Source organism: Platichthys flesus, chromosome 20 (assembly GCF_949316205.1).
Source record: "Platichthys flesus chromosome 20, fPlaFle2.1, whole genome shotgun sequence".
NCBI classification, from domain to species: domain Eukaryota; kingdom Metazoa; phylum Chordata; class Actinopteri; order Pleuronectiformes; family Pleuronectidae; genus Platichthys; species Platichthys flesus.
This window is the reverse complement of record NC_084964.1, coordinates 7,674,495-7,735,442: the sequence shown is the minus strand read 5'-3', so window position 1 is coordinate 7,735,442 and position 60,948 is coordinate 7,674,495. Positions and strand designations below refer to the sequence as shown.

The 60,948-nt window shown below is 42.6% G+C and overlaps 3 protein-coding genes across 4 annotated transcripts; all 3 read right to left on the bottom strand.

Moving 5' to 3' along the window:
• Positions 1-752: 752 nt before the first annotated feature.
• On the bottom strand, positions 753-29,402 carry si:dkey-191m6.4 (rho GTPase-activating protein 22). 2 transcript variants are annotated; one of them, XM_062378877.1, is made up of 10 exons: positions 29,369-29,402; positions 22,278-22,477; positions 19,298-19,385; positions 9,802-9,930; positions 5,821-6,028; positions 5,597-5,729; positions 3,389-3,462; positions 3,192-3,313; positions 2,036-3,059; positions 753-1,772 (listed from the first exon to the last, which is right to left on the bottom strand). In XM_062378877.1, the coding sequence occupies exons 1-10, from the start codon at positions 29,400-29,402 to the stop codon at positions 1,550-1,552; spliced, it is 2,235 nt and encodes a 744-aa protein (XP_062234861.1). In that variant the 3' UTR covers positions 753-1,549. The 2 variants fall into 2 exon arrangements, with proteins under 2 accessions (XP_062234861.1, XP_062234860.1); XM_062378876.1 differs by lacking the exons at positions 19,298-19,385; positions 22,278-22,477; positions 29,369-29,402 and adding an exon at positions 13,699-14,144.
• Positions 29,403-35,218: 5,816 nt separating this feature from the next.
• Positions 35,219-38,419, bottom strand: lrrc18b (leucine rich repeat containing 18b). The gene is made up of 2 exons (XM_062378526.1): positions 37,984-38,419; positions 35,219-36,874 (listed from the first exon to the last, which is right to left on the bottom strand). Exons 1-2 carry the CDS (start codon positions 38,239-38,241, stop codon positions 36,458-36,460), a joined length of 675 nt encoding a protein of 224 aa, XP_062234510.1. The 5' UTR covers positions 38,242-38,419; the 3' UTR covers positions 35,219-36,457.
• Positions 38,420-44,104: 5,685 nt separating this feature from the next.
• On the bottom strand, positions 44,105-60,456 carry vstm4b (V-set and transmembrane domain containing 4b). The gene is made up of 8 exons (XM_062413639.1): positions 60,348-60,456; positions 57,185-57,592; positions 49,770-49,823; positions 49,410-49,517; positions 49,183-49,216; positions 48,970-49,094; positions 47,854-47,915; positions 44,105-47,650 (listed from the first exon to the last, which is right to left on the bottom strand). The coding sequence occupies exons 1-8, from the start codon at positions 60,397-60,399 to the stop codon at positions 47,525-47,527; spliced, it is 969 nt and encodes a 322-aa protein (XP_062269623.1). The 5' UTR covers positions 60,400-60,456; the 3' UTR covers positions 44,105-47,524.
• Positions 60,457-60,948: the final 492 nt, after the last annotated feature.

Below are 60,948 nucleotides of genomic sequence, written 5' to 3'. Positions count from 1 at the left end.
CACCGGTAATGGTCTCCACCAACTGGGCCACACCGAGGCAGCGTGAGCTTAGTGGAACATTCTTGAGGAAAATGTGTTCATCATCCCTGTTGTGTTTGTCTGCACATTAAAGGTATATTGACATCTGTGAGGATCGGAGTCAACCGACGACTGAGGCTTTGCCATCAAAGGGACATGGAAACCATGTAGATAGTGATTAGAGGCACTGGAAGAGGCGACTGCAGAGGTTCCACTGGCTACTGCTTCTGATTGGTTGTGTGACCAAACAGAATAACTTGGAAAAACCTGGATTTCTGAACCCGCTCCACAGTAAAACAGCATCATGTGTTTGGAGCACAAATACAGACCAAATAAAGACAGCAGGAGAAAGAACCTCTGCTAAAGCTGTTGTTCGAGAGTCTGTTCACTCAAATCACGCAAACACATGAACCCTAATGGTCTCCAGCCACGCTAATAGCTTTAGAGAGATCAGCCTGACAAATCTGGATCCTTTACCTTTCATTTCTGCTGCTTATTCCAACTATAGGTCCAGAAACAGAAAACCTTTTGTTACTTTGTATAATAAACAGCAAAAAACACTTCTCTGTCTTCATATCCAGCCAAAGAGAGTTTGATTTTCTGGTTAGCTACCAATTCAGGCTGAGGGAAAAATATGTGAATAAAACCATATCCCAAAATTGTGATGGGTTATTTGGGGCACCTAAAGGGAAATTAAAACATACTGATATCTTAAGATAAATGAAGGCAGAATAAAATTGTAAATTCAGGCTTGTGTCATTTTACAGGGGGGATATCAGAAGATCACCTGTGTTAAGTGAGGAATGTGGAGCATTTTGTTAACTTACAAACTGCAGCAACCATGAGTTTAACCTGACTAAATAATGTCTTTCTCTTTATTCTCGTAATATTATGCCTTTTTCCTAAATAAAGTATGATTTTTTCATGTTAAATAGTGACTTTCCTCTCAATTAGTAATTCATTCTTAAAACTACAACTTGATTCTCAAAATCTCAGATTTTCTTTTTCTTCAGTATGGCCCAAATACATCATACAAAACATCTAAGTTCAAGATAAGTATCAGATTGAGACAAATTTCAATCAGCTGACTGAACATCTCCAATAGTATGTCCTGTAGTGGTGTCAGAGGTCAGTGCTCTCAGGTCAGAGAGTGTCAGAGAACAGGAAGTTCCACCAGTTACATGTGATCATCCAAACTGTTAAAATGCTGCTTCACATTACCCTGGAGTGTGATCCCAGGAGCCCTAGCTTAACGTGAAACAAAGTCACAACTGCCTGATGCTTGATGGAGATGATTCTGAAACGGACTGCACAGCCAGTCCCAGTTTGATTTTTACTTCCTTCACAATGTCCTCTTCCATCTGAGTTTGTCCTGAATGTATTCAAATATGGCCAGTTCCATTATTCTCTTGCTGTGTTCTTCTTCTAAAGGAACGCACTGAGGAGGGCTTGAAAGAAAATAGCCCCCAAAATATGAACCCTGATGACAGCCACAGTTTTGGAGACAAGACGGACGAGTGGCCCGGACGTATCAAATGTCGCTAGTCCTTGCACCCAGGGCCAGATCTCCCAGCGTGGAAAAGAAATCCTCCATCTCCTTCTCCAGGAGCCGGTTGCGGTTCTCCGCATCCTCTCTTGCCCGTTCGGAATTTCGCAGTTTGATCTCCAGCATGCGTTGCTTCTTCCTTTCCTGCTCCATCTCTTGTTCCAAACGCTCCATCTGCGCACACAGAGCAGTACTGGACTCTTCCAGTCTGAGGAGATGCAACACAACACAGGCAAAGCAGAGAGGTCATTGAAATTCACCTTTTTCCCCAGTAATGTAAGACACCAATTAGAAATTATGTTTTGTAACAAGAAATACTCTGTATCAATTCCACTAAATACCAACTTGGAAGTTGACAACATTGTGTTGTAGTCACCATTGCCAAGCACCCATGATAGTGAACAATTTATTTGACAAAAGAAATCTACACATCTATGAAGAAGTTTCGGAAATGCTAGCGCACTGACTTACTTTTCTATCCTTGCCTCGTAGGAACTCTTCTGTTTCATCAGCTCGTCCTTCAGTCCTTCCACCAGACTGCTCAGCGTTGAATTGACCTCGTCTCCATCCTCGGACATGATAATGGATGGCACGCCAGCTGCCGCGACCGTGTTTCCGTTCTCGCTGCAGGCCGCACTGCTGCTGCACAGCTCCATCGCCTCGCAGCTGTCCTGCTCAGAGCTCGGGTCCGTCATCATCCCTCCATCCCTTCCTCTGTCGATCTCCCTCTGGCTCTCCATCCAATCCCCCTTCTCCCCACTCTCTCCACAGTTCTGGTTCACTGAAGGCTCGCTCGCCGAGTCTGGAACGGAGATCTCGCAGGAGGAGGTGGACCACGGGGTGCTGGACACGCTCGGTACGCTCCCCATGCTGGAGGAGGAGGTGACATTGTCATAGGTGGATAGTCTTTGCGAGGAGCCGGTGGAGTCGCGGTCACGGGCGGACCGCTCGCCTGAGGATGTGCGCCGGTGTCCCCTCAAGGAGGACAAACCATTCATGAGCCAGTTACCCCCACCACCACCTCCACCTCCTCCGCCACCAGGAGATACACTAGTTGTATCTGCCACGGAGCCTGCGCCGCCACTGCTTTGCTTGGCTTGTGGCTGAGAACGTGGCGCTGAGGAGCCTTTGAACGAGTACTTCCAGGAAGGAATGGTCTTGGATTGTTTGCTCGGGCTAACCACTGTCTCGCCCTTCCCTGAAGAAGACCCCAGTTTGGGTCCAGCGTTCGGGCTTTGGGCGGGTGTGACCGCCGCACACAGTTTGGCGTCCAGGGACGAGGCACTGCTGTCTAGCTCTTGGTCGGGGATGGAGACTGGGCCGCTCTGAAGGTCCTCCTCAGAGATCCAGGCTCCCAGGCTGCGATGTTGCAGCTGATGCCCCTGGATGGGGAGCTCTGTTTGAGGTACGGTGAGTCCCTCCTGGTCCCTCCCTGAGTACAAACGGTTGTGTTCCCTAATGAGGATTGTCATCAGGTGCTGGACCAGAGAGGTACCTGGATGATATGAAACACATTCAGACAGGACAACGAAAGATTTATGTATCAAGTATGTTTAATTGTCAGTACGTCCAGCTGCATTGCAATGCTGGATTTTACGGTAGTTCATGGTGACTTTATCAATCATACCTTCCATGATGGTGACAGGGTCCTCCATCTTGGGTCGAAGGATATTTGGTCCAAATACTGTGGCGAGATTCTGGACACTCATCTTGTTCTGAATACAGTGGGACTGGACCTCATCTAGGAATCTAGACAAATTAAGAGTTAAATACTGAAGTTGTATTGTTGTATTCTTTATCAAGAAAAGAAGGCAGTGCACTTACTTGCATATGTACTTGAGGAGATTGAAGTTAGGTAGAGGTAGAGTGCTAACTTGATTTCCAAGCTCCTGGACCCCCTGATTAAAGAGAGATCAGTTTTAGGCACAACATTATACACACACACAAACACACACACACAATAATTTACTTATTTGGTTTTAGCGATGATACTCATTGCTCTGTTAGTCATGCAAATCCTTTTCTTTACTGTGTGTGTGGCTATAGGCTCTAAGAAGACCAAGACTCAGGGAGTAGAGGCACGTTGTCTACTAAAAAGACAGTTGGCAGTTTGATCCCTGTCTCAACCCTCTGCACATACCGAGTTGTCCTTGGGCAAGACACCGAATACCAAGTTGCCCCTGACGGCTGTGACAGCAGTTTGTGATTGATTTGATTGAGAAAGTGCTACATATAGATGCACTGTATGAATGTGTTTGGATGATTGCAAAAACTGTATATACAGTGCCTTGCATAAGTATTCACCCCCCTTGGACTTTTTCCCATTATGTACTGTTACTAACTGGAATTCAAATAGACTTAAATAAACTTTTTCCCGTTTGATCAACAAAACATGCATAGTACTTTGGAGGTGCAAAATAAATTTTATTGTGACACAAACAATAATGACAACAAAAAAGTTGACATCTGTTGGGTGCATAAGTATTCACCCCCCTGTGTCAATACTTGGTAGAACCCCCTTTCGCTGCAATTACAGCTGCAAGTCTTTTGGGGTATGTCTCTACCAGCTTTGCACATCTAGAGATGGAAAGGTTTGTCCATTCTTCTTGGCAAAAAAGATGAAGCTCAGTCAGATTGGATGGAGACCGTCTGTGAACCGCAATCTTCAAGTCTTGCCATAGATTCTCTATTGGATTGAGGTCTGGGCTTTGACTGGGCCATTTTAAGACATTAACATTCTTTAATCCAAACCATTCCTTTGTAGCTCTGGCTGTATGTTTAGGGTCATTGTCCTGCTGGAATATGAACCTCCGCCCCAGTCTCAAGTCTTTTGCAGACTGCATCAGATTTTCTTCAAGGATTTCCCTGTATTTGGCTCCATCCATCTTTCCCTCTATTCTGACCAGTTTCCCTGTACCTGCTGAAGAGAAGCACCCCCACAGCATGATGCTACCACCACCATGTTTCACTGTTGGGATGGTGTGCTTAGGGTGATGGGCAGTGTTGGGTTTTCGCCACACATAGCGTTTTGCATTGAGGCCAAAAAGTTCAATTTTGGTCTCATCTGACCAGAGCACCTTCTTCCACATGTTTGCTGTGTCTCCCACATGGCTTCTGGCAAACTCCAAACGGGATTTTTTATGGATCCCATTCAACAATGGCTTTCTTCTTGCCACTCTTCCATAAAGGCCAGATTTGTGGAGTAGACGACTAATAGTTGTCCTGTGGACAGATTCTCCCACCTCAGCTGTGGATCTCTGCAACTCCTCCAGAGTAACCATGGGCCTCCTGGTTGCTTCTCTGATTAATTTTCTCCTTGTCTGACTCTTCAGTTTGGGTGGACGGCCTCCTCTTGGTAGGTTTGCGGTTGTGCCATATTCTTTCCATTTTCTTATGATGGATTTTATGGTGCTCAGAGAGATGTTCAAAGCTCTGGATATTTTTTTATAACCTAACCCTGCTTCACATTTCTCCACAACTTTATCCCTGACCTGTTTGGTGAGCTCCTTGGTCTTCATGATGCTGTTTGTTCAGTAATGATCTCCAACAAACTCTGAGTCCGTCACAGAACAGGTGTATTTATACTGAGATTAAATTGCAGACATGTGGACCCTATTTACTAATTATGTGACTTGCAAATGTGACTTGTGAATGCAATTGGTCGCACCAGATCTTTGTTAGGGGTTTCACAGTAAAGGGGGTGAATACATATGCACTCAACATTTTTCAGATTTTTATTTGTAAATAATTGTGAAATCCATGTAATATTTCCCCCCACTTCCAAATGATGCACTATTTTGTGTTGGTCCATTACATAAACTCACACTGCAATAAATTTTAATCTGTGGTTATACCATGACAAAATGTAGAAAAGTCCAAAGGGGGTGAATACTTATGCAAGGCACTGTAGCACCTCCTGTCTCGGGCAAGAGAGGACTGTGCCTTTCCCAAAATGTCGTCAAAAAGTCAAAGTCAATAGTCCTATAATATATATAAGTACAAATACACAAACAAACACACACTTCCACATACCTCCTCCTCATCTTTGGCCAACAGCTGTGCACAGGTTAGAAAGTCTTCATATTTGGAGAAGGGAATGACTGGTTCAGGCAGCTCCCGCAGGTACAACTTCAGCAAGGATGCCACCGTGTGGATGTCTGTGTTACTACAAGAGAGCAGAGAAAAATAATGCTCTCTCTCCTATATGTTGACTCTTAAAAAGCTGCAGCACCCCCACAACCCCCCCTTCTGCCTACCTGTCAAACAGAGGCTTGTCACCGCAGTCGAAGGCCTCTTGCAGATCTTTGACCAGGTTGGCCTGTCCCGGCATTCTGAAGAGACCCTCTTCATCCAGACCCCGCTCCCTGAGGAAGTCCACACACTGCTCCACCAGCAGGGGGGCCAGCCGGGGGCCAAACTTCCTCTCATACTGCACCGTGTCTTCTAGACGCTGGCCAAATATCCCTGGGGACAGATAGAGGAAACACTAAATATCCATGCATATGAATAATTTTTTTGTACTCTCAATCGAAGACAATCGAAGGTTATAAATATTTTGTAACTGTATCTATCTAAATCTGAGTTTGTCTCGTAGCAACAGTTACTGATTATGTCATGTCATGGCCCATGACATGAAATAATCAGTACGTTCAGTACGTTTTAAGGACCCCGAACCACAGCATGGCCAACATCAACCTATTGTCCTGTCCTCTGCAGGCACGTACCTTGGTGCAGAATTTAAAGCAACACTATTTCACTTTTACTGAGCCACAGCGCCCCCTGCAGCCACATTAATTGTGTCAGTGAACAGAAACACAACTCAACCGTGGATATTCCTTGTGATCCCCGGCTTCCTGAACCTGAAGATCTGCAGGTGTAACAAATACAACAATATTTGAAATAATTTGAATGACGTCTCATTCTTTTGGACCGATCTACAGTTCAATATTACTCTGAACTTGCTGGTCCTCATTCTAAAAATGAATGTTTCGACTATCAAGCTGCCCTCAAACATGTACTGGACTGAACTGTGTGAATGCAAATTTGAGAGTTAGACGCTTCATAGTTTCTGCAGAATTTTTCCGCCTGACCTCCTGGTATAAAGTCGGTAGAAATCCAGGAGAAGTCAATGGGTGAACACAGCAGGCGATCCCACGCTGGATTTACCGCGATTGAGTGGGAGCAATTGATGACGCTTCTAACACCCGACAGACGCACAAATAAATAAAGAAACACATGTCTCCCTGCGAAAAAGCAAAGTCCTACACATAGGAGACACCGACAAAGATGTCAAGAGAGTTAGTGTTGATTAGAGCTGACCACTGTTTTTGGGTGGCTCACGGTTCTTTCTGCCTCTGGCTGCTCCACCTCTCATCTGAATAAGGTGGAAGGTAAACAAAATTTGACCTGTAGGTCATGTCCTATAAAAAGGCTTCAGTCAGTTCCACACAAAGTCACAAAGTTACAAGGAGTAAGAACAGACGTTCACATTGAGGAGTGGAGATGAGGAAACATTCTCCACATTCAAAGTCAGTGAACCTTCAAATTAAATTTGAAGCTGCTGTTTGAGGAAAAAAGTTGCACAACTTTGCTTTGAACTGGTTGAGGAGAGTTTCAAAGAATGAAAAGTGTTAAACTGTTGATCTTTGTTTGACACATTTAGGATGGAAAATGGAAATTATTAGCCAAAATAAACAATACGCAAGAAAGAACAAGATCATTTTCAACACTTTTGTGCAACAACTAAATATTCCTTACTGTCTGTTACCTGTTGACTGACTGCAGCAGTCACAGCTGGTCGACAGCTCGCAGTAATCGTAGTAGTTCACCGAGCAGCGGCTGCACAGCAGCAGAGAATGCTTCTCATACACCCCAAACCCACATTTCACCAAGTTCATCCATTCCAGTTCAGGCATTTGACTGCTCCGGTAGATTAACCTCGCATTTACAAAGTCCTGTGCCTCTGAAGCGAGCTACAGTCGAGGAGTAGCACGGACGAGCAGCAGCAGACAGCAGCTGATGGAGCAGAGCAATGTGGCCAGCAGACGGGGGTCAGTCTGCCGTGACCATAGTCCTGCCGTTAACGACAGGTCTGTGAGTTGGCGACAGATCTATTCTGGACCGAGAACTGAGAGACAAGCCCCCCCCACGAGAATGTGTGAGGGCTTAGAGAAATGTGACCGAGCTAACATGGATTCACAGATTACCACTACACTTTATAGATGAATGTGATGTTTCTTTCCCCATGTGACAGAACTTTAAATATGTATAACATATCTTGGGGTGGGTATGATTTAGGGGTTTTAAACCCCATCACAACCATAGACTGTATATAAAGATAGACGACATGACGGCTCCCCAAAAGTTAAGCCAATGCGTCTTGATCGCACTCTGGTGGAGGGCTAGGGTATAAGTCTTAAACCTGCCTCTACGATGTTTGGAACGTGGACAATACTAAAAAGTCAAAGTTCATGTAAACAAATTATTCCCAAACTTAATTAATGTTATACAATATTCTGTTTGAAAGCTGAGGCCTTTAAACCGTGTTTTAAGCCTAAAAGTCTGCTAACAGAAGTGGCAATGCTAACACGTACACCGTGATTGTAAGAGTCAAATTTGAATATCAGGGATTTGATGAGACTCGGACGAAACCACAGGAGCAGCATGGAGGTGTTTTAAGAATCGATCCCCAGTTAATAACTTTAAGTTTCAATTATAAAAATCCAAAAGTGCTTTGTGGACCCAAACCCAAAACACTTTTCCATCGGCTTAGTGGTGATTAGATAATGAGATTATGCTTTTCCTGTTTCTGTGAACTATCCATTTAGGTAGTTTTTGCTTAATCTTGGTAACTGACAAACAGCAAAAGTAATTTCTCAACCATGAGTATTTGATGCCTTTTATGTTTAATGTAATTTGGAGACATTTTGATCAATAAATGCAACAAATTTCTAAATCTTTTTAAGCCAATCATCATTCGAGTCTGGCCAGCAGGGGTTAAATCTAGCTGCTGAAAATGTAATTTTAAAAAGAGAGCACTGACATCATACACTAAATCATCGGTGTGTTATTCGACATATATCACCCTATTAATACACAGCCCCTTTGTAACCCAACACCGTGCTCTTCAGCTGCTCCTTATGGCCCAGTTTACATCCAGAACGGCCTGCGTATATTTCTGGCCTCCTGTTTAGTAACACTGGTCAGACGTCCAGTCCGGAGCAGACAAGCTGAGAATTAACCGCAGGCTCACCGCTACACTTAGAAGAGACGCGGCAACCCACTCCACAGGCTGAACTGCAATCACAATTGTACATGTACTTTAATGAAGCCTCAACAGGTGCCAACCACCAAGCAGAAACCCCAAGAGACAGTTCTCTATTTTAGAATTCAAACTCATACTCGACTTGAGGAGATGACAGCGAACTGTGATCACATTTCTCCTGTCAGGTACGGCAGTATAATAGTGACATCGGGGTGAGAATTAACTGCTGGCATAGGAAATGAGACACAGTGGAGGGGTAGATGATACTTTGCATGGCTGGGCTCATGTCTGTAACTCATACAGCATAACAGGGACACACCAGGGTCTTTTTCCGTTTCAGCAGCAATATCTTGTTCCATGTAGCAATGTAAATATGTCGCAGCTAAGCCTTGAAATCCACAGCTGCCTCAGTCCAGGTTAAAGAGTTGTTGTAACTTTCACAGATGAGGACAAATGAGGAATGTTTCATCAGAACGGCTGGTGGTGGTTTTCAAACTCAATGAGGAAATCTGGATTTTGTTGAATTATACTTCACCTTGCGAATTGGCTATTTCTGCAAAACAATCTTCCCTTTAATTTCAATTGCTGCTCATTCTTTTGAGGTTGGAACATATACTGTATATAAAGATGGACGACATGACAGCTCCGCAAAAGTGAAGCCAAAGCGTCTTGATCGCCCCCTGGTGGCTGGCTGCAGTAAAGGACATAAACTCCTCCTCCTCCACATAAGGGCCAGGATATACTGGATATTAAATACGCATTGGAAAAATCCTGCATCAGTTTAGTATGTAGGTTGTGCACATCCTCAGAAATGAATGAGCAACATGTATGTACATGTATGTAGAGAAGTTCTTCCATGAGAGAGATTTACAGCTACGAGCACACAGCAAACTGCTATAAAAACAGCAGATCTCATGTTATTATGAGACGTGTCAACGTTTTTGGGTTGATTATCAAACCGATTTGACTTTACCTCCTCCAAACGGTGCCCAGATGACTCGCCGTATGGCCTTGACCCAGTCATCCATGTCCGTCTGGGAGTTTGCCATGAGCAGGAAGGATTCATGACTGATTGGTGCCCGGTCCTTCTCTCCTGTTCCACCTACAGGGACAAACAGAAGGGACAAGCAGACGGAAAGTAAATGTTAGTACAGAACAGGCTGCAAATAGTATTTACTGACTTTATCCCATAAGTGGTTGTTGATTACTGGATTTAAAATTTACTTTTTCCTTATTATATTATTTAAATGTGTGCAATATCCCATATTAATTACTTATTTTATTATTTATACTTATTGCCCCTTTTGTATATTATTAGTTTCAATGTCTTTTTTTCAATCTCACTTCTATTCTATTATTAGCTATAAGGCACTAGTTATGCATCAGTCTGTATGCTCTTTATACTTCTATTTTAGTTTTGACTCACTTTTTTAACTTAAAAACGTTGTTTTATTTAGTATACTCTATTCTATTGTATATTGTTGATACTTTAATCTGAGAGCAAGCTGGCAAATTAATTATCTTCTCTTATCTTATTTATCATATCAGAAAAGCGTTTTGTCTGGGATTGACAATCTAATGTGCTATATGGGCTTTTCACCACTAGGTGGCACATTTGCTGCACTTTGGGTGTAGAGTTTTTTCTCAGACCCTCCCTTACTGTAATAATCGTACCAGTTCTCATTTTCATGGAATGAATTTAGTCTGCATTATGAACAGATACATTAATAAAGATGATTTCATACTTTTCCAACATTTCAGAGACACTAAATGTCTAAATACTTAAACATGTATTGAAATACAGCGGAGAGGTGATCAGCTGCTACAAATAGAAACCACATTTACACAGTATTGCTTTCTTTCTGCTACACATTTACATAAATCGGGAGAGAAGGTTGTGTGTTTTCTGTTTGGCCCGAGCCGTTAGTGTTGAAAGATGTTGTTGCCACAGTCACAGTCATTGTTGTCGCAGTCATTTAGCCGTGAGGAGGGAATCCAAATACAAACGGTGGTGCCATAAAGCTAAGTGCCATTGTCACCAAGCTCTGCAAACTCACACTGTCCTGATGAACAACACACCGCAGCCTATCTTCGCATGTGCTCAGTGTGTGTGTGTCTGCCTGTGTGTGTGTGTGAATATGTACAATAGAATTTAAATTAGTCCTTTCATTTGTCCTCAGGAAAAGAGTTGCACTAATCGGCTGAATAAAGAGACAGAGAAACAGACTTAGACGTTACGGAGCCTGTGGGCACGTCCAATACCTAAGTCGTCAGTGAATCGTGACCTGATAAGACACACACACACACACACACACACAAGCAGAGCCACTTAAAATCAATCCCGAAAACCATTGGAACATCCAAGGCTGGAGGGATGAGAGCCCCAAAAGGTCCCTTTTCTAGAGCCAATGAAGATAACACTAGCTACAGACTTTACAGAGACTCACTTAAAACTGAGTTGTTTTCTCAAAGTCCCGGTTCTGAATTTTAATATTAGCTCTTCCACACGCCGATCAGACAGAGGATGACATTTAAGTCTGCACGTTCAAAAAGCTCCTGCTGCGTTTTCAGCGTCTGAGAAGGGAAGATATATCCTTAACAATTATAGCTGCGGTTCTCAAATGTCAGGCGGCTCATAGAAACCGTTGAATGGTAGATAAGTGGACAGGAGTGAGGAAGGGAGACGGGCGGTTTTGACAGTGCAAAGGAAAAGCCATTATCTCGCTGGTGCCACTGTTTGAACTTATTAAATTGACAATACGGGGTGTGATACTCAGCAGGAGAGAGTGGAGGGGCTGCACCGTCAAAGCATCGATAGTCTTCACAAGCCAGTCTGGGTAATGTTTTTCTCAAAGAGGTGGTGATTATGTGTCAGTCATCGCTACTGTAAACCTTGTTACTTTAATAAAAGATGAACATTGTTAGTTAGCTTCCAAAATCATGAGGTGTTGCTCTTGTGTGAGTGTTAAAGAACAGCATTGTGCAAGAAAAACGTGATTGCATCTATTAAGCGTCGAAGAAGTAATTACATTACTCCGATGTTAAAGTCATTGAAAAGCAAATTTGTTTAATTATATATAGATAATCCTAGACCGTATATAAATATGGACGACAGCTATCCACTTCCCCTCCCTATCCAGAAGCAAAGCCAAACTATACAACCACGGCCATGTTGCAGTGCAGAACCAAGAGCTGCAGGAACGATGTCCCACCAAAACATTCGCTCGGCCAATCATGAGTCGTTTTATAGAATCAAATAACAAATTAAAAAGCAATCTTACCAGGATAAATAGCGCTAGCACAAACATCAATGTGATTAGAACTGCCCAAATTACAGAAACCATCTTTGAGAAGAATGTCTTTGACGTGTATGCTTGGTCTTTTATTTCCGTCTGTATGCCATCCACTAACATGGAGGAGGCAAGACTTATGATCTGTGCTGCAGCCAGCCACCAGGTGGTGATCAAGACACCTTAACCCTTGCATTGTTAGTCATAAACCCGCCTCCTCCTTGTAAGTGGATGGAACATGGACCAATCAAATTTTAAACTTTGATTACTTGCCTGAGGCTAAAAATGGGGTGAAAAGTCATGATTGACCGCTGAGACTGACTCAGGATTGGTCAAGAATGTGCGTTGGCGGGACCTTGATTCCGCGGCTCCCTCCACTTCTACTGCAGATTATATTCAACACCATTGAATGTGTTGATGTTCCTTGTCCCTCAGGCTACATCCTCTAGGGATAATGTGACTGATGACTGGTTTGGGATTTCTACAGCTTATTGTTGGCATGTATGAGAGAATGAGAGAAAGATGGAGAGGGTATTACAAAAACATGACTAAGGACCAGTGCAGGTAGAACTGCATCTTAGATCAGTAATTCTGCCTGAACCTGATAATGGAGTCATGGTGATGATACATGTTCAGTCTCACGCTCCAGCAGCTTTCCTTTGTGTGTATTTAAAAAATCAATTCTTCGACTGTGTTTCAGGATTTACGCTCTGCATACTAAACGTCTCATTATTGTGAAATACACATCAGGTCAACTGAAGACCAATGTTTCATGATTAAGTTATTTTGTGCGAGTGGCATCAAAAAGCTATTTCATCAGGTGCAGTAGGGCATTGTTTAGCTGAGCAGCAAAGTGATGGGGTTACAAAGAGCTGAGATAAACATTGAAAAATAATTGAACAATATTTATCAGGTGCTCTTGAACAAACTGCCAGTAAGAACAGGGATAATCAACTACAACCACACACACACATATTTAACATCAACCCTCATCTTAGTTTATCGACCACTGCTGTTGTTTCCCACCGCAACCCTTGTCTACTGTGAGTTACAGTTACACTAGATTTTACTAGAGAGGTTTTGTGTTTGAACGGTCAGTTGTGGAAGAAACTGCCAAGCTATGTAAATAATGGAAGTTGGAAAAGATTTGGCCAGATGACCTTAATCTGCACGTCAGGATACACAAAGATCAGAAGAAAGGGGAGAAGGAGAGATAGAAAAAGAGGAATAAAGCAGATTATCGAAAAAGTTTGTGCATGGCTACACTTAGAAACTCTGGTGAAACAAAACTTTCAACCTTAAAAGTCTGTCGGATCCATAGCAAATTTGAAAGACACAGGAATAGATTCAATTCCAAAGTGTGACAATCTCAACAAATGATGCATCTTGTGTAAAAGCTCCCAGCAAACAGGGGTGAGAACAGGAGTGGGCACCGCCACACTGTGCAGAAAGAAAAGCCATAAAGAGGAGATTGTTCTAAGCATACTGTAAATCCCATCAGTCTCACAGCTACCCAGGCGCTCCGCTCCAGTCTCCACCACACTTGTAAAAAAAAATCTCCAGCATCTGTTTCCCGTTACCTTGGAGATGTTGTTTCTTCAGTCTGTCCGGCTTGCAGCAGACCGGCCCCATGTCTGAGTGATCGGCGCAGGCTGAGGCTGGGACTGGCTCAGGCCTAAAGCTGCGGCGTGAAGAGGCGACCGCTCCACCAGCACCCAGTCCGTTTGGAAGCAGACCAGTACGCAGGTACCACTGACAGCCAGGACCTGCCAGTGAGGCATGCTCGGTGCCAGCGGGGAACCAAACCCGTCAAACGAGTCCCACTTCTTGCTGCTCACTCGCTCATTCGGCCCATTCATTCCCCATTCTCTCTCCTGTCTCTCTCATTCAGCAGTGTGGGCAGCAGGTCCGTTCCCTGAGCCCCCCTGGAGGGAAGCAAATCCCTGAGGAGGAGTGTAACAAGGCTCTCTCTCTCTTTGTCTGTCTCTCTCTCTCCCTCTCTCTCTCTTTGAGTGTGTGAGTGTGAGTGCAGTAACTGGGAGATGGGCTGTCCTCCAGTCTTTGCCAAACAAACTTGTACGCACACACACACACACACACACACACACACACACACACACACACACATACACATGCAGGGAAAGCAGACGTGACCATCAATCTCTGTGAGATACAGGTCGTACAGACTTTGGATTGTTCTTCCTTCACTCAGACAGGATTTAGCCTCATTGTGCAACAATCTGTGACTTTTCATAGAAAAAAAAAAAATCAGCTTTCTATCCAGAGTATACAGTATAACCCAAAACGTTTGAAGGTTCAGGAAACAAAGTGACAGTCTTATCAGAGCCCAGGTGCAATCGGTTACCTATGGATGCTTTAGGAATGAGGTTCTTTCACTGACAATAATCTTAAGTCTAACATCCTTCAATAGGAATAGGTTTCCCCCTGCACAACAAAAACTCTGACCACAAAGTAGAAAGGCTTGTGTTTTGGTTATAGCATGCAGGAGGCAGGAAATGATGCATAAATGATCTCCCTCATTGCTAAAAGCTCTAAAGCCTTGTTGTGTTTCTAAGTTGACAGCTTCGTTGGCGTCCTCTATGTGTCGGCCATCTCTTTTTCATTCTGAAATATTTGTATAGTTCCAGTTTATGGAATACGGAATAACACATCCCAAACATCAATCAACAAAGCCATATGCTCGCTGTGACATTTTCCTGCTGTATTCTCACACAAACTCACGCAGACAAAGAAAAGTCTGGGAAAATGTCCAGAGCAACAGACTTAAACACTTTTAGGCTTTAGACCTGTCAATTTTGTGTATGGTGTAATTGTGTTTGAAAGCCATGGATCAAAATTGGCTAAACAAATATCAGTTGAGATGAACACAATGGCCGAGATGCACAGTTGTGTTAAAGTTAGAGGCCAAATATTATAAGCTTTTTCTGTGTTTCAAATCATGACCCTGAACTCTCACTTGGATTTGTTGGTGTATCGTGGAAAAACCACGGTTACATGCACAGATGGGATACAAGTGTGTGGGCCAGCTCTTAATAATAAATTAGCAGAAGCTGTCACGTTTGCACAGGCACAAGTGTGTTTTGTGTGTGTGCTGTTTTTCCAGATGGCTTAATTGCCTCACACAACCACAACAGAGGGCTTATAGCCTTAAGTCAGCCATTAAATACAAAGAATATTTAAAAATATCCAATTATTTGCCCATTTTCTTCGTGCCTACAGGCTTTGAGACGAGCTCGATTCACACTCGGGCACATGACTGAGGAATCAGCTTTGTTTGGGTGCCCCGCTCGCTGCAGCACACACTGATAAGGAAAACATGGTGGGAGTCCAACTTTTAATTGCTTGCACGCTGAGCTGCGGCTGTTATTTCACTCTGAGGATAAGAGGAAATTACACGAGGTAGCTGGTAGGGTTCTGTGTTCCACGGAGCAAGACTCAAAATGGGTCCTGCAGGATGAATGTGTTCGAGGAGATTTTAATAGCGGCTCCGACCTTGAGAGGGTCGGCCTGTGAGACACGTGCTGAATAATGATGATGATAATGATGATGATAATGCTGAAGATAATGATGAAGATAATATTATTCAACTTTAGCTTAAGAGAGTGTTACCCGTCTGGTTTAATGGTTTGTAATCCACATTCATGGAGGAAAAAAATGCACCGTGCATTGGAGACGTTTAACACAGACAATACAGTGTGTTTATGTATATGTGTGTGTGTGTGTGTGTGTGTGTGTGTGTGTGTGTGTGTGTATGTGTGTGTCAACGGTTTAGCCTCTTGTGGCTACTATCTGTCTTGTATCTACCTTTTGCAACAGGGCTGATTACTCTATAGCTCCACAGTAAACATGACCCATGGACTTGCCCTGTGGCTGAATTCAGGCACACTCTCTCTTTCACACACTCACTCTCAGACAGACTCACTCTCAGACACACACACACACACACACAAACACACAGTCTCAGAAAAGCAAAGTCCATTAGTCAGTGACATGACCCGTATGAGCAGCCAGGGTCCCTGGGCTCCTCTGAAGGACGAGGCTACTGTTACAGTGGACAAAGGTCTGCTGAAAGTGAGTGAAAGCCGGCAGCTGATTTATCAGCATGGATAGGAAAAACCCACCTTCACTTCTGAGTTGACTTGACCTCAAGTTAAAGGTTTATCAGTCTCTAAATACATGTCCTCAGGTTTTTCTAGCATTTGTATGGTAGCAAAGGCAAAGCCACTTTAGGCCTTTGCAGTGCACGACACATTAAATGGCACATTAATTAAAAATCACTCCAGCAGAGCAATCAGTTTCTCAGATCTTCTGAGCTTGGCCTAATATTATGGTCAAAATAGCCAACACCTAACATAAGACAATAACTAGTTATTTGATTATAGTCAAGGTGTCAGTGATAAAAATGAGATGTTATCTGAGCTGCAAATTATTATTTTCATTGTCGACTAATGTGCACATTATTTTCCGATGGGTGTGAGCCTTAAGTGGCCCAAATATCCCGAAACAAATATGTGCCTTTTTTGGCAAACATGCGGTGCTCTAGTCGAGGTGTGATATGGATGTGAACCTAAAGTGGCCCGTGTGGCAAATGGTGAAAATGGCCCAATTAGCACAAAACACATTGGGGCCACCTTTGGCTCCTTTGGGTGATATACAGTATTGCTATAGCTTAGTTGTGGCCCAGATTTGGCAAACAGGAGCAGTGTGCCCAAGTACCATCATTCTTTGCTGGATGTGGGCCAGATGGCAGAGTGGATGTGAAACAGTCTGGACCAAATCTGGGCCAAAAAATGCAGCTATGAGGGTTCAGTCTGTAAAACATCAGGAAACAGTGAAAAATGTCCCAGTGTCCAAGGTGACACAGGTCACATGGAGTACAATGCTATGCTTGGTTTTCCGTTACAAGCTAGTCACACACTGCTGGCACAGATATCAAGTGCAAAGGAAAATTCGGCATAGGCATTAGAGGAGCCAGGAATCGAACCATCGACCATCTGGTTAGTGGACGACCCACTCTAAATCCAATCTTATGAAACTATTGCTGTTGATCGACTAATTGCTGCATCTCTAGATCCTTGTGTACTCTGATCAGTGAAGCCTGAGGTGTCCCACAGTGACACTGAGGAGGTAAATGTGGCACGAAGAGACTGGAAGTCATTTGTGTAAAAGAGCATTAGAATTCATTGAGCTAATACCCGATCAGAGTTTTGCCAGATTCTCCAAACAGTTGCCACATGGTGAAACCGCGAGGTCTCTCCGCTTGAAGCTTTATCGCAATCCTGTCTGTTTGCACATGGAGAAGAAGCACTACTTCTTACACAGTATGGAGTCTAAGGGAAATCTTCGAGCCTAATCATGTCATACAACAGAAGAGAATAAAGCCTCTGTAAGCCGATTATAAGGTGCAGAGAGAGAGAGAGAGCAACTCATGTGTTCCTCCCCCCAGGAACCAACACATGTAATGTGCTGTGAACACGGGGACTGAAAAGAGGAAAATTGTAATAAGGATCACACTGAAATAAACTTAGGCTACATCCACACTGCCACATTTTCATTTGAAAGGGCATCAACTATTCTACGTATGCCCACTCTACTCCCAAGTTTTAAAACCGCTAAAACTGTGGTTGGGCGAAAACTGAGACGTTTGGAAATGTTGCGGTAGCCACTCGCAACCACTTACTGATTGGGTCACAACCTTTTCAGTTTGAAAACACAAGGACGTTTGCAGCCTCACACTTCTGCTGGATTATCCACAATGAAAAGAGACACTTTACACAATTTCAAATTTGATCCAATGCAACACCTAAAGCAACACTTTTAGCGATCTCTCCTCATGTGAAGAGTTTCTGCCTTGATCCTTCGAGCTTCTGCTTACTCGCCATCCTTCTTGACTCTTTACCCACCTGACCACTGCCCTTTCTCTGCCTTTCCCTCCCTGCCCTGATTTCCTCCTGCAGGGCGCAAGAAGCTATAAGTCAAATGCTCATCGGAGGCTTCGCACCCCTCTGCGACGTTGACAGGCCATAAAGAAAACACACAAGCCTGGCAGCCACTCCAAACACAAAGCGAGACCTGCCAAGCAAACACTGACAGAATGACGGAGTGATGCAGACAACCAGAGGGATTCCATACGGTTGTATGGTTCTTACAACTTATATTTCACATTATATATAAGGGTCAAATACACACAACAACAAACTAACGCTTCAAAACAAAAAGAAACATACTACCGATTGAGTAAAACCATGAAAGACCAAGGAAAGTCAATCTAAGTAACGTGCTCCTGTTTCTGTTAGGCTGCGACACGTGGAGCAACCAACAAGTCCTGCAGGCACGGCAATGATGGAAACGCCATTTTGTTTTTCAATTTATTTCATATCTGGATGTGGCCAGAGTTTGACTTTCCCACTTCAGGAGCTGGAAATGAAATACCGGTTGCTGGTGTCAGCAGCTCTGATGTCGTGAGTAGTGGGATTAGGAGATTGACCACCGCAGCAGCTAATCCTTGGCGAACAATGCCCCCTGCTGGCAAAATGCTGAATAGCGACCAGCGAGTGGACGTACTTTTCCTGCAGCTTTTCCTTTATTTTCTACCTTTTTTTTTAAAGGATCTTATTTAATATTATAGTTGATTTATTGTTGTTTAAGCCTCTCTTGAAGCACTTTCTTAAAAGGAGTGCTATACAAATAAAGTTTGTTATTTTTACAAACAGGGCAATAATGGCAAGTCAGCAAAATATAACCTCATTGGTGGAGGTAACAGAATGAACCTCCAAGGTAAATTAACTGAACGATGCAACTGATCAGTCCTTCTTTAAAAAGGAACCGTGAAGGCCGCAAAAAAAATGCACTATGTGTGAAACGCATACACAATGGACACATAGGAAATGTTCCTCAGTGGAGAGTAATGAAACAATAACAGGACCAAGAGCATAAAGGTTACTTACAGCAACATGTGCACAAAAAGTCACAGTGAATGAAATAACTCAGATGAAATATTAGATCCAGCGCGGCTCGAGCAATGACGAGGGGGGGATAGTGAAAGTGAAATCTGTGTCTGTGTGAGACGGCAGTGTAATTAAACAGAACTGTGGTGAATGTGGGAGGAAGAGGAGTAGGACAAGGAGGAGGAAGAGGAGGAGCTCTTGGATCCCTCACCTGGTACGATCTCGAAGAGGTGTCTTCCTGGTTCGTCCGGGTTCGCTGTGAGTTCATTCACCTGGCAGCCCTGCAGAGGAATACAGCCCTGGAACAGACACACCCACACATGTTCAGATTCAATTCAATTCATTTAAATTGCATTCACATTTCAAATTATTCAAACACTTAAATGGGAAGGATGGCATTTTCTTCTTCTTCCTTCAAGGCAATCGTTCTTCACTTGTTCCTTCCTTCCCTCACCCCCTCGTTATTCATACACATGCTCCGTCACTTCTTACTTTTAGTTTTGGCCTTCTTCCTTACTTTTTTCTTTCCTCCCTTCACTTCCTTTTTCTTCACTCGCTTACACGCTCCATCTCTTCTGTCTTAAAAACGGTCCTAGGGTTAACCCTAACCCTAACCCTTCCTTAACCCCTCTAAAACTGAACAGGAACCCTTCCTTCCTTCCTTCCTTCCTTCCTTCCTTCCTTCCTTCCTTCCTTCCTTTCTTCTTTCCTTCCTTTCAATCATAAACCCCTCTGAAAGAGAAGAGGTACCCTTCCTTCCTTCCTTCCTTCCTTCCTTCCACTCATTGACCCATCTAACACTGAACAGGCACACACACAGATTATCAGAATACATTATCTAGATCAATACCTATTTAGCCCTGAGAACTGAGGCCAAGTGAGCTGCATGGAGATGCCAGCGTGTTTGTAGTTCGGCGCCGTTAATCTGCGCACTGGCATCCTCCATCAAACTGGGAGCGGAGTTCTGCCAAAAGCCGCCTCAACCGGAGGGCCGGGCTGTCGCCAGTATTAGTCGCCATGGCAACAAATGGAAGGGGTGGGAGCTGTAGATGGATAGAGCCACAGGGGCAGGGCAGCAACCAGGGGGGGAGGAGAGCTCCCAAGGGTGCTATGTGCTCAGAATCACACGAGTAGCTGGCGGGCGATGAATGAATAAGAAAAGGCAAACACGTAACCGAGAACACAAATCACACGGGCCAGCTGCAGGAGGAGAAAAGTGTGGGTTAGTTTGCGCTCTTCAGTGTCGTAGACCCGAAGCGCGGTGACACAGTGACTCTGAAGTACAGCAGTCACTGTCAAGGAGAGGTTGCATACGTGATCTGTCAACCAGACATTTACAGGCCAGGGCCAGATCTGTGTATCGTTATACAAACACACATTACACACTTGTTTATCGAAGGGTACCATGTGCACGGGCCCTAAATCCAGCTGTCCAATGTTAAATACATGCCACAGAGCTCTGACCCCCTCTTTCAACAGCCAATAGTGGACCCCAAGCCGCAGCAGCTGCAACTCTTTCCCCTTCTCACCAAGATCTCTCTTGACATCTCTGTTGCTGTCTTTTTCACCCTGAGTTCAGCTTTTTCTTTTGGGGTTTTTAAATGTTTGCGTCTGTCGCTAGAAACGTCATCAACTCGCCCACTCGCTCCCGGTGAGTCCTGTGGAGGATCTCCAGCTGTGTTCTCACACCGGCTCCTTCCGACATTCTACTAGTGGAATGACGAAACTCTCTCACTCAGACATACTCCACACGTACAGCCCCTCTGGTGAATGTCTGGAGGATCCCTGCAGTCTATCACATCTCCACCACCACCCATGTGTTTGTTTTGTTTCTGAAGTCCATTTCTTTCAGAAGCGGTTTTATCTTCTCAGGTTGAAAAGAAAATAAAACCTGTAGGGTCGGTCTCGCCCTTTACCTCCACCATTTTTTCTTCTTGGCAATGCAGGGGGGAGGGGGGGCATCTCTTTCTGTTATAATGACCCACCCACACCCCCCCTTAAACGCCCACCACCACTCCCAGCCTCCAATTTCCAATCGATTAGAAGATGAGAGGGAGAAAAAATGGCCAGAATGACACTTTCACACACATCCGGCTCTCAGAGGGGGAGGGTGTGTGTGTGTGTGTGTATGTGTACACAGAAGTGTGCATGTCTCTGAGTGTGTGTGCATTTAGCCATGTGTTGAATCTCCTGGGAGTAGCAAATCGATGTGGGCTGGATGAGTATTGGCAAGGTCTGATTAAAGACAGTCTGTCGAAGCCTTCAGTCATTTGTTCCCCACAGAATGGAGACTGTGTGGAGGAGAGCACGTCACTTTGTGTGTGCGTGTGTGTGTGTGTCCATGATGACAAGGAGTGAAAGACAGTGATGGCAGACGGCTGGGGTCTTTTTCTCTTCTGAGTGAAAACAGCAGGATATCAATGAAAGCGTCAACATTTCTGTCACGATGATTAGTGTATGTTTTAATAATGTGTAATAACATGTGTGTGTGTGCGTGTGTGTGTCAGAAATGTGAGCCAGCACCTGGAAAAAAAGATACGTGCACGTCTCAACAAAGAATGAGTGGGATCGATTTGTTCTGTGAATATCTTTATGATATTGCTCCACTGGAAGAGGAAACCAGGCGTCTCATGTTGCAGTACAGTGTCCTGAGCTCTGGGTGATTCACCATTAGCACTGACAAGAAATGAATGAAGGCCCTGTTGCAGTCTGCAGCTGGAGGATGTCAAATGTGGACTCCACCACTGACTGACATGTTTGTGTAGCGATGCTGGTCCAGCTGTCAACATCTTCTTGTGCATCTTAGATTTATTTTTATTAACTCGCCAATATTTGTTGCAGTATTCAGGTAAGATTTGGTCTGTTACTCCTTCTAAGGCCAGAGGATGTTGCACCTTGTAAACCCAATGAGGCAAATTGTGATTTTTGAATATGGGCTATACAAATAAAATTTGATTGATTGATTAATTGGTTTGCAGACTGGTGTGAATCTGACATTGTTGTGTTGATAGTTCAGCAGGAAGTAGCCTTTTCCTTTTCAATGAAGAAAATGATTGAACATTTTCCTTTTAAACATTAAGCTATATCTGCTTTTTATTAGCACATCACAATATGATCCCTCAGGCCAAAGGGCGACTCAGAGTTTCACTGAAAGCGTATCCCACTGTGTGTAAAAAAGTCATGGGCATCACCTGTGGTTTGGTCTCTTCCTCGTCTTTGTAGAAGTACAGCTGATCCGAGCGCAGCACAAACCATCGCAGCTGCCAGTTCTTCATGATGCTGCGCTGCTTCTTCAGCCAGCCAGCCTTCAGGGCCCCCTCCTGGAGGCTGGGGGAGGCCGGCCGGCATGGGCCCCGCGACACCTCGCCCATCACCATGCTCTTGGACCTGGCTACAAACACACACACATCAGGCATTTTAATTCAGTGTATATACAAGCAGTCAGAAAGCAAAGGGCTGGGTAGGTCAGAGGGGGTGGAATTGGTTGGTGCTGGCTCGTGTCTTTTCATTTTCTCTGTAATTGGAGCGTGCGCTCTCCCTCACTCTGTATGCTGCACACACACACACACGCTCTGCCAGGCGCCTCAGCCATGAACACACACACATACACACATGCTGCCTTCTGCCCCGAGAGGCTACGCCTTTAGATGAAGGGGGAGAGGGACTGCAGAGAAGCTGCGATGATAGCACAGAGCAGATAAAATACAGACTGTGAGGGGGGGTGGGGGGGGTGAACACAAACACACCCACCTACACACATAGCCTCAGGTGACAGGGAATCCCCCATCAATTTCGGAAGGTCCTTGACAGAGACTTATTGTGTGTTGCCAGTAGAACAGCAGAGGCTTTTGAGCTGAAATAATAGGACCACATGGGATTGGCTGACTGGCTGCCTGAATCACTCTCAACAAACCGGTCTAGCCTGAACTCAGACAAGGACACATTTGAAAGGGAAGGGATGGTTCGTCCCCATAGAGCCTCTCACATCCTCCTGGTATTAGATCAGAGCTTTGTGGGAAAATCGATTGCAGTGATAACGTGTATCATTTCAGACTCCTTTAAAACAGCTGACTTTGGAAAACACACAAGACCATCATGGATGTTGAGGGGGAATTTGTTTACACGCCGGCTGAAACGAACGAAAATGGCCAGAGGGCTCAATCCTGGTCAGTCAAATAAGACAATTCTATTTGATGATCATGTATAATTTATAAAAAAATCAATTGTGCAGACATCCTCCCTGCTGGTGCACATTTTGTGCAACACGCACACACACACGATCAATGCTCAGATGGCGCAGAGGGAGTAAGGCGATGGATAAATGGGGAAGGGGGGTAGAAAATCAATCTCTATTCTGTTTTATTGTCTCATCTCTGTGCCTCATACATACATATAGTTTTAAGCACATGGCTCATGTCATTTTTATTCCATCTCACAATCTGTCTTGTCAGTCAGCAGAGCCTGTTGATCCTCAGAGATGCGCTGAATGAAGAATAAGTGAAGTTCTGTGGTTTGGGGCAGTTTAATGAGTGTGATACTTCAATTTCAAAGCAAGCCGTGTGCCTGGTCTTCGTAGGTGAAACGTTTTCTTGGCTGTGAATTGGCTTTAATATATGAATATAAATGTTCATGTTTGCCAGTGATATTAGGAAGACGATTCAAATATCTTAAGTCAAAACTGTCACCTCAGGAAATAGAGCAGGCCACAGCAGCAGCTTTAATTAAACACAGATGTTGGATACTTTACCCATTTGTTGGCGAAAGACTTATTATTTTTCGTTGGCCAAATATATTTGACCATTTTAGGTCCAATGTTTACTTGAAAAGAATCTGTTTGGATTCTGTGAAAAAAAATCTGCTTGTTTCCTACATAACAAAATAGTTTTGGTCCAGATTTGGCCCATTCCCCACATTTGACCCACAACCGACCCACATGGAATGATGGCACATGGGCGGTCCGCTCCGGTTTGCCAGACCTTGGCCACAAGTAAGCCATCGCAATATCGCATGTCAACCAAATGTGCCGAAGGTTGCTTGAATTAGATTGGTGCTATTTGGATCATATTCACCATTTCACATACAGATTACAACTAGAGCGCCGCATGTTTGCCAAAAAAGTCACACATTTGAGCCACGTTTGCTGCTTTGCTTTACTCTACTGGGCAACTTTAAGCTCACAATCCATTTTGTTCAGGCTTCTATTGACCTTGGCTTTTCTAATTTTCTCATCCATCTTGTAGTGATTCCAGTCTTTTCCAGCTTTGTATTTTCACTCCCCTACTCTGTCTCCCTCCATTTCTCTTACTTTGACTCGCTCTAATTCTTCCCTCTCTCTTTACATTAAGCACTACCGGCACACACACACACACACACACACACACAGACACACACACACACACACACACACACACACAAAGATTAATGCTTTCATCACTGGCACCTAATTAAAGCAGTTTTTGTCCTGTAAATTCCTTTATGGATTAGAGGCACAGGCTAATTATTTCTAATGTTTTTGAGAACTAGGTTCATTTTAAGTATTGAAAAGGGCTCCTCCAAGAGAGTCATTTAAAACAGTATTTGAGGAGAGGATTGTGAACATCATAATTTTTGCTAAAGAGGCTATTCTCAAGTTACTGCTCAAACTCAGCGGCTATCGCAGGTCATTTCTCATGGATAGTGACTTTACCAATTATTGGAGTAATTTTGTTCTCTCCTTATAATAATTAATAACTGAATCCAAATAAATGAGTTAGTGGAAAAACTGCAAACAGCAATCACTGATAGAGAACATATACAAAATCTGTGGTATTTAAACACAGATTGTATTTGCAAAGCCATTTTAAAATCGTGGTTTCTGAGCTCTTAAAATGGCTCGATGCCTCCAGGACTCCTTTAGGGTTAATATTCTACTTGTTCGGTCACCAACAACATCTTAGACAATCACTACCTCTGCCACCCTTTCTATGTATCTCCATCATGGGGGAACTGGTCCAGTGGCAGTGATGATTTGGAAAAGCAAACCTAAACCAAAAAGTGTTACATTAAACCCTGATGGGCACAGGGTCGCAGTCTTTCAGTCTCCTTCCCTGTCCTTTTTCCTCACCTCATCAAATCCCTCCATGAGTCTCTGTCCTTGTCTGAACCCGTGTTTGCATAAAAGAGCACCGTTGTTCGACACATCAGCTGCCTGGATCACAGACAGTGGAACGTACAGTGGCTGATGATTCATGCCTGAGTCACAACAACTGATATTTGAGCGTGTGTGTGTTCCAAGCACGACTACCAACTACACGCTGCGCCAATTTGGACCTTCTGCTCAGAGTGATTCAGACCTTCCTTTGCGTGGGTGGAGCTGCTCTGGGATCACTTCTCCCTCCATCAGCCACAGGGCTGAAAATACACTGTTTTACTGTAAATGTGCCCTTTATGTATAATCACTGCAATTCACATGAGACAGAGAGGGTAATTGTGGCTCATCCATTTACAGTAGCTACCAGTTGAAGAAAGGCAGAGTCTTATTATGGGGTCAACGTCATGCCTGATGGTGTGTGCCGATGTAGCCTGTCCACATTTTTCATCATGATGAACCCCAATGATAACAGATGTAAATAGACCCCATGTGTCATGTTATTTCAGGGTGGTCGATGAATAACAGAGCTGAATGTCCAGGAATAGCATGAGCTCACAGGCTACATGACATAATATCAAGAACAAGCATGTTGGTGGACAGGGGGCACTAAGTGGCCTGTAAACACTTCATCAAACCTAAACTTCACCTACAATTTGCAGCCAAACAGACTTCAGTACCTAAACCAACAGTTATGAGACAGGAGTCTGCTGTGCAAAGGTGGTTTTTGAATAAAATGAAAGACTAGTCTGTTGATTAGAGAGCTAGTTGACCTGCATCTGTTTACGTCATCAAGCCTCTAGCTCGACCTGTTTCACTGTGCTCAATGTAGTAAGACTGCGACTTGGACCATTACAAGCTCATGACAAAAGTCCATACAGGACATGTTTATGAAAATCGACTTCCTTTTATCACCTGAGTTGAGCATTTCTTCACACACAACACAAACAGTGATAGGTTTTATGGTGTTTTAGGTCCATTTTGACTGATCTCTATTAACAATTACCTGCAAATGAATGCAGATACATGACTAAGCCAAGCTGCCTCCGGGCAACCAAAGCCTGCTGCTTGAGCCAAACTAAATTTGCTTCTCTTAACTTTCAGTCACCCAAATTAAAACACACACCTCCACCACTCAGACCTCCATTACCTCACCTTCCAACTCGCTACAAAGAGGGCTCACTATATTCTTATGGACGGTGCCATTAGACGTAAATAGGTATCTGCAAGTGGTCAAACATGAATGTCATTGTTAGAAACATTAAGGTGTAGAAATAGGCTAGTCATTGACAGATCAAATGAGAAATGCAAGAACTGAAAAAGACAATCCTGTAAAGAACGAGTGCTCCGTCCATATCAAGCTGGACTCAGCAGTGTCAAGTCTAAGAATGCAAGTTATGTTACAATGTGAACAAATGGTTGTCTAAAGACTCATATCAAAACACAAGTGGTAGAACACATGAAAGGACATTTGATGCCCCACACACACACAAACACAATCTCTCTCTCTCTCTCTCTCTCTCTCTCTCTCTCTCTCTCTCTCTCTGAGGCTTCTGTGATGTCACTTAATGCAGTTCGGAGTCTTATATTTATCACAAGCAGGAAATGGATGTACGGCTCTCATGCGCTTCAGGGAGGAGCCCATCCATTAGGATGGCGAGGCGGGTTTTCTACAATAGGTAGACAACGCTACACATATGGTTAAATCACTTACACACACACGCACACGTGCCCACGCACACAGGCATTCCAGAGGAATTCAATTTCATTAATTTGGTTGTTGTATAGTGATTTATGGCTGGTCGAAAATGGCAGAGTTACAGGTGCATCTGGGCGTAACTTCCAGTTAGCCTATCAATGTTGATTAATGTGTTAACCATCAGTTGTGTGTGTGGGTGTATGTGTGTATGTGTGTTTGTGTGTGTGTGTGGCCAATAATGTGCAGCCTGTGCGTGAAAGCTGCGGTGAAGTGGAACTGATCTGCAGTAGCGGGTGGGTGTGTGCATAGCTGTGCATTACCGTGCACGTTATCTCCCTGTGCACGTTATCTGCGTGTGTCAGTGTGCACATTCATTTCTCATCCACGCTGACTGCTCTTGCTCACAGCCTCTAGTCGTGAGGGAGTTCGTTCGTACATGCTTCAAACAGGCAGAGTGTCAGGGTGTCGCTACACTGCAGGACTTTGATCATAAAACCATGGTAACGCAGATCAAGAAGACGCAGCATGAGAATGAAGCAGCTGATATGTGGGCAATTAAAGCTGCTACTAGATGTCTGATGCCAGCCATGGAAAAATGTAGCTCTATTGCAGCTTAGTATGTCAATGGCTTTTTGCAGGTCAGATTGTTCTTTCATTAAGCAGATATGATGAATTGATTTCTGGCACTACCCGACTGATCGGCAGGTAGAAGACGAGCTAACCTTCAAAATTCAAACACATCCTCATTCCGCTGTCCCCCCCTGTCCACGTGTCCTCTACCAGGGTCCTAAATGTACCCAAGGTCTTATCATCAAATATGTCAGGGCTTATTGTGGGAACTCGTCAGCACTGCAGTTTGATTCTTAGCTAGTACAGGCCAATACCTGCGTGAGCTTATCAGCTTATTAGGTTAAGGTGTAAGGGGTATGGTACCAATATTAATGAAATGGTGAACTGGGGAACATCAAATCTTGGGTACGTAGGGCATTAGCGATAAAGGACCTTGGTAACGATTGGAATAAGGAAAATAGGACCTTGGAAACATAGGACTTTGGGCATTAGGAATATGTGAACTCTGAAACGTAAGGTTTTGAGACATAGGACCTTGGAAATATTGGTGTTGGAAATGTGGGCCAATAGGATCAAAGGACCATTGGAACAAAAGGAACATAGGACTTAAGCATGGGATGGTTGAAACATTATAAAACAGTCCTTTCTATACAGTAAAGCTAAGCTAGTTATCTTTTCACTTTAGGATCATGAATGCTGCAGCTATAAAATAGCAATAAAAGGTTCAATGACATCAAATCGTACTTTGAGGGTGTTCATTGACATTCCCATTATCCAGTACCCTACAGTGTCACATAGACACTGGTTAGTGTTGCATCTCCTTCATACACTGCTCTGATCCTAAATGAGTACATACTACATATTTCACATCTGTCACATCACTCTTTATCCGTGGGCTTCATGCAACAATTGTGACGCCCTCAGCAGGAGAGCACCAATTTGCAGAACGTATGCACAGAATGCTTCTCACACAGATACATCCATCTCTCTCCTTTCCTCTTTCCAAACAGAAATGCAGGGTGAGAGGTTTTTCTTCTCATCTCGATTTGCTTTTTCACACAATGAGCTGGAAAAGGGGACCTTAATTCTGCTAACACTGAAACCATCAGGCTTTTAAAAATTACTTCACACAGCCTAATTGTGACATTGTAATGAATTGAGCGCTAATTTACAAATGTACACAGCGCATCAGTCCTACTAATAAAGCCAGTCGAATCTGCTCTGCCATCGTAATATATGCAAATGCAGATTTAATCCACTTTGCCTCCAATTTCATGCCGCTCCAGCAGAGGATCTGCACATCACTCTCCCATTGTTGGGAACTATTCATTTCATTTTAATCAGCTCAAGCTATATAATTGTCGGCATGGAGATTAGTGCCAGGGAAGGAACACACACGCACACTTGCTCACATGCACAAAATAATACGTCCATGCACACGCAGCAGCTGACGGCAGTCTGTTAGTGCTGAGTGTCGCAGTGATGAAACTAGAGATGCTGCTCGCTCCTCTTAATAGAATTCACGCTGGCAGCGTCGACCAGTTGTAGTAGAATGCTATAGTACACAAGAGAGGTTCCTTGCGTGGGCAGAGCAGCCGCCTCATTCAGAAATACATGACTTCACTGCAGTAGGAAAATAGACTGGAGATGAGGTAAAGAGGGAAAAAAGTGTTTCTGTAGACATAGTCTTGTGTAAAAATCTGAATTACAGCAGAGATGGCACTTCAAATAAATGGCATGTCAGGCTGGAGTCAGAGCATCACTGAAACATCCTGTGATCTGATACAGTCTCATCCCAGCTCCTGTCATCAGGGATGAGGAGGCAGCTCCTGCAGCCGGCAGGTACAGTGTACAGTAGGTGTGAAGGCAGAGCAAGCATGTCCTACCTCTCCTGGTCTGTCTGATCTTTGGGCTCAGCATTGCTGTCATTGCTCGTCCGCACACTCTCCTGTCGGCATGTTCATGTACATCCACACGCACCCCACCCCTGCCTCTGCCTCTCTGCTGTCTGTGCCTCTCTCCTCTTCCTCCTCCTCTCTCTCTCTCTCTCTCTGACCTTCTGCAGTGCAGCCAGCCACTCGGGGGTTGGGCGAGCAGGGGAGGAGAATGGAAAGAGAAGGGGGGGATGAGGGAGAGGCACGAGGAGGAACTACCCCCACCTTTTTTTTCACTATGTGCACACACGCCCAGTGGCCTCCACCCCTCCCTGTTACATTATTCATGGTGGTACATCCGCCTGGGGTTGATGGAGGAGGAGCTTGGGAGGGGTCTCCCACCAGCGGAGCGCAGGTCTGACCAGGGACCAGATGCTTGATTTGAAGAGGTCTTACCTATTTGCAACAGCTGCTTTTTTTTTTCAACTGTAAAGATTTGCATATGTGTGATGGGGAGAGAAAGAGAGGAGGAGGGGGTGTTCATCTGGCGCGTCTCCTCCTTCTGCACCTAATTAAGCTGTGGAGGTCCTCAGCTTGTCTCGGCCTCCTTCCCTTAATCGGTCATTTCCACACCCATTCTTCTCTCTCTCTCTCTCTCTCTCTCTCATTTTCTTTTTACCTCTTTCTATCTTTGTCTCTACCTTCTATCTTTGTCTCTACCTCTCTATATATATTTTCTGTATCTGTGTGTTTATCTCTACCTCTATCTTGATCATCTATATTTATCTCTATCTATATGCCAACATATTTACCTCTCTGTCTTTATCTCTATCTCTGTCTCTATATTTAACTCCATCTGTGTCTTTATCTTTTTGGGGTCTTTATCTATGCCTCTCTCTTTACCTCTATCTCTGTCTCCATCTGTCTTTATCTCTTTTTCTGCCTTTACCTTTATTTGTGTCTTTATCTCTATCTTTACCTGTGTCTCTGTTTTCTGTCTCTATCTTAACTCTATCTCTCTCAATCTTTACCTCTGTCTTCTGGATCGATCTTAACTCTATCTCTTTCTCAGACTTATCTTTAGCTCTATCTATATCTCTATCTTAGTTCTATCTCTATCATAACTCTATCCCTGTCTCCGTCTTTATCTTTGTCTCTATCTTTACCTCTATCTCTGTCTCAGTCTCTATCGTTATCTCTATCTCTAATTGCCCATGTATTGTATGATCTCCTTATCCCCTCCAACGCCTCTCTCAGCTATTACCGCCTCATTTCATCTAAACCACTCTCATTAACTATTTTTGTATCCATCACTTTTAGCTCTCTAAGAATAATGCTGGCTTCGATTCAGACTCAGTCGTGGGAAATTCCCAACTCGTACAGTAGGTCGTAATTACCTCCTCCAGGCATTCCAGTGGCACAACTCACAGAAACCAGGGGACAAAAAAATGAATACAATTTCCCCTCTAACAAACAATGTCCTATCGCCCTGAGCTGCAGCAGCCTGTTATTGACATGAAAGTGTGGCACTGGTAGTGAGAGAACTTTATATATGACAATGTCACCAGTGTATTTTAGAACTTTTTAGCTTTTGACTTTATCTTGTGACACACATTTACAGAAATGATAGTTGAGAGTACATTTCATCAGTACAATTTCTGTCTCTTTAGTCACCTGTTCTACTTGTGAATCCAGCTGTCGTTCCTGAACAAGCCCCAGTGTAGTTCCTACTCACTCATTACTGCAGCTCAATGCTCCACATGTTAAATCCTCAGATATCATTTGCCTTCCAATGGAACATGTGAGGTCATGGTTACATGGCACTTGGGCAGGCAGCACCTGTTTGCCAGATCTGGGCCAAAAGTAAGCTATAGCAAGCAGTACTGCATGTAAACCAAAGGCCAATTATCACATCGGCCAGTTTAGGTTCTCATCTAGAATAACACCTTGCAGAAAGCACAACATGATTGACAAAAAAGACCAACCCATGTTTATGAATTTTTGGGCCACATTAGCTTTTTTACAAATGGGCCACTTTAGGCTCACATCCATTTTGTTCGGGAAGGACTGAAGTGATGCATCATTACCTAAGGTGGCAAAATCTGTATGCTATCTTGGGCCTATAGGAGCTACCGAGGTTACAAGACATTATTCAACACGTAGCATAAATCAGTGCAAGACAGGCTTGGGCAAAGTGACCAATTGCTAAGATGAGGCTGTTGTTCAAGTGAAAAAACTCCCATAGCCTCTGCCATTTCTAAAATGTCAGAAAACAATGTCATAACCCGATAACTCCGCCCTCTCAGAAATAGTCTGAGGTAAACACCACAAGAGGGGGCCGAACTGATTGTTTGAGTGGTTGACAGCCCTAAAGAGCGTGCTCCGCTTTCGGGGAGTTTCTTTGCATCGTCTCTTTACTTTCCTACTCTCAGTCTCCCCCTGAAGGCCGCCCCTTGTCGTTGCTGTAGCAGCTGTGCTACAGCAGCCGGGCTTTCCTCCTCCCAGTGTACAGAGGATAATGGCCTTAAGCCCTGCACTGCAATTGAATCAGAGGGTCGGCCTCACGTCAACCACAGCTGCTCTTATTACAGAGCAAAGAGGGAGGGAGAGGTGAAGGGGACGGAGGTGGGTGTGAGTGTGTGTGACATGCAAACACATACACACAACCCAACATGCAGCTAAAATGAAGGAGCAAATGCACAGATAGATCTGAGACACACACTCAGAGCCATTCAGTAATGAAACACTGAACGATGAGGGACAAGCCGACAAGAAACCGAGATGAAGCAGAGCGAGGGAGGAGTGATGCACACACACACACACACACACACACACACTCACACACACAGTTGCACAAACACACCAAGAAGCCAAAATGAGACAGCAATAAAAAAGCCTACGCTGCCTGTGTTTGGTTAAAGCCTGGGGTTGGAAGACAGCGGTGAGGCCACACTGTGCTACTGGGTGTGGCCCTGGGTGTTGTTTCACTCTGACTTTATCATCCTCTTTTTGTTGTGTTATCACAGAGCGGGTTGTCGAACTAAGGAAACAGAAAAGCAGCGTGAATGTTTGCAGCCACACAGCAAGACATGGCGGCACTCGACCATAGCTTTCCTCTTTTGGTTTAGTCATACACACTGCTCTCTGTTGCTCCCCGTGTACACTTGGCTGGCACCATGACTCCTCTATACACAAGAGCTTGATCGGTTGTCAGGCTGCTCCCTCCAGCTTAATGTGAAGAAGAATCTGAATAAGTCCCTATTAAGTTGGAGACCTGTGACCCAGACAAAAATATCAGGGACTCCTGTCAGTAAAGACCAGCACCACAAATTTAAATAAAGCAACATCCCTTTTAAATTAATTTGACGAAGAAAACAACATCATACTAATAATAGCGTGTTTTTTTTACCACAATATGTGTGCTTCCGCTAACCAGTGCAGTTTACATATAAATATTTCTACATACACAAATGTGAAATAATTCTCTTACCTTGTTTTCCGGAGATATCACATAGGCAAGGCAAAAAATTAGCTTTTACCTTTGACAACAAAATTTTATTCAGGTCATCCTTGAGTCTATAGGTTGATCCCACTTGGCCGTCATTGGCTGAACTGATCCAAAGTGGAGGAGACTATGTTGAACCAGTCTGTACTTTAAGAGCTATAGTAAAATACAACCTGACTGAGCGTCACTCAGAAAGCTTATACTCTGTTATTGTTTTTTTTCAGTTAGGTTTTAATTAAGATTAAGATTAAGATTAGTTTATTTATACCAAACACATGCACAACACACTCATACAATGGTAGGTAAATTTATCCTCTGCATTTAACCCATCTGGTGCAGGACACACAGAGCAGTGAGCAGCCATGTACAGCGCCCGGGGAGCAGATGTTGGGGGAGAAAGGTGCCTTGCTCAGGGGCACTAGACAGGGTAGGGAGAATTCTCTTGGATTTTTGGACAGATCAATCCAGGTTCGTCTTTTGTTGTCTCTCCGTGGAGTCGAACCAGAGACGAACCAGAGACCTTCTCTGCCCATAGTCCAAGTTTCTTTTTTTTTCTTTAATTCAGGCGTCAATGTACTTGTGTCTAGACTCCAGGAAGAAACTGAACTCACCATGACCCGCAAACAGTCACCAGGGCGGCTAGCTTGGAGCATGCTCCTGGCTACAGCGGTGCAGCTGATCCCCTGAATACGTCATGAACCTTAAAGCACTACCTGAATTCAAGGTCACACAGACGGCTTGTGCGGTGCCTCCTGAGGGGCGACCCTGGTCCGAGGCTACAGAGACACGTTATGTGGAATATGAAATCAGTATCACTGATGGTGTTTATATTTCCTCTGTCACCACTGAGGTCAAATACTGTCTCTGAGGATGAACCCTGCTCTGAATGCTAACAAGTGCTAACAGGATCCAATGTTTAGAAAAACCCTTTAAAATATTGATAGAGCCGATGATCAAAATGTCATACTGGCGGGGATGGGCTGCACTAAGACAGACCCGTGGGTGGCTGCTGAAGGTGTGACTGTGGACTTAGCATTATTTATTGATCGCCAGCCACTGACTGTGATGAGCCGCATCAGCTACATACTGTATTGAAATTTGAATACCTCAGCCCAATTCAGCAGCTCGCTTCCATTATATTCTCTCCAACATTTAACTCATGTAAACTGTCCAACTCGCCGCCACAAAATTACCCGTTGTTAGCAGGGAAATACAGAAGTAGAGATCTTTTCTTTCAGCAGCACTGCAGCGGCTGCAGCCCACGTCCTTTAATCAGGAGAGAGACAATTACGTTTGTGTTCACAAGGAGAGGATTGTGATTGCGAGGAGACATAGGGCAGACAGGTGTTTCCCATGTGTCTGCCTCTGTCTGTCTCCATCTCCCGGCCCCCTTAGCCCGCCCTTACCACTCTGTCACTGACAATTACCACAGGGCCATGATGTCATCCACTAATGGTTATGCGAGGAGCTGACAGGACTGTGGCGTATGCAATATGGATGGCGACCCAGACTGTGGTCTGTCTCTTTGTCTGACTTGTCTCAGTCAGTGTTTTTGTCAGTTGTTGAGTCGAAGCAGTTTTCAGAAGACGAGCTGCTCTGAAGGTGCAAACAACATTATCTTATTTTATTAATATTATTATTATTATAGTCACAAGGCATGTTTTGGCCTTTTCTCACGAATCTGACAGAAACTATACACTTGTATTTTAGTCAATCGAGCTGTCTTGACCATAGACTGTATAAAAAGATGGAGGACGTGTCTTCACATCTCCACTATCAACAAATGATGCTAAAATATCCTGAATACAAACGCTAGCTGGTGCGATTGAAGCCAGCATTGGTGATCGGGGATGGAGTAGCAGTACTGTGGTAATTTTGATACAGATACTCGACCAATCATGAGTCAGTGTGAGATGTCAGTCATGTTGTTTAACCCAGTATTTCCTTTCATCTCTGCCCCAAAACTTTCGTGTCCCATCTGACTATGTGAAAACCTTTGATCTGTGTTTGATGCCCTACGTCTCTTCAAAAACTTGTCATCCTGGTAGCTATAAAACAAACAAACGCTGAAAATTTTATGCAATAAAAATTAAACTTACGAGAAAATCTAAAATTAAAATAATGATTTGACTTTTTGGAAGTAGGCTTAACATTATGGGAGAAAAACGCAATAGTTGCCACAGCGAAGATGGTCTTTGTAAATCAATGGCGACTGTCTGCCCCTACACTGCCCCTATTGTTCGTTTGCATATTGCATCTTGTGGACACGTACACAGGATACGTGATTCAGTCAGGATACATATGTATACAAATAAATCTTTAATTTTAAGAAGGACATATTCCTGAAGCTGAAATAATGTAGTGTCAAATTTTTCTTCAACTGTGACAAACAAGTAAATTCCATAAAGTTGATGCTGTACATTACAGAGGTCACAGAAAGAACTTACTTTAACTTCTTAATTGCAGAAGCATTTGTTGCATGTTGTGCATGGTTGAAGTGTCACATCCATCATAATCTCAACTCCCAGAGGTTCCTCATTAAATTGGAGAAATTTATAGGCCTCTGCTCTTTGTCCTTCCCGTTTTCATTGTAACACTGCTGCCTCACAACAAGCCGAGTCAATACCAGGCACTTGTTCCTTTAATGAGTCTATCTACCGAGATCTTAACAGTCTACTCAGCTCTCTTCGGCTCAGCCAAGTGGTGAAAACCAAATGACACGGACCTCCGAGGTTATTCCCTGTTAAGACAGTATCGAGTGTTTGTACGAAGGCAGATGACAGCAGAGTGAAAAGGCATTGATTTCGATCTGAAGGTAAAGGGGAGTAAACTGCGAGCAGAGGCTGTTGCATTCATCCTCTTAGCAAACAATGTCCTCTAAGACATAAGTGCAGCTTTAGTAAAACAGAAAGCACAAGAGATACTAAAGATCCAGTGCTTTCACACTCTATGACCCTAGTGCTGGTTTAACTGTAGCTAACAGAGCTGCATACATTATCATATGGCACCTCAGTTTTGCATTCTATAATATAATTCATCTCATAATGCATTTAATGAAAAGCCAGCAACTTAGTTATTATTGTTATATAGTTGGTGCCTACAACATATTGAATAACTCTATACACATATTTATGGAAATTCAAATGTAACTTGATGGAATCTAGTTACTTTTAAATGTTATTTTTTTAGTGAGCAATTGATGCTTTTGCTGTTGAGTATATAAGTTAGTAAGTATGTACGTAACAGTATATAAACATAATTCATGATGAATAAATCCCCCCCCACAGAACCAGAATATGCCTTATCTGCTATCTTTGGTGATGGATAACAGTCTTTTTTGCCATAAGTTCTTCTTGAGAGTGTCTCACTCAGACATTTGTGTTCACACATGCACCCCCTCTGGAAGACAATATGGAGGAACCTGCAGAGTCCAGTGGATGTCTGAAAGCAGCTTTACATACATTTATCCAATCTTTTAAAACTATCCAACACTGTAACATTATATATACATCTGATAATTACATAAAGCATAATTAATCTCCAAATATTTATATGAATAATGTGGGTGGGCCAGTGGCGTCCAGAACCATTCCTGGCTACGCATCTGCTGCATCATCCATCTTTTTCCTCTCAGTTCGGCACCTATTCACACAGTCCTCACACAGAAAGATATTTCTAACCAGGCAGAGCGTCTCGGTCGTGTAGGACTCAAGGCTCTGCGTTGGCTCGGTGGGGATAGGATTCCTCTCCAGGTTGATCTTCTCCAGTTTTTTCAGCCTCAAGAGACAGCGGGGCACGCGGGTGAACTGGTTGTCAGAGAGGCCGATGTGGCGAAGCGCCTTCAACTCTCCGAAGGAAGCGGGAAGAGCCTTCAGCTGGTTCAGACCCAGGTGCAGAGTGTGGAGCTTCTTTAGCAGGCCAAGTTCACTGGGTAGCTCCGTCAGACGGTTGTTACACAGGTTCAAAACCTCCAGGTTCTCGAGGTGGCAGATCGTCGCTGGGAGCTCCTCCAGCTGCAACACAAACAGGGACAATTGGGTTTAAGTGGCCAGCAGTCAGTCCGCGGACACAGTTCAATATTTTTTTAGCGCTATAGAATAAATTACAGCTGTGGTCAGCAGCTAGGTCAAACGGCTAAATCGCAACCAGACAGTTTTGTTAAATTTCTTTCACCACATCGTGCTGAGACAGTCACAGGTGCTGCAGGTGCTGATCTCCATCATGGCAGCAACATTCATAGAATCACTTAAAGCCGGCGCTTGCTTCTGCAACTGCGGTTTTTCACGCAGTTGTGTCGACGGACTTGTTTTTATTTATGGTTCTCCAAGGGTTGCGCGTGTTGCAAAGCAATTCACCGCAAGAACACTAGGTGGAGTCATGTTTTTGGGCGAAGACGACCTAAGAGACGCCTTCTTTGTGTGTGGCAGCCGTGGTCGACACTCTTTATTTACATCGCATATGCTGCTCCTGATAGCCTTTATCGGACAAATTTGTCCCATATCTTCCGTTATACAAGTAGTGATACCTTCGGATCTCTTCTGCCAAACGCTCTTCTATTTGGTCCATATTCGTTCTACTAAATCTTCCATTGGTTCTGCCGGTATTATGGGGCAGGAAACCAGAAATGTGACTCCGGAAAAGGATGTAGTTAGCAGACCAATCACAGCCTTGCGGGCTGCGTGAGGTTTGAATAGCTTTATCGTATAGTTAGAAAATTGGGCGACACACGCAAGCATGCAAGAAGGGGTACGCAAGAGCCCCTTGCGTGTCTCTTGCACTAGCATGTCCCTGAAAACGCAGAATCATGCGCCGGCCTTTACTCTTTGGCAATTTGGCTTCAAGGTGAAAGCACAAAGAACATAGGCCAAGCAAACAGCTCATTCCAAATAGACGGGTTAAGAGCTGACAGTGCATTTGCTTGGTAAATTACAAATTAGTTTGTTCATCCTGTGTGCACCACTCAAAATCCGAATATAAGTAAAACTGGTTTAAAGCCCCTTCAAATAAAACCCTGGTCTGGTGTTTAATCATTAGAGCCCCTGTTTACAGAAGGTCATGCTGTATCAGTAGCAAAGTGGGGGAATCACATATGTGTGTGTCCTTAGCCCACAGCAGTACTCACAATGTTGCTGTGCAGATCCAAGAGGGTGATGTTTGGCATGTCATCTAAATCTGGAAGCTTTCTGATCAGGTTCCTGCTCAGGTTCACCTCATCCCTACCATACACCTTCAGGATTTTCTTTGGCACGCTGGTGATCCCCTGGAAACTAAGGTTCAGGCGCCCTCTGTCGCTCATAATCATCTCCTGGCCTTGCTGAGCCATTTTCAAGGTGACTGATTTACCTTTTTTAGACTGTTTTTTCTTCTTTCCTTTGGCCATTCCGCTGCAGGGAGACAAAATGGTCTCTAGGTGACAGTGTTCAATTATGTATGTGACAGAGGAGTGGACAGTTCAACATGGCTACAAGATTATGTCAACACAACGGTTGAACCTTTTATTTTTTAACCCCTAACATTTTTCGCCATGTCTTTTGAGAAGCACTTTGTAACCTTGCTTCAGATAAGTGCTATACAAAATGAAGTTAGTATTATTGTTACCATCAAAGGCAAGAAGCAGTTCAATCATCAAAGGTAAAATGTGAAATCACAGGTACTCCATCAAACAAGAACACATTCCAACAAAGATCTGAGATGCCTTTAATATTGTTAACATAGTGTGAATAGACCCAGAGGTTTCCGAATTAAAAAAAAGTCTCTTTAAAAAATATAATTTCATGGGTGAAGTATCCCTTTAATGAGTTGATAACCAGCTTTGTGTGACCACTTACCTGACTGGTGGTTTCGAACGTAGTTAGTGCAGGAGACCTAGTACTATGTTCTAAAATAAAATTACTCAACATTGTCCAGCCAAGATTAAGTAACGTTATCATTCATTGTTCCATGACAAAGTAAATTAAGCAAGACTTTACAATCAGTGAACACAACTCCTCAAGAACGATGCTATGATGGTTCAACAGGAAAAGCGGATTAGCCGAATAAACAGAATAAAAAAAAACACTCTAAAAGTTAAAATGGTTTCTTCCTTACCTATTAGAGTTTGCAGTAACTTCAACCTGTTGTGTGGTAGCTCTCTGTTAGGCAGCTTTGCTGTTGTGGCCTGGACTCACTTCACCAGCAATTGGACATTTGTGTTAATGTGTTGCCAGGCGACTGTTGTTTGGTTTGCATGTACTTAAAGCCTGGGAGCAGCTAGAGCAGGGAAGTCTGTTCCTCTGTGTTTGTAACTGGAAGTAGTGATATTTCCTTTAATTGGCATTGCTGGGTCTCTAAACTGAAAAGCAAACAACTGTGCCTGAATGTTGTTGTGGGACTTCTTGTTGTGTTTATAGACTTTATCCATGTTGTCGTCCTTGTGTTTTGAGTTATTTTTCACTTCCTGTGTTATTTTTTTACTTCACTTTATTCTCATTTCACTGCACTTCATTTCCTGTCTCAGTCTGGTTACCCTCCTTCATTTATAACTTTTCTCTGCCATCATTAGTTGCATGTGTCTTGTCTTGTCAAGTTTTTGTTGCCCTTTATTTCAGTCCCAAATTGATTTGTTTGTTAAAAGAAAATTGTTGAACTAGAAATACTGCACTGCGGTTGTTAGCCTCTAGATTCTAGTGCAGTTTCCGTCAATAATATTTTTTTTCCAGATTCACATGAGGTCACATTGAACTTTGACCACTGAAATCTTATAAGTTAATCTTCTGAGTCCAAGTGACAACTGGTCAAAGCTTTTTTTGACCAACACATATTTTGTAAGGCCTCTGTTCTCCTTTCACCACCAAGATCTAATCAGGTCATCCTTGAGGACAAGTGAATGTATATAGCAATTATTTAGAAATTCCCTCAAGGTGTTACGGAGATATTGCATCCACAAAAATGGGACAGACCGACGGATGGACAACCCAACAACATACTTCCTTCTGAACAGTTTATCTAAACTAAAAAACTAATTCTAACTTTAAAGAATTGTATAATTGTATAAAAAATTATATTCAAAACCCATCGTAACGTACACATGTCAAACAGGGATTCAACCTTTGCCCTTTTATTCCATCTTCTGTGATCGTAAATAGTTTCCAGTGTGACCCATTTCGAAATCTTTGATTTGATACAGCAGTTACACAACTGCAATGCACACACACACGTACACACTTGTGTCAACAGTGAGTATAATATATCACATCACCTCAGTCATTACTCAGCGTGACCTGAATTAGTCTGATGCCTTTCATATGATGCGCTTACTCTTAAATAGGAACCAGTAACACAGTAACTCCAACCTGCCAGCAGGTGGTGGTAACTCTGTAGAAATCATGTTGCTCTTGCTTGAAATCAAAAAAGTTCACACAAAGACATGCCATTTAAGTTCGTAGGAATTTTTTACAAGTGGGCTTTAGTTTTGACTGTTATTTAGAAGAGTTAGAAATCAATTTTGTGAATTATTAATAAGTAGATTCTTTTTTTGGGCAAGCATTTATTCTCAAACATTTGTAAAATGAGGTACTTTCTTTAAAAAGAGTATTCAAAATGAAAGTTCTTGCAGAGTGGAGTATATTCCATATTTATATTTTTTGTTAGATACAATAATTATGGAGACTGTCATATTAATAAAGAATGCTGCAGATGACCAAATTGAAAACCCTCTGTGATCATATCAAGTCTCGGCCTCTACTGAATCCATTTTAGTTGTTTATTCACCAGTGCTGCTGCAGGAGGCAGGGTTCTAATGTCACCCGTCTGCTCTGAACGAGTTCCACTCTCGTTATTGATTACTTTAAAAAATATAACATATGTGAACCTGTATCATAAGGCATTGTCAAAAGGCGATAGAGTCTAAAGTACGGACATTTACTTAGTACAGATACATGAGGTACATGTACTTTATTACATCCCGACTGCACTGGCTGGAAGTTATCTAACTTTGCACTTCTTAGATCAGGTTTGATTCTCTATTTCCGGCTGCGCTTACTTCAAGGGCTTACTTCTCACCAAGATTGCAGGTCATGTCAATGTTTAGTTATCGCTCAACAAAGTAAAAAGATACATAACATATCCCAAAAAGGACAACCAGCTTTGACCTACACTAGGTCATAGGGTCAGGGCAGGACTGGGCAGACAAAAGGAACAATGACCTAAAAGGCTGGGATGCACAATTACCATCATTTCCCTTGTATAAATGTAAGATAAGAGTTATAAATGTATTTCAGCTAGCTCAAACATTGTAAATATTCTAATCTTTTTATTGATAACGTTAATATAAAGACTGACTTGAAACATGTAAAGACAAAAGTAAAGACAGAAAGAAGAAAGTCTGCTTAGGTGAGCGCTTCGATTCCAACATCAGAGTAAAGGCAGCCATGGTATTGTACCGTCTGGAATAAGTGGCCACAGAATCCCATAATCTTTTGTAATATTAAACGACAGACAAACCCAAAGTGCTATCGCGACATAGCCCTGTCTGTTTATTTCTTCCCTTTCGTGTGTGTTTCAGGATAATATGGCTTGTTGGCCTGAGTCATTTCCCTCAGCAGTGTGACTTACAGGTCGGCAGATATGCAGGTCACACTGGAGGAAACGGCGCTGACCTATACATGAGTGAGGTACTGCACACACACTGCAGTTCAGATTACATCTCATGATAAGAAATGTGAGCAGTGAGTGTGTGCATGTGAGAGAGAGAGAGAGAGAGAGAGAGAGAAAAGCAAAAAAAGTGTTGTTTTCACTCATCCGCTTAACAATGACTAAAGCTGACTTTTGTCGACACTATTAAGTGTCTTATAACAGCTTATAAACATTTAATAACCCAAATATGGCCGCTCAAAATAAAGATAATATTAAAGTGTAGTAAAACACATTTGTAATAACATGAAATAGGCATTCATAAGTTGACAAATTGTGCATGTCCATGGCTGTTTGAACCTATCTTACAATGCATTGATAAATGCTGAATAAGGGGGTTAGAGTAAAGTGTTAACAGTTTGGACACAGCGTGACTGTGAAGGGAGGCCAGTGACAAGAATCAAACATTAAGGGACAGAAATAGCAGCAGATAATTATACGAATATAGAAATAATAACAACAGCTCCAGCACTGATTTCATTTGTCCTCATTTTTACTATAAAGGATTTCCTGTCTTTCTTTCAGTCACTCATTTCCTTCCTTCCTGTCTTCTTTCCCAGCTGCTCCACAGTATTTCCCAACGTGTTCCTTCTGGCTACCACCATGTTATTGTACACAAACATCCCCCATGTGTCTTGTTCACTCTGTATCATTTATACTAATAATGAAAGAATCAAGTTTCCTGCTCAGATTTATGACTCGGGATCAATCACCTACTTGTGGCTGGCTGCAGTAAAGATCATAAATCCTGCCTCCTCCATGTTAGTAAAAGGGACATAGATCAAACTAAAAGTACATATTTATACTACATTTAGGACATAAAAAAGTACTTCATTCCTCTCAGGGTCATGGAGCTTAGCACAGCGCTGGGTGCAGGCTCAAGCATTTAGTCATCATGGGGACTTTGTGATTCTCCCTCCCCAGCTTGATACTGCACACTGTCTCTTCTTTATGCTCTATTGTTTAGCCTTTCTAATTCAATACAGTGATGAGTGATAGCTTGTTGAACATGTTTAGGAAAGCTGTCACCACTGAGGCAGAGGCATTTAGGTGTTTACCTAATCTACGAGTGGATGTGGCTTTCCTTTGTTTTCACCTAGAGACTGTTGTGTTGTCTTTTCTTCATGACTGGATCATTCAAAAGTTTCTTTGGTTGTTGGAATTATAAAGGACCTGAGCAAGTGTTTTTGGGTGCTGTTCAATTGTTTTGCAGCACTTTTTGTGTTTCCTGACTTTCCATTGTGTTAGCTATTATTAAAAGTGTTGTGCTGTTTTAGGAAAGCCCAGAAAACGGTTCATGTCTTCGTTACGTTGTTTACATTCTATCAGGTTAGTTTTGGTTAGACGTTGACATTTTAAGAAGCGCACTGAAGAATTGACCCTCGGACACACCCTCGTATGGCTTCGTTGTTTAGCCACTTCTAGTGGGCTTTAAGGCTTGTTTCTGTATTTAGTTTTCGGACTAAACTGAAAGGTCTGAAGATCTGGACCAAACTGGGAAGTTCCGAAAACCCTGGAGCAGTTCTACAAAAGTTATAGTTCCTTAAAAGAATATTGCCACAATATAAACAAAACCTAACTCCATAGTTAAGGGAAACCTCAATCTTACTTCATCACTGAAAGCGTTGCACCATCGGCACTCGCCTCAGTGATTGTCAACTGTCTTGAAAATCACAGTAAAATGATGTCACCGTTCAGAGGAGCCAATAGGGGCATCCATCCGGTGAACCTCAGTCAGGCTGTTTCTCATTAGTTCTGCTTGGCCTGCAGCTCCATACGACAGTGGAGTGAAACGCAGCACCGAGAGACGACAGTCAGGTTATATACAGACTAATAATGAAATGCCTCATCAGTGCCTGCATGTCTGTCAAACACATCTAAGTGCTAGACCGAGATGAAAAAGCTGTTGGCTTCAAAGCAAGAGCCAGGCTCTCCGAGTTTGCAGTAAGCTGCGACAAGCTATTATGTACTTTACTTTTTTCTCGAACTCTTTATTGTCACAAATCTCAGAAGGGGGAATTGATTGCTTCCTTTGAGGCAGTTGTTTTTTTCTCCAACAGGAGTCCTTCTGTACATGTGAGGACAAACAGCTAGAAGCCTATTGGGTTCAGAGGCCAGCAGGCACTGTCCCAATGGGCCTGGTTCGGAACATGACCAGCAGTGCTATATACTTACAGGAGGGATCACAGAGGACAAGGTCAACTTTCCAACAGGGACTGACGGTTCCACTCTGGACATTGGATATGAGTTGCTTAGAAGACATTCGGCTCGGTGCCTTACTCTCATCCCTACTTCCTGTGATTTCCACTTGCTGAGGTCTTTCATTACGTTCTTTTTTCAGGCCAGTGTAGCTATGCATTACTGTAACCACACAGGATATGTTTGTTGTAGACTGTGTTCATTGTATTTCTATGGACTAACATGATGGCATGCATGGGAGAGAACAAGCACAGACACACACAAGGGCATTAACTTTAACAACAGGTTTTGTTCGGCTGCTTTGCCGGTGACATCACTTGTTTTTATTTTTTTTACAGGAGCAGCTGCTTTTTGTGCTCACAGACAGACGACTAAAGCATTGTCTCATCCCACACCTCTGAAGTCTATCTGAGTTCCTTTCCCCACTGTAGGTTCCGCCCACCTTCCGAGATGAAATTTCGACTTGAGCGGCTTGATAAATCAGAGCTGTGGCAATAGACTCTAAAAAAAGATGGCTGCCATGACAGAGGGGGACAAAAGTGATGATGGGACATAGACCAAACTAAAACTTCAAAGTACATGTCACGTTAACTTATCTCTAAAATTGTTTTCTGTCATTTTAGGTAATTCTACGGTAATTTGGCTTTAATCTTTGATGCTATAAAAAAGGTGAAATGTGAAAATTGACAGCTGAGACTGATAATTGGACATGCATTTGTATCGACAGGACCTTTTATTGCTGCTCCATCCCTCAATCGCTCCTTTGCAGAGAGGTTGGCGGTATCTAGGATATTTTGGCTTCATAGATAGTGGGAGGAAGTGGAGATGCATCGTCCATCTTTGGACTTCTCTTGTTCCTGTGATCTGAGCTAAATGCTAATATCTGTACACAAAAATGCTCAAAGAGACAGTGCTACCACTCTGAGGTTAGCATAATGTTGATCACTTTCACTTTGGTAAGCATGTTCACTCAAAGTCATAACAAAAGTTTCTGCCATCTATGCAGAACAACAATAGAGCCGCAGCCATATCACTGCTAAAAACACTCTCTGGCAGCATTATGCTTCCATCAACTTTCATATTTATTTGATTTGCTGATACAAACACATCAGAAATGGCCAAAATGGACAAGAGCCAAAACGCTGGAATGTTCATAGGTCAGTGGTGGGCAGAGAGGAAGAGGGGAACAGAGAGAGGGAGAGCTGGAGAGCGGAGAGGCACCATTCATACATATGGTTCTAGTTAGCGAACTCCCATTAAGGACAATGTGGTCTGGAAGAAACTTTACATTTCACAGTTTGAGGGCATTTTTAAGACGCTTCTACCCACCACTAAAGGGTCAGTTTCAGTCATGTTATACAGGGATAATAAACACTGTGCAACTGAACAGAAGAGAACAATGAAAAAATCCAAAAATGCAGGGGTCAGCTGTGGTTTGCATTGTAACATAATATAAGGTTAGAAGAAAAAAGAAAAGTCCAAGCACATTGGGGCTTTTGTCCCGGTTAAATGGTCGATAGGTTGGTAGCGATAATTTGGTTCAACCAAATTCTCATTGATCGGACAAGTCGTCCATCCTGATGAGGACTGCTTGGCTTAAACTATTTAACGATAGAACTCTACGTAGGTTCCAACCCGATGAACACCGTGTTAAAAAACGAATTATCTTAAACTGTATGCTAACCTATCGGTGTCAGGATCTTGCATCAACTTTCATGCTTCAAGCTCAAGACTTTTCAGAATTAGCATATTTCAATGTGTTTGGTCTCAAATTTGGGTTACATTTATTATGCTACAAGTCTTTTTATTTGTATTTATAATTTCACTTAGGCTAACATGGCTACCAAGTGCTCTTGAAAGTTTCACAGAGGAATGACTGAATACTAGTAGTTACCTGATAATTAGCTGGTTTGAAAACAGTAAAAAAGAGTTGGAGACTTATTCAAGCATTACAAAGAAAGTGCTACTTCATCGCCATCTGCATGGATAACTTCATGTGAGATAGTGAACGTCTTTGGGGAAAGTGGAATCCGGTGCCTTTGGGTCTGGGTTTCAAGTTCACTTTCCTTTGCTTCTTCCATGCATGTATCCAGAGGATCATTAAATGGAAAAAGACTCCTATGCACTTTAACACTGAAAGTGAGACGCAAGAAGACTGTAGCGAAGGTATGTGCGATTACAGCCAATTTGGCCTCTGGCTCTAATCTCAACAAAATCAACTCATATGTGACTTACATTAATGTGAAATAGTCCAAACACAGGTCTCAGTTTTGTCCCTGTTACCAGTCACAGCAGATTATTTGGATTTACAGTATGCACCTTTTTGTGTTAGTCTACAAGGGTGTTTTTCCTGTTGCAACTCCACCCTTGCATGTGTGTAAACATACATTTGTCGCTAACAGCCAGTTAAGTTGATTTTGGCACCAGATGAAAGGGTCTCACATAAACTTGCTTGTAAGGCAGAGGTCAGGGGCTAATCGCTAGTTTAATATCATCTCTGTGGATTCGTGGTCATTATAAACTGTCGCCTGACCCACCAAAACAGAATGAACACAGATGTTGTGAGACAGATAGAACACACTAGAAGTAAATCACATCTGAAAATGCACTAGTTCACATTCATAACAATGGAGGTCTCTAATTTATTTTGTCCCTTGATCTTCTTACTCATAGTGACCAGGATATAACTATGTCACTACTTGAAGGCTGTGTATATAAAGATGGATGACATGACTGCTCCCCTAAAGTAAAGCCAAAACGTCATGATCAGAACATGGTGGCGGGCTGTGGTATAGGTCATGAATTCCGCTTCCTCCTTACAGTTTGTTGCCATCATAGAGCCTTCATGTATTTTAGTTTATTAAATTAACAGAATTTGTTATTTTAAAGGAACAATTTGATGGTTTGTGTATATTTACAATGAGAAGATCGATGCCTCTATGATGTATCACGTATGAAGCTAGCTTAAGTTAGCTTAGCTTAGGAAAGTGCGAGTGAGAAGCAGGGAAAGACAGCCTGTTATCCCTTGAGTTTAGAAATACGACCAATGTCTCTAAGGCTCAGTAACTATGTAAGTAAACACATTATATCTTGTCTGTTTTATCTGTACACTTATAGAAATGAAAAAAAATTGTTTTGGTTGCACAGGTAGTTATTTATTTACTTGTTTGTGCTAAATAAACAGGGGCCTTTTGTCAAAAATCTAAAAGCACATAACCTATGCTGGCCTTGTTTAAGTTTTAGCTTCAGGCTGACTGGTTGGGTTCCCCTGCTTCCCCTTTGTATGCAAAGCTAAGCTAATTACCTCCTGACCCTAGCTCCATACGTAATGCACAGACATAAGCGTGGTATCAACCACCTTATCACCCGACCCAAGAGTAAACTCGATGTTCTAAACACAACAGGAATTATATATATCACATTGCAAATATTGCCTGACGCATGTCTGACAGGTTCGGGATCGAGGCTCTAACTAGCTTCCAGTCTCCATTCTTATTGTGATGATGGACTTATTCAGCATAGTAGTGTTCTATTGTGTTCCCAGTTTGAGCTAGACAGGATTCAAACATGTGTGGAAAAGAAAAACATCAGCGTACAAAAAATATTTCTCTTTTGCATCTTGGTCTCAAATAAAGAAAATGATAGCAAAGTTTGTATAAAAATCATATGTTCAATTTTTTACATTCTTGCACATTATAACCTTCACAAACCATTTCAGTACAAAATACAGGCTATAAATAGACAATACTTTTTACATGAGGCACAGTTACTAGTGGTGTGTGTGTGTGTTTGAATCATAGCTCCTGCTCCCCAAACAGTATCTGAGCGTACACGGTGCCGCCATGTGACGCCTTGGTTTCTGGAATCGACCTCACCAGATCCAACTCTGCGTAGGTCAGATTCTCCTCCACTATCTTTGGCTAAAGATGTGGAGACAGATGGATAGGGAGGGGGGGAGAGATTGAAGTGGCAAAGGAATAAATTGGCATCAATGGTGAGATGAGACAATAACTCCATTAAGATAATTACAGGGTTGGAAATTCAGTAGATTTCTCCTGTTCCAGATAACCTGACAACAATACAAGACAAATATCTTGCAAACAAAGTCATAGGTGGTGCTTACCAACACTATTTTCCTTGGCTGTGGTTTTAAAAGTTTGGGTTTCCTTTTGTCTCCAATGGGAACTGCACAGACAAAACAAGACTTAGTCATGTATAGATATGTTTAGTAAATATAATACACATGCTGGATAAGACTAATGTGTCCAACCTTCACATGGAGGTTAGATCAAAGCATAATAGGACATATTTAAAAACCATTAATGTCACCCTCTTTTAAAGTAACATGTCTGTCGACTACACAAGAACAATTCAGATCTTTAGCTAAAAGCTGCACTAGTCTTGTATTTCATATTAACCATGGAACTAATAACCATGTGTAATAAGAGACAGGTCGCCTCTACAGATTAACTTTAATTCCTCATAGCATTTTAGCATCTTTCATGAAATATAAGCTTGTCATCTAGGCCTAGCATAAAAGTTGAAAACAGCAGGAAACAGCCATACTGCCTGTTCAACGATATATTCTGGGGTATATGCTGGATCGATAAATTGACATTATTCCATACAAGATTTAGCACGTTCAAAAGTACTGGATGCAAATGTTGCATCAAGAAATTGCTTTGTTAGTTTTTTTTTGTTTTTTTTTGGGGGGGGGGGGGGTCAAAGGAAAGGAAAACAAATAATAAGCAAATATACTTGTACAAAGCGTGAGTCCATAATTGTTGAAACCACAAAGCAGCAGGATGTCTTTGTCAGCACAGTTCCCACAAGATATTTAGTGGTTTGGGACATCGACCATAACACGCTGATGGTACTCACTGTAGAATCATTGCTTCCATTAAAAAGATGCATTACACATGCTAATTAGGAAGGAGACTTGCTGTGACTGAGCTGTGGTTCGTTAAGGGTGAGAACGTTTTCCCTGTCGACTTCAGGAGACAACCCCGTAACTCAAGTGTTAATGTGGCATTCGCATGCCAGGGTGTATTCATGTTAAGAAAGCCACACAGAAGAATTTGAAGAGGGTATAAAACTCAGTTTGGACGGGTGATCATATTTTGCTACATCTGCTGGTTTTCTTTGTGGAGAATAACATGCAAACACACTTAAATGCAAGTTACAGGATAGCCTGATTTGTTTGAACATTTACAACACATATCAGACATTTTAACTTTACCTTTGGCTGGTATCTCTGGTGGTAAGTCCTCCTGATGGTCTCTTCTCCTTTTCTTCCGGTACCTCCTCGACTTTTCTGGCAGAGCAGGAGACAAGCTGACGACACTGGTCACTGTCTCTCCAGAGCTGCAGTAACAACAGATTAGGTTCCCTTTTTTTTTTAGAACCAAAATAATTTGACTTAAATATGAGGCTGTGTTGTATACGACCTTACCTGTTTTGTTGGCTTTTGACCAGACGGTAGTTATCTGCATAGATATAGCACAATTTAGAAACTGGTGCAGAGACAGTGACCCCTTCAGACCAGGTATTAACATCCGTCCACAGTGTTCACAAACATCCCAAGTGTGAGCACACACAGAGCTGTCCACTGGGATCGGATCCATCAGGACAGATGTCAATTCCGTTTCTGAACACAACAATCTTGATGCCGCTGCTCACCTTTTAACCTCTGCTTCCTCTGTATGTACTGGCAGGTCACCGTCACTGTGAACATGCACATGCACAGAAGGCCCACTGAGCAGATCAGCACCGCACACAGGTACACATCTAAAACATACAAACATGTCGACACACATTAGTCCACCAGCACAGCGGCCACATGCCACGGCTTTACTGCACACAAAAAATCTTGAGGAAGAAGAAAAAAAGAGGTACGTGTTTTGCTGGGCTATTTAAAGCACTGTAGTACATCCTTTGGTCTGGATTATTTTTGCCTGCCAAGGACGGTCCAGAGCCAGCTTGTCCACCACACACACACACACACACACACACACACACACTAAAAATATTACGACTTACCTTCAAATAGGCTCCACAGGCTTTCTTTGGCCTTGGTTGCCGGTAGGACATGCACTACATGGAGAAAGAAAGACAGAAGAGAAACACGTGAAGGTCGCAGTCGTCACTGTGGCTTTCCTGCCTCCTGATTACACACTAGGCAGAGTTTAAATAAACCCAACTGCAGGAAGACAACGAGCCGAGGTGGGCCTCCTCCCAGCCTGATCGTCTCTGATTCACTGTCCAGAGAGCTCAACCTTAAACTTTACTTGATGAAAAGGGATACATAGCTCATTAACTCAGACAATAATGAGAACAGTGGGTTTGGAGGTGTATACATCACTTTAAACTCTTACGTGCTGGGCCCAACCATCTCTTTCACCTTCATAAAAAGATGTGGTAAAACAAATTAAGCAACTTTTGCTTATTTTGGTTCACAGAATGGCTGAGAATGTTTCACCCCAGACATATTATTGTCTTTCTGTGACGTCAACAACATGATCATTAAAATGTTTCCAAGAACATTCGGATCCCGGTCAAATAGATTTACGGTCATTCCAGTTTCCCTGTTTGCCATAACATACCGGCTAGGCTAAATCATAGCAGCTTGGCTCATCAACGATATGGAGAACTAAGGCTGCCCTCATGCAGTTTACAGTGAGATTCATTCTTATTTTACTTTTATTTTATAGTCACAGTGTGAAGGTGGAGGAGGCAGGAAGTAGTGTGAGACATCTTCAATGATCCCCAGCTAGGACTTGAACTGTGAAATTAGCTGTTACTGCATGTTTTAAGGCCCTTTAGGGCACAGCAACAAAATGTCATGTCTGCTTTTGTCTTAACCATCCCTGCATTTAAATTTTATCAAGTGAGGTTAGAAAATTAGAACTTGTTTAGTTAGCTAGCTAGTTGATCAATTAGAAAGTCAGTTGATGGAAACCTACTTGATATTTTTTGACCCAAGTTGAAGGTAGGTTGCTATAGATAGACTGGACATTCCTAATGTGGGGTGTGAATCCGGAACTGTAGATATAGGCAAAACTTTAAAAAACATAAAGTTACGAGAATGAGGGGTTTATTAACTCAATGCCGCTTAAGCAGTTTTTTCAGGATTCCAATAGAGTGGGTTTGACTTTACATCCCTGTACACAGTAGATGATAACCAAGCCTCCAAATTAAATCTCATATGGGTCAGGATCAAAACTCTAAATCCGGAATGAGAATCCTAGCTATGTGCTGCTTGTGTCCAAAATGACAGAGAGTATGTTTACCATACTCAACATGTCACCTCACTCACTCATTTGTCCAGCTCATGTGACCACAGTTGTCTTAACGACGACATGCTATTGCTGAGCTGCTGTGGTAGGAAGCGTGTGAGGCGACACCCATCAGGGGCATCTTGGAACACCCCAAACCTCCAGTAGCCGACAAGCAGGCTCGCCACCACGTCGGCTGGAGAATTTCCCAGAGGCAGACTGGCTGGACAGCATGTTGACTGACAAACACGCAAGCAGGCCTCAAATAATCCAAACAAACATTTACACACACAAAAGAGAGACCTTTACAACAACTATAGGTGAATAAAAGGGAGAAAAGCTATTTTATTCTGTGGCGAAAAAACAGAATGTATTTAAAGCGTATTCCATTAAAGGTTCGGTGTGTAGAATTTAGTGAGATCTAGAGGTGAAGTTTCATGTTGCAGCTGGACACCCCTCACCTCACCCAGCCCTTCCCAACATGAAAGAGAACATGTGGTAGCCTTCAGTTATCATAAATACTCAGACGGTGTTTAGTTTGTCCAGTTTGGACGACTGTAAAAAGCATGGCCATGCCCAAAGCCTTCAGTTTATTTCACTCTTATATTCATGTTGTCAACTAGGCACAGGTTGAAAATGTCATGGTATTGAAATAAGCTCCTTTGGCAGTTGGCTCTCAGAGGGCAGGAGTTTTCAAACAGTGAAAACAAGTTGATTGACATATTTCAATACTTTCTTTGATCTGTCATAGGTAGTATTTTGATGTTGAAAATGTTGCAGGTGAACTCTTAACCTGTCTAACGTCATGCTAAGGAAATATATTAAATAGATTTCCAAATATGGACAACATTCTCAAATTCCTTTGTGTCATAAATCACCCATTCAATAACTGACCCTAATTTTACTATATAGTCTTCTATGATAAGTACTATAAAGTGAATTCATTGGTAAAATAAACTACACTATTACTAGTACTGTTACAGTACTAGTACAGACACTACTCAACAGATTTTCTCTGCACCGGTGATTACGTGAAAACATTTTTAATGTTTATTTTACATGTAGAATCAATACCTCTTGGTAAAAGTATGTTGAACGACCATATTAATATATTAATGTAAAAAAACCTTGTTAGCCGTAGTTTATGCTGTGAAGCGCTGTTCTGCTCATATTTACATTTGTACATCCGGCTGCCCTCTCTCTTATTCCCTCTTCGCCACGAGCGCAATGCATGATGGTATATATTGTTCGGTGAGTGACCAGTTGTACACTACTTTTCACTCTGCATTGTGGGAAACAATGAGTGCATCAAATAAATGGCATATAAACAACATCTTTGGTTCATAGTGAAAGTGCATGGATGTATACTACACACTGTCATATCTGTGGTAAGACTATGACGCGTGAATCCAAACTCTATTTAAAACAGACTTTCTCAGTTGTTTCAAATTGCAGATGATTCAATTTAAAGCCCTACGCTGCCTCCACAGTAAATTACTCACGGTGTAAATCTTGATAGCATCCATGACGTTTATGTGTTTTTTTTTTGCCTCAGGTTCGGTGTAGCTCTGTCAGCGAGGGAGCTGTACATGTTGGAATAATCAGAAATTGAACACTGTCTGCCATAAATCTGCTTTTTATCCCCAGCTACAAAACGTCTTTTTTTTCTTAAAGCTACTTCTGAATGGATGAAGACTTCATCGGACTAAGTGGAAACATTCAACAAGGACTTTTTGTTTGTCAGACCCACAGAGTTGTACTCAGTTGCTGACTCTGTGTCAGATTTGTGGCTCGTTTTTGTGCTGCAACAAGCCCAACACTGTAAACATCAATACACAGACGTGGACTAGAGTGAATAGGGATCCTCTGTGACTTCATTATCCACCGACTCAGTCAATGCTCTAATGTGCTGTATTATAAAAGGCTGGAGATGAATGTACGTACAGTCTTCTGTGTCCAGCGTCGGCTTAAAATAAGCCACCCTTTAACTTCCTGTTGTGTCCCTGCAAGAATTAGCATCTCTGTAAATAGGCTGATTTTGTTGGAATCATATTCTTATTTTCATGTAGCAGTAGAGTACCCTGTGTTCTTGCTATACTTAGACCCACGCCACATCCGTGTGCTGTGCACTTCTAAAAAAACCCTTTTTTGCTCACCCACATGTGTTATAGAAAAACCTAAACATTTCGGTATGTTTATGTCAAGAGGAGGTTGTTCTCTACCTTCACTCTTTTTAACAGACCCTCTGACCTATTGTGGAAAAACCTGGTCACCTAATGTTATCCGGCCACAGGAATTCCATCAGTTTAACTTAACGCACACCCACACACACCGTGAAATCGCCGTCATTTGCTGTGTCCCATCTGAAGTGGAAACCAGTGGTAATGGTCCCAAAGGGGCTTTTCACCCCTCACATGGTTAACTGATGTTTATCCTAGCTGTCAGCTGTTAGTGTGGACACAAACACCGCTACCTGCTGGTCCAATGATCAGAAATAGAACAGCTTTCCTGTGTTGTTCGAGTTTTACAATCTTTACAATCATTCAACCTACATCCTGGAGAGTCTAATTTTACAGATTCATGACCCAAAACTCAAATGTTCCAGATCAGATTAGTCAACATGTGAAAGTATTTGTCTGAAATTAATAAAACAGTTACTTAGCTCAGACGAGGGGTAACATGTTTACATGTGAAAGGTCAGAGGAAAAATCTGGGAAAAGTTAATTTGGGGATGCATTATGGGAATTGTAGGATACAGTCCTTTTGATGCTTCACTCATAAAAGCAACTTATGCACTAATTTCAACCATTAACCATTTCTCCTCCAATTTAATGGAAGTCAGATATTAAAGGGCTAAGGTAAACTCATATTGAACTAGAGTCTAGGTGTGTTCATTATAACTAGGAATGAGTATGAAAATTCACTTTACCCATCCAGATTCAAAAATAAATTGACAAAAATCTGAAGATAATTAGCTATTACTAGCCATAACTCATATGTAAACGCACAGGTGCAGGTGGAGAAAATAATCTCTGGTTTAGCTTCTTGTCACCTGGACTGTAATAAGAATTAAATGGTGTAGTTGTATTTTCTACATCTACTGCCATTCATGTCATTATTGCAGTTGTCCTCCAACAATGTTGCAGCGGACTTTGTGATCATCACTGAAACTATTATGGGCCACCTCTTCTCTGCACAATTATCTCTTGTTGAGTTTCTCTGGACATTCTGTCTGGGAGGGGAAACTCCTCGTCTGGGCCAACGTCAACAGCTCCTGGTCGGGACTGTGTGTCTGCCTGAGCCCAGACTTGGCTGTGGCCACACCGAAAGTCACAGCCTCTAGAAACGCCTCCGTGGAAAAAGTGGTGAGCGATGTCTGCAGTTGTTCAAAGACGGGAGGAACACTAGCAGTAAGATGGGAATACATTTATAGATTTGGTTACGCACTCAAGATAAGATCACTCACCAAACACCTCACCTAGACAGTGTGGTCGCCGCATCTATGAGCAATAGGCCTATTTTAAAGCGTTCGACATTTCCAGTCTTTCCAAAGATGAACACACACCTGTTTCCTCCATCTCAGGCAAGTGTAAGAAATGGATTACACAGCTCATTCATCTGCTCTACAAACTGCAAATGTCAAGATGTCTGTTTAACGATCCTACTCACCCAGTGGTAGCCAAGTGTTATTTCCAAAGCCTCCATCAATAAATCATTGGGGTAAAGGTCATGGTAAAGGGGAAACTGGTCAGGGATTCTGTCAGAGTTTAGCCTTACGTGTGCTGCGGTAGCTTGTGATTGATTAGGATTGGGCAATAAGACCAATATATATTGTTTATTGGCAGAAAACTGAGTCCACCATTGATTGTTTTTTTTTGAGGGGGGGGGGGGGTGATTTGTTTATTTTCATAATAACTGATCTGTCTCCTCCAAATATATACATGAAGCCATGAGCTGTCACTCATATATTATATTAAATTACAGTCCATCTTGACTCACTTTTCACTGACTCACTCTCTCTCTGTTACGATGTCACGCAGACACACACCGACTTAGCTGACTTCACCGCCCCGCTACAGGTTAAATCTTGATTTTTGTGTAACCACCGCCACATTATCGACACTGATCCACACTTTCCTCATAGCAGCGCACATTCATTCTTTTATTCAGCCATCTTCCTGACTCCGCTTGCTCTGATTCTCTCTCACTCAAGCACTGACACAAAGACACACACACACACAAAGTGTCATCTGACACATGTGTAAACCCAGACTGAGTACAGACAACATAATTTGGTTCTCACTAACACAAATGACGGTCGTGTTTATTTACACACAGAGCGGTGAAGAGAGATCCGATCACACATGCTCACAGCTCCTCCATTTTTCGCACACAAAAGCAAATATATTGTCAATCATCAGTTGTTGGGCTTTGTATCCTTTGTGTACTTCTCTTTAGCATTGCATTGAGAGCTAACATGACAACACATGTACGTGTGAATCCTGCGTTAGGGAATGGCACCAACATCTGAGTGTGATTTCATGAAAGTGGAGGGATTTCTGTGCCGTATGTGGCACCAGTGGACGTCTCATCCATTTCACAGAGTGAACCTCACACTCTCTCTGCGCTTACTCCAAGATCATCTTCTCTGTCAAAGCCGCAACTTATTGCGATGGAGGATCGATTTGTCTCCAGGCGTGTTCCTAACCAATGACATTTCCCCTGTGGAATCAAAAGCAGGACGATGCCTTTGCTCAGTAAACCACTTCAAGAACTCCCCAGACAGATAAATGACATCATTCATCTGTGGTCAGAGAAACTGCTACTACAAGAGAAGCAGCACTGCTCTGTCTTCTCTTCTGTCTGCCATGAGCTGTTAGCCCATTGTTATTTGACCTTCAAACTATTTGATTAAACAGTGATATACTTTTGTGGAATTCATAGAATTTCCTTCAAACGAGTGACGGCACGGAGGGTTAATAAGCCTTTAGGTTAAATTCAGTCTTTGATCCTGGCTGACAGAGATTTAACGGGGCATCTACGCTCCTTTAAAAACATTCAACTAAAACCTCTAACAGTTTGTAGTGCGCTGCTCAGAAAGAGTCACACTTTCTGCTGCTGGCCATGGAACATATGTGTAGTCCGACCGCTCATCTGCTTTAAACTATCTGTGGTCTCACTATTATCAAAACAGCATTTGTCATTGCTTCTGTTGTGGTTGCAAAAATAGTTTGTCGACTCTCCGCCCTGCACTATTCACATCAGTGATGTCATTATTTTAGAAACTGGGCTAAAGCTACTGGTGCCTTATGCAAACTAGAAATGGTAGCAGCCTAATGCAGGGGTTCTTAGACCTCTGTGTGTATTTCTTTGCTATTAACTAAAATAAATAGTTATGACAGCGTGTCTAAAAAGGCAAAAGCTCAGCTTCACCAGTCCAGATGAGAGAAGAAACACAACTCTGAGATAAAGAAGTACATTATTGTATACATTATTTGTATACAAAGTGTCTTGCATCCTCTTTTGTCCAATAACCCAAGTAAAACTTTTAGTAAATTAAACAAGATCTAACTGAAGATTAGCAAATAGTAAATCATGTTAACTGATAATAGGCAGCAAGAGGATCTTTAAAGTACATCTTTGCCCAAATGAACTGGAGTTGAGTCATATCATTAATTTATAAACTTGTGAGTAGATACACCACTGAACAGGTGAGTAGGATTGGTTGGTTACCTATCACTGGAGCAGCCCATGTCCTGATATTCCATTGGTCTGACCCTCCCTATTCTGGCTTAGTCATTCGGCCAAATAGTCTCGGAACAAACTGAACACAGCTTGTGTATGGTCAGTGGTCAATGGTTTGAGGAGGTTCTTAAGAGGTTTTTGATATTTTTGTCTGATATCAAAGCTCATCACTAACCATGGGTGAGTAATCCACGGAATTAAAGCTGACTATACCGTCTACCTTAAAATAGCTTATGGCTACCAGGCGAGTGTTCAATACTACAGGGACATTGGGTGCAGCATACATTTGAGACACTACCTAGGTTCAGTCTGGCCATAATCTTGGATTTGACTCCATCAAGGTGTCTTTGTCTGAATACCTTGTGTGCTCAACCAATACATTCTTTGAAAATTCCTAGGAACAGGACAAATCTGAATAAAACATATAGCTCTCACCTCTAAGATCAGTAGCGGCCGTGCAGTTGGACGAGGCCTTCCAGCGGTTCTGGTGCTTTTTAAATTCCTGTACCCGGCACATGTAGAGCCCCTGGTCCCCCTCGGAAACGTTCAAGATCAGCAGGTCAAAGATTTTCCCCTGCTTCACCACCGTAAGCTTCAGTTTGGGCCATGGGAAGCTTTTGGTGTAGTTGCTGTAGAACCGGGCCTTCCTCATGTTGACACGGGCAATTAAGAGTTCGTCCTCCGACCGGCGTGTGCCCGCTGGTAGGAAGGTCCATTTAACGACAGGTAAAGCGGCATTTCGGCGCCGCTGGGACACAACGCAGGTGAGAGTGACGTTTTCACCCTCCTGGGCCACTGTGAAGGGGGATGGGGTGATGGTGACGTTGATAGCCAGACACAAATCTGGAAAAGCAAGATTTGGACAAGTCATTGTAGAAAGTCTGAAATCTGTTTGAAGTACGCAGATTGAATGGGCTGTGTCTATAGTCCACGCCCACTCTTCGCCGGGTGGCGGCTATGATGCATTAACTTTCTGTCCGACAGAGATTTTTCTGCCTGAAGTTTTAACATAAATACAATTGATGCTTTGATGTTTGTGTAAACATATTGTTTCTTAAATACTCATACTTCGGTTACAAGTTGAAAAGTTTTCATATTCCTCAGAATTTATTACTATCGTTCAGAGAAAGCATTACTTTCCTCTTACTGCCCATTGCACCTCTAATCAGCCTCTGTCTGAAACTCTTGGTTTAATATCTTGTCTCCACTCCAGATAAAGCCTAGTCTGCTCTGATTGGCCAGCTGGCCCACTCTGTTGGGATTGGTCAACCCCTTACAGCAGGTATGGTAAATGTTGACCTCCGCTCTCACTCTCCCTGGCTTTGATAGGGGACGTGTGAGACTCACTGCTAGATGTGGGCCATTGGGATCTCACGTGACAACACGATGGTGTAGAAGTATCGACTGGACTATCAACGAGGGGTTCCAAGAGCTTCGGGAACAGTGTTTTTTTAGAGGAGAGGAGTTCCCTTTACTTTGGACTTTAGATTAATCTTTAATTAGATTTAATTAGATTAATCGTTTAAGATCTTTTTAACCCTAGGTTAACCCTAACCCCAAGAAGCTGTGTGCCAAATTAAATAATCCCTACTCAAGGTCCATTTACTCAATCTCTCCAGAACCTCTAACTGTAATAACTAGCATTGATATTTTATTTCATTCTCAGTTTCGCAAATTAAGCAAAAACAGGGCAGAAGGATTATCTTCATCCTGTTTTCCAAAGTTTATGATCACGTGGAAGTAATAATTGTCATCATAGAATGAGCCCTCTATATCTACTTCAATAGCAGGTCCTTTTTCATGAAGTCTGCCATCTTGTTTCTACCGTGACCAATAACGGACAAGCTAAAAAGTGACTCTCGAGAGGGTCTCTCACGTAATTACGCCACGATAAGAGTTTGTCAAAACCAGCCTTTTATCTTTGGACTGACTCATGCAATTACTGAGTGCAATACAGTGTGAGGATTGTAAAATATTTTTATTTGTGGATGTTTTACAGGAACTCAAACACAAGTTAAAGTTTAGAGGACAGTAAATAAAGCCATATTTTAGGAGCATTTCAGGGCAGTATTTTGTGCATGTGTCCTGGTTTGACATAATGATTTTTACATTTCCGGGCTGATTTGATACTGGCTTCTTGGGTATTGTTCAGTCGCCATCTTTTTATGTTAATGCTACTACTAGATGTTGTGTGGCTTTTACAGAATTGGTTTTATCTGTATACATGGTATTGAAAATACAGATGAATGCTAGTTTGTATCACCACAGTTCTTTCACTGAATGAACAGTCTTTTTTTTATCTTGCATGGCAGCACAGAACATTGCTGATTATTGTTTTAAGATTTCACTTTATATATTAGCTTTTATGCATAACTTGTGGGAGGACATGGTTGCAGTATGCAAATTATCCACTAGATATCACTACAGCCTACACATTGGACCTTTAATAACAGTACTTTTAAACTGTTAATTGCTGCCTAACTTTCAAATTCACTTGGGAAATAGGAACAGCTTTCCAGTTATGGACTCCAGTTTAGAAATCAGCTCATACTCATGGGGTTTAGATTCATTTTCTATGTGTATTTCTTTCTGTGAGAAATATGAGGGGAAAAACTAACAAGTAAGGAGAAGTTCCATGTAAATGTTTTCCTAAAATGAAACTTTGTATTGACACAGTTAATAACACTTCTCAGCCTACTTCCAATTGGCCCCCGAAGATCACAGTGTAGTTAAATGCAGCCTAATGGTTTAAAGATGGTGAGTGTCACCAGAAGAAGCAGCTGATGCCTCGCTGAGCAACCCGAACTCTCTAGCTCCACCAAACAGCATGAAAGAACAATAACCAGTGCGATTAATGTATCGGAGGTTTGTTCCAGGAGTGGAAGCTGTACGTCCTCTGAGCGCGGGGGCTGGCAGGGAGTGTTGTTTCTCACCAGGCCTCTTGCCTCTCACGCTGACAGCCTTGTTGTCTTTGGCTTGTGACGCCATACGTGGGGCGAATACAGAGGGAACGAGCTTTATAGCCGAATGTGACAATATATCAAACATCTGTTTCTCCAGCATTGAGCAATTTCTTACTCAACACTTTCCACGAAATGTTGGCATCTCACTGTCAAGTAAGAAGTGTTTGTCTTTCATTTGGGTGAAATAAAGAGTTGCAAAGTGTTATTCTGCTGGTGAAATGTGGTTGTTAAATCGCTGTTTTGACAGCACATCATGGGAATCACTGTAAATGAATGCAGATGCGACACTCAGAGCTGTTTTACTTACAAACACTCAGAGGAAAACCACCAATTTTCACATTGGAATTCCCTCTCATCTCTGCAAACACATACAACTCTGGAAAACATTTGAGTTTCTCTTGCCATGCGATCTCCAAAATGTAAAGCATATTTATTCTAGCAGTCACTGAAAACCTTTACAGCAGTTAAAAGAGCGTCCTATCTAGCAAAAAAGTTTTTCTCCATCTCCTCAGCCATGACCCCAACATCCTCCCTGATTGTCAGATCCTTTCTGCAAAGTCTTTCTGACATCATTTTCTCTCCACCCCTTCCACTCAGGTACTGTATGATGCAAAAAATAAACTTGTTTCTCCTACCTCCAAAAAGTGCTTGAGTCAGAAGAGCAAACACAACAGAGGAGATCTTCATTTTCCACGGCTGCTGCCTCAATAAACTCCAACTTAAATGCCACTGAAGAAAAGCAGCCCCAGGGTTCCTCCTCCTCCTCCTCCTCCTCCTCTTCTCTTTTTTTTCCCACTCCTAGCTGAGGAGTGTAATATGAAACATTTGACACTCCTCCTCGTTCCTCCCCCCTCCTGTCACAGTGAAAACACATTTGGCAGACTCACGTGCACACACGCAAACATATGCTCATGAACTCGGAGCAGACAGAAACAAAAGAAGAGTGGGCATGGGGGAGGGCGCACGCACACACACACACAGTCGTGACTCCATGACTTCAGAGGACATTACATTGACTTACATTGATTTCTTGGAGGTTTACTCTGACCTTAACCGTATAGTTATTACTCGCCTAACCCTCACCCTGACCTTAAACTAAACTTAGCCTTATCAAACCTAAACCTAACCTTAACCTTAACTTTATACTAACCTAAACTTCAAGTCTTCACCTTAAAATGTAAGGATTTATGTTACAGAGACTTGATAATGAGACTGTGTAAACAGATTCAGGTCCCC

Bases quoted from the DNA above. Each gene is read 5' to 3' on its own strand.
- si:dkey-191m6.4 (XM_062378877.1), bottom strand. From the start codon at position 29,402: ATGCTGAGCCCAAAGATCAGACAGACCAGGAGAG. The intron at 22,478-29,368 runs GTAGGACATGCT...GTGTGTTTGTAG, and splicing joins GATCAGACAGACCAGGAGAG to CCAGGTCCAAGAGCATGGTG. The intron at 5,730-5,820 runs GTAGGCAGAAGG...GCTCTCTTGTAG, and splicing joins GACAAGCCTCTGTTTGACAG to TAACACAGACATCCACACGG.
- lrrc18b (XM_062378526.1), bottom strand. From the start codon at position 38,241: ATGGCCAAAGGAAAGAAGAAAAAACAGTCTAAAAAAGGTAAATCAGTC. The intron at 36,875-37,983 runs GTGAGTACTGCT...TTTGTGTTGCAG, and splicing joins TGGATCTGCACAGCAACATT to CTGGAGGAGCTCCCAGCGAC.
- vstm4b (XM_062413639.1), bottom strand. From the start codon at position 60,399: ATGAAGATCTCCTCTGTTGTGTTTGCTCTTCTGACTCAAGCACTTTTT. The intron at 49,095-49,182 runs GTAAGGTCGTAT...TTGTTACTGCAG, and splicing joins GTCAAAAGCCAACAAAACAG to CTCTGGAGAGACAGTGACCA. The intron at 47,651-47,853 runs GTAAGCACCACC...CCACATCTTTAG, and splicing joins AGCCAAGGAAAATAGTGTTG to CCAAAGATAGTGGAGGAGAA.